The sequence below is a fragment of the Rhododendron vialii genome, chromosome 8a (genome assembly GCF_030253575.1).
Source record: "Rhododendron vialii isolate Sample 1 chromosome 8a, ASM3025357v1".
In the NCBI taxonomy this organism is placed as follows: domain Eukaryota; kingdom Viridiplantae; phylum Streptophyta; class Magnoliopsida; order Ericales; family Ericaceae; genus Rhododendron; species Rhododendron vialii.
Genome location: NC_080564.1, coordinates 28,130,103 through 28,189,991, shown reverse-complemented (window position 1 = coordinate 28,189,991; position 59,889 = coordinate 28,130,103). Strand labels below are relative to the sequence as shown.

Here is a 59,889-nt window from a genome sequence, read left to right as displayed (position 1 = left end):
ACAAATTATTCTCTTACAATACGTTACCTTTAATTTAGAAAATAATTATTTATTTAATAAATAAATATAAGTATTTATTTGAGTTAGTAGAATCTTATATGTTTAAATAATTGTAATTTTGGCTAGGTTTTCATTTGGGTTATTTTTCCTTCATTTATTTATTTTATTTACTCCTTTGTGACAATTTTTTTTTTGTGAATTGTTAATTTTCTTCGATGAAAGAATTTTTTCAAGTAAAAAAATATGTCACAAATAATTTTTTTTAAATAAAGACAAAAATAATCTAAAAATACCGTTTGCATTGTGTTATTTCTGTCTCTATTTAAAAAATTAATTAATTTTATACATAATTTTGTAATTTTTAAATTTCTCTCGTTAGGAAGAACTAATAATTCAAAATAGCGCACCACAACACCCCATGCCATCGCTGCCGTCACCACCACCACCCCTCCATCACCGCTGCCACCACCACTGTCGTCACCTCTCCAACTCTACCATCACCGTTCTACCTATTGATATCTCTCAGTCTCTCCATCATGTGCTGCCGCTCAATTTGACCATGCATTTCTTCATCACAACAATTATACCACTGCTCGGTATTGTCTCACTTGCACTACTCTCCACCACCAATATCTTTCCACCAATGTTCTAAACGGCGTTTGGCGCTAGTAGGGCGGAGACCCACCTCCAAGCGCCAAGCCACCTAGGCGCCGCCAAGCAATTCGGCGTTTTTTTTTTTTTTTTAACAAACCATTATCCAATCAAACTATATTCTATGTATCCATAATACAAGTTCAAAGTTCTACATAACCATAATGCAAAGTTTAATGTACAAACCCAAATGAAATTAAGTAGTAGCAACTAGCAAATGAGTTGAATAAGACAATAAGTAGAAATAAACGAGATCGGAGATCCCTAATGCCAAGTTAAAAGTTCATCTCATTTCTTTAACTCTTCTCCTCCATACCTTTCCAAAACTTGATCTACATTAGTTTAATACTATACATTTTAGGCCGCCAAAGGCCTCCAAAGACGTCGATGATGCCGCCAAGGCCCGCCAAGACCGCCTAGGCGCCCGCCAAGACCGCCTAGGCGCCCGCCAAACACCGCCAAACCTCCCTGGGCGCCAAATCACCGAGACCGCCAGGCGGCCGCCAAACACCGCCAAACCTCCCCGGGCGCCAAATCAAACGCCAAGGGGTATTGGCGTGGCGGCAGGGTACCTTCAAGCACCTAGGCGGCCTCGGCGGCCGCCATTTAGAACACTGCTTTCCACTATCATGACCACCCTTGGCATTCTTCCACCCCACCATCTCCCTTACAATCGCCACCACACCACATTTTCTACAACCATCACCGCCACATTGCCAACTGCCGCTAACATCACCATCACCTCTTTACCATTGCGACTTCAGACACATGACATTCATTAAGCCTATTAGATTAAAAGAGAATAATCACAAATAGCTTAAGATAAATTCATTTGTTTTTATATCGAAACAATTTTTTTAAATCAGCTGTTAGTATTTTTCTCAAATAGCTTTTCAGCTTATAAAATTTAGTATTCATTTATCAGCACTTAATTATTCATCTTCAGTTTCAATTTTATCAACAACACATGAAATCCTAGCTTTATTTAGGCCTCACCATGCCTTCGGCATTATTGTCATGGAATTGATTTTCTATTGATCACCTTTTATCCAAAAAAGAAAAATTTTCAAAATGATACCTGAACTTTGGACTCAATGTCCCATAAACATCTAAACTTTACTTTATTTCAATTTAGACACCTGTGCTTACAAAACCCCCCCAAATTAAGACACCTGTCGTAACATTCCATCCAATATGTCAAGAAATGTGGTGACGTGACATGGTTTTTCCGTTAAGTGCCCCATTTGGCACATGACATCCATCCTTTGTAGAGCATGGAATCAAAGCCCCTCCTCTCTCACTCCCTCCCCGCCTCCCTCCGTCTTTCACCCACCGCTCATCCCCTCCACCGCATCCTTTGTCGCTGCCCAACTCCCCACCCAATCCTCCTCCTCCTTGGGAGACCGCCGCTGCAGTGGTTAACTCCATTCCAATTAGAGCCCGTTCCATAACATCTTCTTAAAAAAATAAGTATTTATTTCACATTTTCAAACTCAAAATAATGTAAACGAAAAATAAATTTTCAATTTTTTTTGCACCGTATTAAAGATCTCATTGAGATATCTTAAACGAGATTCGTATTACATATTTTTACATTTCAATAAGCCCATTATTTTTTAGCTTGAAATTATCTTCTTAAAAAATAAGTACTTATTCGGCTTTCTAGAACGGGGCCTTAAAGTTTTTCCCTAATAAAAATGAGTTACGGATAAGTTTTACAAAAGTGGTTACATTTCCAAGTTTTTTTTAATTTGGAGATAGGCTTTTCCAAGTTCTTCTTAAAGTCAGTACATGAACTCTCGAACCAAAACCCAAACAATTGTCCAGCCATTGCCCAGTACCCGCATGTTCCAAGGCTAAATTGTTAAAAAAGATAAAAGGCACTCTATCTCTCTCTCTCTCTCTATCGCAAACATGTAATCCGTAATCACAACCCAAATCCCTCATTTCCCAATCACAATAGTGTAAACCCAAAATCCCTAATGAAAATCGAAACCCACATTTCTCAATCGATGGCAAACCCACTTTCGCAATCGCAATCTAAAACCCAAGATTCCATACGTCAATCGATTGATGCGGCGGCGAAGTGGCAACGATTCTTTGCCTCGATTGCAAATCTTGGTGGGAAGGTCTAGTAGTGTGGATAGTAGTGCATGATTGGTGGCCTTGCGATGGTTGGTGATGGTGGATGTAATACGCTGTGTTAGGAGATGTGAAAAGCTCACTAACAAGGGTGGATAAAATGGGTGTGGGTGCTGACACGACTTTGCCGGAATTAATGAAGGTAACATAGAGAGAGAGAGAGAAGAGGCAACAGAGTTAACTGCTGCAGAGCGGTGGAGATGAGGGAGAAGACGAGGAGGGAGAGAGAGGAGGGGCTTTGATTCCATGCTTTGCAAGGACATAATGTCATGTGCCAATGTGACACTTAACGGTAGAAACTTGCCACGTCAGCACATATTTTGACATATTAGACTGATTATAACGGCATGAGTCTTAATTTGGAGGGTTTTGTAAGTATAGGTGTCTAATTAAAATAAAGTAAAGTTCAAGTGTTTATGGGACATTGAGTCTAAAATTCAGGTATCCTTTTGAAATTTTCCTCCAAAAAATGCCCTCTTCATTTTGTTTGTATTTTAGTAAAATTACAAGATAACCCTTTTTATGTGCAATAAAAAATACTATGGAGGATGATTTTGTAATTTCACATAAAAAACAAAAAAAAAAATTAGTGCACGTTATTAGTAATTCAACCTTTTTGATCCATTTTGTGGCTGAGATTCAACCACAAAACCTTCTCCTAAATCAAGCGTTGGGATCATCCCAGCCCATTTAGTGCTTCAATTGCCCTACCTTTCCGTTTTCACCAAATCAGAATCTAGGGCTTCAAGGCTTCAACCAATCCCTCATCTATTCATCAATTCTTCTTATTCTTTTTTTTTTTTTGACAAGAATTCTTCTTATTCTGAATCTCTTAAAAATCACAATTTTTTTTTTTTGTAAATTCATACAATTCTGATCTTTGTGAACTAACCTCAAAAGAAAATCTGTTGTAAAAAATCGTGGTGGTCACCGCCATAGCACTGTGTTCCACCCCGCCGAGCACCGTGTGTTCCCCGCCGTAGACCTCGAATCCACCGGCTGATCTCCGCCGTCGTAGGCCCCAAAGCCGGTCGTCGGCGGCCTCACGTGCCTTTTCTTGTCGCCGCCCTCGGTGAAGCACGACAGAGGCAACGAATTCACCGCGACGTCGTCTTCATTTCGCTGCAGCTACTCCTCGTGGGGATCGAATTCATCTCTGAAGCACACTTCGTTAGTAGCAGTAGTAACCTGTCTTCGTGTAGTCATCTTTTGACAGGGTTGGGATGATCCCAGCCCCTGATTTAGGAGAAGGTTTTGTGGCTGAGTCTCAGCCACAAAATGGACCAAAAAGGTTGGAAGCTAACTTGACAGGATCCAGCCCCGTAATTCTTTCCTTTGTTTATGGTGATTTGAAAAGTTGAGACCATCAAGTGGTGCATATATCCCCTGATCACCATTGTTTGGTAGTACTAATTAATAAGAAAAGTTAGCCCACCCTTCAAACTTTTTAGTAAAAACGATCTTCTTGTCTTCTCCAAACAACAACTTTGGAACCAGAACCAGACCCCTGGAAATGGGTTTGAACATCGGTGGGCAAGTGGGGAAGGTGAACGGGAAAGAGCTGAGTTACAGTGATTTCGTGCAGCGGTACCTCTTGAAGAACGAACCAGTGGTTCTGACTGGACTCATGGATGATTGGAGGGCTTGCAAAGATTGGGTCCTCCCCGACGGCCGCCCTAATCTCCCTTTCTTTTCCACCCATTTTGGTTCTTCCACTGTTCAGGTATGCATTTGTGAAGATTAGTCACTTTTAGTACTTGGCTATAGCATCTCCAGCCCAGACCCATTTTTTTAAGGCAAATTTGGGAGTAAAAATTGGGTCAAAAATCCATTTGGGTATGCCTTCTCCAATGCTATACCTTATTTTTATCAAAAGCTAGTGTTTTGTATGTTTTCCTTCCAAAATTTGTGTCAAAACGGCTCATTTGTAAATAATGAGAGTGAAAAGAAGTGTTGAGAAAAAAGAGTACGGATTTGGGTCTCCCTCACTTTGGTAAGGAAAAGGATGAAACTCAAAAAGTGTAGGCAAAAGGTATCCCATTGGAGATTGTTTTTTAGTGTTTTTAGTTTTAACTCAAATTTTGAGTTTGGTAGAAGAAAAGGTAAGGATTGGAGATGCTCACCTCCAACCCTTACCCTTTTACCCAATTAATTGACTCATAATCAAATTCTGAGTGGAACTGAATTCTGAGTAAAACCAGTCTAAATTCACTATGGTCATTGACTCAAATTCATATCATATTGAGTTTTACTCAATTTTTGAGTAACGTCTCAATGTGCTCTTAGAAGTATGTTGAGTGTTAACACATGGAACTCCATTGCTCTATAATCCCAATCATATACAAGTGAAATGTTTTTTTTTTTTTTTGATCCGCTATACAAGTGAAATGTTAGAGTAGTCCAGAAGTGTCAACAGTATTTTGGAGTGGACAATCTTTAGAGGACTGGAGATTATTTGGTTGTATGACTAAAACTGTATTCCAAAGCACGGAGCGGATAGCATTTGAAAGTATCTTAGTATCGTGGATCTCTTGACATTAGTATGAGATTATAGAGCGTAACTACTGGTTATCCTCGTTTCCCAGCCAGTGTTCTAAATGGTGGCCGCCTAGGCGCTTGGAGGTGCCCTGCCGCCACGCCAATACCCCTTGGCGTTTGATTTGGCGCCCAGGAAGGTTTGGCGGGGTTTGGAGGTGTTTGGCGGCCGCCTAGGCGGTCTTGGCGGCCATGGTAGTCTCGGCGGCCTTGGCGGGGCTTGGCGGCATCATCGGCGTCTTTGGAGGCCTTTGGCGGCCTAAAATGTATAGTATTAAACTAATGGAGATCAAGTTTTGGAAGGGTATGAAGGAGAAGAGTTAAAGGAAGGAGATGAACTTTGAACTTGGCATTAGGGATCTCCGATCTCGTTTATTTCTACTTATTGTTTTATTCAACTTATTTGCTAGTTGCTACTACTTAATTTCATTTGGGTTTGTTCATTAAACTTTGCATTATGGTTATGTAGAACTTTGAACTTGCATTATGGATACATAAAATATAGTTTGATTGGATAATGGTTTGTTAAAAAAAAAAAAAAACGCCGAATTGCTTGGCGCCACCTAGGCAGCATGGCGCTTGGAGGTGGGTCTCCGCCCTACTAGCGCCAAGCGCCATTTAGAACATTGTTCCCAGCTGGTGAATCGGAAAACAATGTGCCTGGCACACGAGGACTAGGATTGGATACATACGATTTTGTTAGCTGCCCTTGTGAATTGATGCTAGAACTGTGTCATTTTGTATCATTTCCCACTTATCCTGTAAGATGCAAGCTGTGCTTGGTGGATGCTAGCATGGTCCCTCGAGTTTTACATGGGATACCCATTTATAGTTTGTGTTTAGATAAGTTTTTTGCTGTAAAGGAGCTTTACTGTGAAAACTTGCGACATATGTTTCTCTCACAAGCTCTTGGATGTGAGAAGTTTATCATTTTAGGCTAGGCTTCACATCACATGATGGTTTGTTGTAGTAGCTTTTTTGGTAATAAATATAGTTAGTTACCAAAAAATATCACGACACGTGAATGTCTGGTTTTAAATGATGCTCTGGACTTCATTTATATGTGCATAAATGTAAAGAAATAACGTAACGTCTGGAGACTTTGAGTTTGTTTTATGTTAGTTTCTTCTTTCTTTCTCCATGATTAATCTTTGAGAACATATCTAGCGAAATGTCCTTTTTTGTGAAAGTTAAAGTGCTTATTGTTTCTTAGGTTGCATATTGTTATACTAAAGAGTTCACTGATCAGAAGAGAGAAGAAATGTCCGTGTCAGAGTTCATTGGCGACTGGCTTGAGTTTTCGTCGGGGGAGTTTAATGATGGAAAGTCCCTACTGTATTTGAAGGATTGGCATTTCGTCAAGGTGCGGATCAGAAGTAAGGTTCTTGGTTAGTTACCTGTTGTTTTGGTCTTATCTAGCGTTTTCATCACTTGCAATATCTAAGCCACATGCATGTCATGTAATAATGTTAAACGTTACTTGGAAGGAACACAATATCTATTACTGTCATTGTGCTATCCGGGAGAGAGTGTGAGGCGTTTAGAAACATCCTTTTGTCTACGGTTATGATTCTATAACTGGTTCGGGTCTTAAAAAATGTTGTTGCCATATTTGAATTTTTAAGAGGGTGTGCGCGCGCGTGGATTTGTCCCGACATTTAGCAAGTCATTTTGTTGATAGTTAACCAAATTGTCCTTAACCAATTACATGCCAGTTGCCCATGTTTAAGATGCAAGTTCTGGCATTTTTTTTCCTCAGTTCACTGGCTAGGTCTGTCATCATGCTTTATCTGTTTTTTCAGGAGTACCCAGAGTATTTAGCATACACAACTCCTCTCTTTTTCCGTGATGACTGGCTCAATCTTTATCTTGATAAGTATTGTATGCATGAAGATCCAGAAACTGACAAAGAGAAAAGCGAGATATGTTGTTCTGACTATCGTTTTGTTTACATGGGAGAAAAAGGTTTGAGCATAGATTTCAATAATGCTTTCTTATAATATATCTATCTATCTATCTATATATGTATAGATGCATGTGTGTGTGTGTGGGTGTGTCTTTGTGTGTTTCTCTGTATTGAATACATCTATGTAGAGAGATATATATGTTTCAGATATACTGAGTAGGAAAGCATCAATTTCTGCATGCAGGCACATGGACTCCTCTACATGCTGATGTTTTTAGGTCTTATAGTTGGTCAGCGAATGTTTGTGGCAAGAAGAAATGGTACTTTTTGTCTCCTACTCAGCGCCACCTTGTGTTTGACAGGTATGAATGCTTTTTTCTTGTTTTAAGTGATGAGCTGAGGCTTGATTGATGTTTGAACTAACTGCCAAGGAATTCTGAGATATGTTTCCAAAAAGAGAATGAAAAGCAACAGGAAATGTTCTGTGCACATGTTTGTTAGAAACTTAAACTAACAGTGTGGTCTTCAAGATGCACGTGAATCTACCTCCTGTCCATTGTTTTTCTTTGCAATTCACTTCAAATTATTATTTGCTATTTCTAAATAATGACTATGACTTGGATCCCATTTGTCAATGAAAATGTCTCTAGTCCGTTCCTTTTTCTTGATGCTGCTGTAAAACATGAACCTTGTGGTGTGTACATTATTTTTTTAAAGAAAGTTTCTTTTCAGTGTTCTCTATCAAACTAGGTTTATCTGTACTTCTGTAGAAACATACATAGTACCATGGTCCGATCACTTTTAAGAGCGTCTGGTATTACGGCCAACTTTTTGTCAGGTCATTGTTCTATATTTTCTTGTGCAACTCTTTTGTAACAGTTTTGCAGTTTTTTGGTGATCCTTGTTTACTAATAAATAAAACTTTCGAGATTTCAGCTTCCTTATATAACTTTGAGTAGGATAGTTCAAGAAAGGATAGTGATTTATTTATGGCTTTCAGAAAAGTTGCTCTCAGTGAATGTACTTCGTATGCGAAGATGGACTGCTCTCAGATGATTGGGCTCAAGTCTATCTCATCGTTGTCATTGTGTAGCTTACAGTTCCCTATTCGTGTAGGAATATGAAGTGTTCTGTATACGACATCTTTGAGGATGTTAGTAAAACAAAGTTCCCTGCTTTTGACAAGGTAATTCACCAGTCGAGATCAACATGATATTTTTATGCAATTCTCTACCGTATAAATTCACATTTCTGTTTATTTGTCCATGTCACTTGCCAAGGCTATCTGGATGGAATGTACTCAAGAAGAAAATGAAATAATCTTTGTTCCAAGCGGATGGTACCATCAAGTTCATAATCTGGTATTTTTTTCTGCCCTTTATTACTTGAATTATATTTTCTGTTTTGTTTTTTGGAAAAAAAATCTCTAAATAGGTTTTGGGTAAAAATTCCCGAACGAAGTATGTGTAGGTTACTAAGCCAGTGAACGCCTTCCCTAAAAAATGTGAAGTCCCTGCGCAAACGAAGTTGGTTAATTCAATTTTGTTACATGTTGGGCTGGCTTTCTGGATGGTGACATCCGTTTTGTACCAACACCTTTGTTGGCGGCATAATGATTCATTAAAACTGAAGGGCAGCAAGCAAGGATTCATTTGGACAGTTGTCAAGAAAGGGAGAAAAAAGTAAGGTCTGTTAAGAAAGAGACCAGGGAAAAAATCTTGATAGAAAAAGTTAGCAAAACTTCTTTCCACAGTTCCACCCACCTTGCTGTCTTATTGAAGCTCGAAGGAACATTGGAAGCGACTTGAGTGCTTGCTCAAGTAGGAAAATGCTTTTGACATTTTTTTTTGTAGTATCTGTGCAAGTTGTATTCCTGATAAGTTGATACTCCTATATTGTTACCTCTCTGCTGATATCATGAGTACATTGCAATGCTTTCAGGAAGATACAATATCGATTAACCACAACTGGTTCAATGCCTATAATATCTCCTGGGTGGTAAGTTTGGAAATGAGCTGAGTCCTATATATAGAGTAATACAGAACAAACATTTTTGGAGCACTGAACTATAATTGTTGGTTTCATATTCTTGCAGTGGGATTTGCTTTTGAGGGACTATAATGAAGCAAAGGAGTACATTGCAGACATCAAAGATATTTGTGATGATTTTGAGGAACTTTGCCAGCGCAACCTTGCTGCTAATACAGGTGTATACTAAATTCCAGGAGGACATTCATCTTCCTTTATCACTATCAGCAGACCACCTTACTAAACACTCTACGAGTTCAACTCAACAAAGCCTTATCTGAACTATTTGGGGCTGTTAAGCACATCCTGTTTTGTCATTCTGCCTCTTAAAAGGGCCTACTTTTGGTTACAATATTATCATAATGGCTGCACTTTTTCTCTCAACCCACGGTACATTGGGTCCTCCTTTGCTTCTAGCCTACATTCAGTCTACTTTTCATCACTTTTGTGGTCCTTGGTCTTCATTGCCAAATATCTTCTTTTCTTTTTCTTTTTTTCCCCCTCTCATTTGGGTCCTAATTCCATCTTTTCTTGTATTACCCCAAAATGCATCTCAAGATCCACACTTTGCCTAGTCACTTGATTTTTCCCCTGTGACTACTCTCACAAGAAGGAAATCAATGAACTTAGGATTTGTCCATGGAGATTAAACTGTATCCTATTTTTATTGTGCAAATTGCTTTACTCTCATCAACCATTTCTCAGGTATCCATCTATAACTCAGAGTGTTACTTTGGAGCGGAGTTTATTGGGTTGACACGAGGAGTAATTTTTTTCGAAGTGAAGTCATGCCGTATTCCTGGTTTTATGGCAAATTCACAACTGAAGGATTTTTCGAACTTGCACATCATTTTCTGCCAAACATAGCTTAATGTGTTGTGGCAATAAGTATAATAGACAATAAGACATACATCATTCATTAGAACCTTAACATCAACCTATGCAAAGTCTTATAATATGTTGTCCGAAACTAAAATAAATGTATTTGCCTGCATAAATAGTTTAAACTTCCTGAGACACTACTTTAAATACTTGAGCTTAAAATGAGAAGCACACTTTGAAGACCATGTAGCAGTTTTCTTTTTTTTTTAGATCTTTGATTCATGTTTGTGCAAGAGGTTCATGACTTCTATAAAATATGCCATCTCCCTAGACGAGGAGTTTCAGTTAAGCCTTTAAGGCACTTATAGCTGGGTGCTTAGGTCGGATTTGAATTCCTAGGAACTGTAAAAATGACTTGTCTGGAAGCACACCATCATTTCAGTGACATGACTCTAAAAATGACTTGTCACCGTGACAATGCATAGTGCAAAATGATTACTCAGAGTCTCAGACTGTGTAAGTAAGTTCCACTTGTCTAACCTTTTGGAAAAAGCTGGGAAGATTCGATTGTGAATTGAACTTCCTGTTGAAGGTGAAACATTGTAGGATGTCTTGGCTGGGTGTTGCATAATTATTCCTATTCGAAGTTTACTTGACACAATACTTCGTTCAATCTCAGTAGATTCTGAAGACTTAAACACAACATTTTCTGTGGAAGGACTTGGCTTTTCGCTTTTCTTTTTGTGCGTGTTAAGTTCATTATAGTAACAAACTGAAACAGGGACCAATAGAATATCCTTGACAGTCCATTATCCAAACTTGGTTGGTTATTTCCTTGGGAGTGCTGAAAGGGTACAAATAAAACATAGTGGTAGATGTACTTCCCAAAAGCTTTTTGATATTTCTTGTCAGCTCTATTGTCCTAATGCTCGAGGAAAAATATGAAAGAAGTAGAAAATTGAAGGGACAGTTACTTTCCTGTAACTTATTGTACAGGAGGTTGTGAAATTATTGTAGTAAAAAACAAATGATCTGAGTGTCAGTTTCTTCTTTTTGGTTCTTCCACTAATCTTTGCTTCTCAAATCTGTTTTGATAGGCATGAATTTCCAGGATTTCTTCGTCTTCATAGTGCGCTTCTCGTTTGCCAACTTGGTTTTACTTTACTGTCTTGTAAGGGATAATGAAAATTTTGTTGAGCTTTCATCACAAAGAGCACGTCATATATATTTCAACCTTGAATCTGCACGGGATGCTGCATTAAAGATGAACTCTACAGGTCTGGCGCAAAATGGCGGTATCCCTATTGATTTCAACAGAAACCTAGGGGACTCTGCATTCATTGAACTATGCATGGCTTTAGGTAGAACATATCAGTTGCTACATGAGCCATGCAATATAAGTGAGATAACAAAAGCTTTAGTGGATGATTTGGTGGAATTTGAGTTTGTTGACCCTTCTGTTTCTCATATCTCTACTCCTGAAGACCTTGTGAGTTTGATAGACTATGCCTTTACAAAGCTCAGTAGCCTTAGCTCTGGAAAATTTTCACATTAGATGGATTGGAAGATCTTTGAAGCTCAGCTCCATCACAAGAACAGTTTCAAAACAGTGGGATTCCAGCTTTCTACGGGGACTTCAGCACTTTAATGATTCTCAAAATTAGAAAAGGTGATTTTGCGAAAAAAGGTCATGACTGGGGAAATCTAAAATATGAAGAGGGGTGTTGGTATAAATTCATTGCCAGGAATGTATCTCTTGATATGCAGGGATTGAGTCACGTTCAGGTTGGATCATTGGATGCTGTCACTGCTTTGAGAAAAAGAAGCTGAAGGTTAGTTGCTGTTTCACATTTGGTAAATATTATGAGTGAAATGAAAGTGAAACTTACTTTATTCTTTGTCGTTTCAAATTCATAGATTTTGTGATGACTTGTCAAGTTTTAAGCACATAGTGAAGTCAGAATTTACTTATAATGGAAACGCGGATCAATGAGAACTAACATCCATAGAATTCTTTTCTTTTCGTTGTTTTCTCTTGGCATCCAAACTTGCATTCACTTATTACCTCCTGAAAAAGTGAACCACGAGTTACTTCGAGCTTTGCTTTACTGGATTTCGTGGTGCATAAGTGTGGTCCTTGCTTGTCATTGATAGCATCTTCATTGATTTGAGGATTTCGAAGTTCAGACCCACGGTGACAAGGATTACCATACTTTCTGGCCTCCAATTCATGGAATACTGTTTCAACAAATGGCTTGATTTAACTAAGTGGGCCTTAGCACTTAAGTTAAACACACACACTCTCTCTCTCTCTCTCTCTCTCTCTCTCTCTCTCTCTCTCTCTCTCTCTCTCTACCCGGAACACAACCCTAGCCGCCTGGTTTCCCCTCCCTCCCCCTAGGGTTTTCCCCACCCTCATGTGGTGGCAGGAGGGAGGGCCTTACCCCCTATGGGTTTCCTTCTCTCTTGATCTCAATCTGAGAGTTTTTCTCTCCCTCCATCACTTTCCATCCTCCTCCCCAGCTACCTGCCGCATCTCCTCCACTGTTCCTACTTCACTGCTCCTCCGTCATTTCTCCGCGTGGTCGCTGGTGTATTGTCTCCAGTGGTTCATCGGTTTGGTGTCGTGGTTCTGGTTTGCGGCCCGTGGTTTCCAGAGGCTTGTGGTTGCCGTTGTGGTCCTGCTGGAGGACATGTGATGGACTGTGATGTGGCTAGTTTTTTTTTTGGTTTCTCTTCCAGATCTGGTCTTCTACAGATTGGGTTTTGTTAGTTTGTTTTGTTGTGTTTGTTCCGATCCGATTTTCATCAGAGCCTGTGATGATCTTTGATTAGAATCTCTGCCATCCCAAAAGGGGGTTTAGTGTCTTTATCACCGACTCCGCTATCGCCCAACTTGTTTTGGTCTGTCTCTTTGCAGTACGTGAAGAGAGTATGATACTCGTGTCCGAATATTAGGCATTAGTTTTCCTTTTGATGTAATTTGTTTATCTTTTGGTTGGTGGATTGTGCTATAGTTTCTAGTCTCTATTTTCGTATGAAAATCTCTGTAAGCACTGGATGCCTTTTCATGAAATGCAATCATTTGCTTCTGATTGGTTAAAAAAAAAAAAACATATGGCTTGATTCGTTTATCAAAACTTGTAGCTAAGGGTTTTGGAACCACATTGTTTCCACTCAATTTAGAACTCAAGGGGTCAACTGTGGCTTTGGGAAGGGCCTTTTGGAAAGAGACAAAATACATTTACCAAATATGATGGAGAAAAGAAAGAAATTCCCCGCAAGGTGAGTACGTTGAAGTAAGTGGGGGCTGTGATGGGTGTGGGTGTGATACCTCCGGGCAGTCGAGTCCATTTAGACCTGGCTGTAAGGTTGTTCCTCCGTTATCAAAAAAAAAAGAAAACAAATTTCGACTGATAATATATTTCTTGTTTCCAATTGTTTCATATTATTTGCACTTCAAATCACATTGGAAATCACAAGGTTGGTTTGGGAAGTTTTGGGTGGACTCTGTTTTGTGCCTTTCTTATCTTAAGTAGGAAATTTGTCTTGGTGACTGAACTGAGATTCACTAACTTATTGGGTTCAAATTAGTAGAGTATTTTATTCATTGGAAACATAATTACTAGTTTGTTTTATTTTTTCAAATGGTAGGATATTTCATTGATAATAATAAAGAAAATACATAGAAAGAACGGGAGGTCATCCCAAGAGAGTGGGGTATAACAACCATAAAGGAGGTCTAAACACCACGCAGAACATCCATCTAGAAACCTCACATAACCAAATGCGCAAAACAGATGAAGCATATTTTCAATCAGCGCAACACCAAACAAGTGACCAATAAAATCAACAAAACACCGACGTAGGGGTGAGGGAAGCTCCGAAAATGAGAGAGAAAATAGAAAAAAAAGAAAACATCAACAAATAAAAAATCTACTACAACAGATCTACACTCCTAAAATCAACTGTCCAAAAATATCAGTCAAGACCGCTACCCGAAACCTCAATCACCACGTACAGCAGTTACACCCTACCATACAGCGACATCAATTGCTACCTTTGTAAAAAAAACTACGACCTCATCATGATAGTTTGTAATTGAACCTCTGTCCCCCATGCATATCCATATGGACCATGTGCAGGGGAGTGGTACCGGTAGGTCCGGTACCCCTGTCGGCATCATTTGCATTGTACATCTTGAGGTAATGGTGTTTGCAATAGACATCTTGAGTTGATGGTGAATTCGGTCCGGCACACCAACCATTTGGTGCTCCGGATCAATTTAAAATCACATATTTATGTGCAGTTTATATGTTTAGTTTTGAGTCTCACGAGAATGTAAGGTTATGGAGTAGTCCGAATCATTCCATGGCGGAGTCCATCTATGGTACACAAATTTATTTCTGTGTATGGTATCTAAAAAGTCACTTTAATGGTAAATATTCTACATTGAGTGGTAAATATATCATAAGAAGTGGTAAGTGTATAATTCTTACTACTCAATGTGAGACACTTACCATTTCATTTGAAATACTTGTCACTCAGTGTGAAAGGATTTCATAAGAAGTTGTAATTATCCCACGTTGAGTGGTAAGTGTATAATTATTGCCACTCAGCGTGAAAGTATTTTATATGTTTTGCTATGAAAGTATTCTATATGGAGCGGTGAGTATTTCACATTGAGTGATAAGTATTATACATCTGACATACTTTTATTGAATGTGGAATACTTACCACTCCTTATGAATTACTTACTACTTAATGTGAAATACTTGCGACTAAAGTAATTTTTAGGAACCATACACAAAAAAGTGTTTTGTGTTCCATAAAAAAATTCTCAGTGGAGTAGTCTGTGAATGTAATTTCACCATCTTGAGGTAGGTGGTGAGTCACCACTGTTGACTCGGTGACAGTGTTTGGTCAATTCTTCTCTCTCTCTCGCGCGCGCGCGCGGGGGGTTTTGATTCCAAAAAGAAAAAGAAACAAAGGAACCAGCAGAAAACACGAGTACGATTTTGTTAAAGACGGTGAATATAACTCTCTCCACTCATTGGTTGAAATGGAGTGAAATTTGCCACAAAGTGATATTATGATTACCATGCAATACACTTTTTAATGAGATTTATTTCATTTCAATCAATCGGAGAGAGGATAATGTTCACCATCTTAAGTGGAAGATGAACAAAACTCATCTCAGAAAGCACTGCCCAAGCCAGGGTAAATACGTCATTAACCTTACCCCCAATTTACATGTTTTCAGAGAAAAAAAGAAAAAGAAAAAAGTAGTACTACATGTTTTCAGAGAAAAATCAAAGGAAAAAGAATACCTAGGATAAAACCTGAAAAAAAACAATAGTAATATATATAGTAGTAGAAAACAAAGGGGGAAGAAAAAATGGGAAATTTTCATTTATATAATTTATGCTATAGTACTGTTTTTTGTTTAGGGGCATCTTGCATTTCTCCCAGGACCTCCATAATAGAAGTAATCTCCCCAGACATTGTTCCTCCCAGCTTTGATATCATAGCAGTTGGGATGATCCGCTAGGAGATGGAGATTCGACATGGGCAGGAGGTTATTATCCCAATCAACAACCTGCAAATTCCTGAAGTAGGATGCTTTCCGGAAGCCGTCGTCGGCGAAGCTGCCGCTACCCATTTGGGTTGACGTGTGGTATCCCCTCGATCTTGTGTTCACTATCTCTCCTCCAAACTGTATCATGCTTGCGTGGGCTCTCAAATGGCTGAACAGGAGGTTCGGCCAGTACCCGACGAGCAACCCGGACCCGAATTGGAGCCACCAGTGCCCGTGCTTTGGATCCTAGACCAACAAAAACACAATTGGTTAATTAAGCAAATAACAAGGATTATTTATTTCTCATTCCTATTCTGGGTGTTGGATTGGCTCATGATTTTATCCGGTCTTTGTTGCTTGGCTCTTTCTCTTCAACATGACTTTGTGTTTTTGAATTAATAATAATTTTTTTTTTTTGGCCAATAAAGAAAATAACATGAGTTTTTCCCAATCCCTACGAAATGCGTTTCCCTAGAAAACAAAAAAGAGAGAGATTCAATGTGGTGGTGAAAAGATGATAGTGGGAAATGAAAAGATGAAAAACAGGGAAAAGAAATGAGATTTGAAGGGAGTGCTTTTCTTCTTTTCGTTTAACAGTCAGTGCCGGGCTAGCTTACACGCATCTCAATTAATTCTCTCCTCAGTTCGGCTTAAGGGAGGCCATCCCCGCCTGACAAAGGAATTCACATGAAATTACTTTTTTTGCAGCATGACCCTAAAAATCGAACCCTAGTCAAATTGTATGGGAGGAAACCCACCAACCAACCAAGTTAACTCTTGGGGCTTTCCCATAGTAATTTGAAGAAAAAAACGTAGGCGTTTTTACCATGTCCTTCACACAAATCAACAAGTTATGGCATTTTCTCATCTTGTTCACAAAAACTAATAACCTGTCAACAAATTTTTTTTTGCTATAGTAACTCTATTCACAAACCCATCTATAACTTATTCACTACCGAAAATAATTTGACATTTTTCAACGACTTATTCACTACCAAAAACGTCTAATAACTTGATTGCTGCAAATAATTTCTCACAACTTACCCACCACTGAAAACACCCAAGGATTTCACATTGGGTGTCTGTCCAGAGAAAGAAAAAGATAAAAAACATTTCATTTTCATTACATAAAGTGAAGAGAAAAGTCTGCCTCAGGAAATCTTTCCCTAGGTAAGAAGAGGATCTTGAAAGTTTATAATATGTGGAGTACAAGGAAAGCTAAAGGAGGGGTAATAAAAGGTAGTAGTAAAACAAGACCAATTCCATATCCATTGGTTAAGCAAAGAGTGCTTTTGCAAACCCACTTCCTCTGGTGGCCAATGGGGTTGCAAGTGAAATAATTTTTCCCCAAGTACTTAGCATTACTCCCTTTCAACTCAAAAAAAGGTGCACAAATGTGTATTATTTGAATTGACTGTATAAACTACAGCAGAAATGTGCATTATTGAATTGACTGTATGAACTACATTGAAAGTTCAAAGTGTTGGACAAGCTTTCGTCCCACAATGACTTCAAGTCAAATCATATTATAGTTGTCCTAAATCCCCTGAACCGACAATAATTCAGAACTTAAGAGCATCTCCAACGGTGAGCTATATCTGTCGTCAAAGCCAGAATTTAGCTTGGCTCACCGAAATAAAAGTTTTTGCGCAATGACATTTTATTCAGAGCCAAGTTTGGCATTGCCAAAATTGTCACACCGATATCAATGCATTGTGATCTCCAATGTGACAATAATTCAAAACTTAAGAGCATCTCCAACAGTGAGCTATATTCGTTGTTAAAGCCAGAATTTAACTTGGCTCACCAAAATAAAAGTTTTTGGGCAATGACATTTTATTCGGAGCCAAGTTTGGCATTGCCAAAATCGTCACACCGATATCAATGCCGATATCAATGCGTTGTGATCTCCAATGCTTTTGATTTAACAGTAAAAAAAATATGAGTACGCCGCGAAATATCATGAACCAACGGAGCGATATTGCTAAAGGAAAATTAGTAAGATCAATCTGTAGAGAGCCAGATTTTGGCAAAAAAACTTGGAGGAGATTCTTTACCTTCCAAACCATTATGCCAATGTCAAACTGTCTACCATTGTAGGATGACCTTGGAGAGATTGCAGCCCCAATAGCAATCTTGTTGTTGGTTTGGACAAAGCCTGAACAAAGTAAGTTGTAGCATCCAGTAGCTTGGTATGCATCAGTCTACAAATTGACAGAGATCAAGTTTTCATTTTTCGATCGGCGCAGTAAACTGTTATAATTCTAAGGAGCGGAGATTATCCAGGCGTACTTACCGTCCAATAAGTGAAGAATCGAGGGTAGTTGTCTCCGTATAATTCTGGGCTAACCTGAAGATTCAGAACCCAGATGAAATAAATGATTTTTCAGACTTCTCATTGTTTCTGTTTATGCAAAAAGGAAAGAAAAAAGAGTCTAATTGGAAAAAAAAAAGAAGCTTTCTCATGAAGAAGCTGTAAGAAGTGATTAAAATGTAGACTTGCCTGCCAGCCAGCTTCAATGGTGTTAAGATCATTGCCAAAAGTCCCAGAAATGACCCACAGTTGCGACAAGCTGAACTCGAATTGATCGGTCACTCGTGGCGCCCACACGTTTAAGCTGGCTTTTGCCCCGTAATATTGTTCTCCGTTCACAAAAGCAACTGCATGCTGTAATTTCAAGATTTTCTCACTTAACATGTCCCAAAATACACTCCATTCAAAGGTTATGTAAAGCTTGTTCCTTCTGCTTAATCAGGACAAAAATACCTTCTTTGTTCTAGTTGATGTCAAAATCTGAACGGTTTGATCGTTCGGACTTGGCGGCAGTGGCGACGCCACATACAACCCACAATGGTCACATGACCCCAAACAATTTTTATTTTTTTATTTTTTTATAATACATACATAATATTTAGGATAGCCCATGCTTTGAAGTAATTTGAATATTCAATCCATACATCAATGAACATCCAATTCACAAAATTTTGAACACCCAGTCCATACATCAATGGCCACTGATCAGTGGTAAAATTACGACTATTTATTCTCTTTATTTGAGACTGTTTATATATTTTTTCATTAAGTTTCTTAATATATAAACAGTCTAAAAAAATTAAGTTCTCTAATTTTCAATTCGTTTGAACCAGTGTGAAAATATTATTTTTATGATCATTTTATCCTAAAGGGTCATAATTAATTTTTGGCTCTAGGGCTCTCATAATTAAGTATTTGTTCTTCATTTGGTTCTAATGCTCTCTTAGGGCTCTCATATGAGAGACTTAGAGACAAATATTAATTATGACCCTTTAGATGAAATGATCATAAAAATAAGATCTTCGGACCGATTCAAACAGATTGAAAATTAGAGCACCTAACTTTTTAACCATAGTTTTTAATATATAAACAGTGTTAGTCTATTTTATTTTATTTTTAATTTTAGTCCATATTGCCTTAAAAATAATCTCTTGATTTTTTTTAAAAAATATTTTTAAATAAAATGCTTAATTGCTCGGCGGCGTCTAGGCGGGCTTAGTGCTTGGTGGTGGGTCGCCGCCCGACTAGTGACGAACACCATTTAGAATACTGGGTAGTATATTGTAAGTTTTTATGAATACCCTCCCGAAAAATTCTGGAGCCGCCACTGCTTGACAAAAGTCTCATTGAAGTGCTTAGATCAACCGTCCAAAATTTAAAATCTAACGGTTCTAATTCATGCTTTTTGGGCAAGTACTTGTTCTTCTAGAGGTTGGCAAAAACTCATGGCTGTCTTTTTTCCATCATAAATGCATGTTTGCTTGCAAAGAGAATGAAGGAAAATGAAAGGGATGAAAATAACCATACTAATGGATATAGCCTTTTGGGTAGAGTTACTAGGGAGGAGAAAATAAGGGAATAATTGGGTAGACTGTCTCTTCCCTATAGATGGTCGTACCATCTAATTTCACTTGAAATGGATCAATAGACAATGGAAGGAAAGCCTATTTTTCCCAAGAAAATCAACTGATTTTCCTAGGAAAGTTTAGCCATTCTCTGCTACTCTGTGTTCATATACTAACCTCATGATCACTGCTCGCCGTGTCGCGCCTCACGCCTCTTCGCAGTTTCCTTCCGAATTTCTCTACCGAATCCGCCCGTGAGACATCTTTTTCAGTGATTCTTCTAATTGGAATTGTTCCTTCCGGGCATGATTCACCTGAATGTGTCCATAGCTGAAAAACCTCTGTTGCTGCTTCTGTGGAATCATTACCTTTTGGTCTCTCTGGTGCTTCCTGAGGGGAAAACAAAAAGGAAATGAAGTGTTTTCTGCGCTGAAAATACTCCATTTGTTTTACAACTCAAATCAGAAATGCTTGAAAGAGTAGTACCAGTGGCTTCTGTCCTTTTAGCTGAGGATGATCAAAGGCTGGTTGAAGATGAGATAATACACAATCTATCACATCACCATCAGGACTCTGAAACAAAAAATTGTAAAACAAAAAACAAAAAACAAAGCCATGTCATCAAACCTCCAAAACCCACAAGAAAACATGGATTACCATTTGGTTGCAGTTTCCAAAATCAGGTCCCGTTACTTATTTTTTAAATTAAAAGTGATGTATTATGAGAGAATGACCGACCTGTTTCGTAAAGCAAAAAATAAGAATCTTTGTGGGACGTCTGGATGGGGCTTCAGTTTTGCAATCAGTTTTCTTGCTTTTGAAACTTGTTTTTCTATTATTTTGTTCGAAGAAGTTTTCAAATTCTCCAAAATTACCTCTGTTGGAAAATGAATAGGACATGAAAACAATGAGTGTTTTATTTTCCGAAACCCATAAATTTGCAAAATAAAATGCCATGAGAGAAAGTGATCAGGGAAGAAAAGATGCCTGAATTGTCTTGACTGCAGGCTTGTTGATCTTCCTTAAATAAGCCTTTACTCTCCTCAACTTTTGCAACTCTGTTTGTGGCCGGAACGTTTGGTTTTCGGGTGAGCGGTGGCCGGAATCCGACACGATGGGAAGTGAGTGGACAGTGCCAAGGGAAGAAACAAGGAGGAGGAAAGCAACAAGTGGGAAAATGATTGGAGGGAATGTTTGGGTATGAGATTTATTAGTTTTAGAAGAAGAAGAAGAAGAAGCAGCCATGTTTGAGGATTGTTTTTTCTGTACGGTTTGTGTTTGGATGCATTGGAGTTGTCCTCTACTGAGTTTCAACAACAAGAGAGGGAGGTTTATTCCTGGATTTTATTCCATTGAAATATAGAAAGCATCTCTCTAAATATCTCTATAGAAATACAAATGTTTCTCTCTCTCTCTCTCTCTCTCTCTCTCTCTCTCTTGTGTGATGGCTGATGGTTCGGTGTTCTGACATAGGGAACATGAATATGAACCGTTCGTTATTTTTCATGAACACTTTTATGTCCCGGATTTCATTCATTTTTTTTCATGAATATTTTTATCGGGCCGGTTTCATGTATCATATCATTTTTGTCTTATAAAATAAATCATCATTAAGTGGGGCCGGGTTTCTTTTGAAAGGTGTACATATGAGAGTTTGTGGTCAAAGGAGTTTATTTGTTCATGTTTTAAAAAGCTCTAGAAAGAAACAGAGGTTTGAAGCCATTGGTGCAGAAACTAATAAAGACTGAAACATTGAGAGGTCTTTTAATAGGGTCAGTTGGGAAATTGGGTGCTAATATCAGCTAAAGAAAAAAAAAAAAATACTCTCCTGTCTCTTTATTAGAGTTTAGTATTTCATTTTGGACTGTCTCTTAATAAGTGTTCATTTTGTAAAATTAGTGAAAAAAATAGGTATTTTTTTCATTTTGCGCCTAAAAGTAGATTCATCTTTGAAAAGTTAACGGGAAAAAATATAATAATAATGTCTCTAGAGAGAGGGTAGTTATCGAAAGTAAAGATAAAAATTGATATGAAATATGTAATAATGATGTATTGTTAATAAATTGGAGTTACGAAATTAGACACGACGGAGGGAGTACTTCAATTCATTCTCAAATTCCAAACTTGGATGCCTCATGTCTGAACTTTTCCACAGGTTTTATATTTTCAACTAGGAAGTTTTTGAGTAAGTTTCAAATACAGTACAGTAATTAACAAGTATTTTTTGGTAGGTAGGAACACTAGGAAATGATGGAAAAGTACTCCCACTTAACATCCCTTGGCTTTTTTTTTTTTTTTTGCCTTTGACATTCACTGTGTTATAGTATAACATAACAGGTATAGAGACTAGCCCAGAGACCAGAATATATTTAGTACAAATTTTAATAAGTGGATCAATATATAGCGGCCAGAATTAGATTGAATCTTAACAAGTGAATCGATGGTTAATTCTCATGCTCTCTCTTGAGATTGCTATTCCAGTTGGACTTCGGTTTGGTAATTAACTAGTACATGAGACATGTTCACGAGAGATTAGTTAGGACGAAGCCCTGAGACATACTTGTAATTAAAAAAATCCACATTGTCTTACGTACTTATTGGGCCATTAAACCCGTCCAAGCAAAATGACAATTTTACCCCGGCCCCGGTTTGATCTTTGGCACTCCCAATGCACCAGAAACTGTTCAGCAACTTATTGTGCATAGCATCTTTTGGTTATTGCAGCATAGATCTTACTTCCATGTTTACTCCTATATTTGACATGCATATTGAAAATTTGCAGTGTCTTGTTAACTCGCACTTCATGTAATGATGATTCGGGCCGGAGAGATGAATGTCTGGTGGACCATATATATCTGATAAACCGCCTTAATTATAGTGATCAATCATATATGATGAAATCTTATACCAACTTTTTTGATTATTCAAGTTGATTTTTTTGACTATTTAATATCACCTGATTGATGGTTCTTATGATTACAGGCTAGACCAAACTAAAACTAAGCTTGGAATATTGTACATTTGTACCAAATGTTGTAAGGTTCATGTTTGTTTCGTCGATGAACAAATGCATCATTTGTCTCTTACTACTTGGCTGAAATTCCATTTTTTGCCATGTACAGGCATCAGAGGAACTGTTGTCACTTCAAAGGCAAAAGAACAAAAAGCAGTGCAATTATAAAGAAAACGAGCGTAAAAATCACTACCCGTTTTGTGACTCTTCTGCTATAACGAGAAATTTGAACTTTTGAGCATTGCTAGGATTAGAATTTCTAGAACACCACTGCGTCCAACCGTTCAATGCATATGAATCCACGTGTATTGAGCTGTTCGATGCATATGAATCCACTTGCACAAGCCCACCGGTGCATACCCCTGAGAACACAAAATATACAAACTAGTAACAGGCTAAAGCCTGAAACAAGAACATAAAACAACCAAAAACGTCTAACAATACAAGGACACACGATCCTAGTACACATCCAACAACCAGTCCTCAATTGGAGAAGGACACAAATGAAAAATACAGAGCGTGATCAAAATAAAGCACAAAGTTTAGTACGAACAAAAATCTTGGGGGGAGATGTGCCAAGTCTTGCAGAGCTGGCGATTGGCTATTGTACCCTCTGACATTTTTGTTTCGAGTTGTATTCGTTAGACCTTCTTTTATTATATATATATATATATATATATATATATATACACACACACACACACACTTTTGGCTAGTAATTATATGAAATCGACTTTTACATGAAATATCTTTTGCATATAATAACTACAATAATGGCTCATTAGGGAGATGTAAAACAATTAGTTTTAGCTAGCCCACTTTAAACCCTTGCTTTTACCTGTACAAGATTAGCAAATTAAATCTAATCCACTCATGAGTCAGCAATGGAAGTCAATAATTATCTTTAATTTACCCAAGAATGGTCAACTAACCATCATGCTAATACAAGTAAATGACCCACTGCACTGATTATGTCCGTCTCGCCTAACATCTTTTTTTCTTTTTCGTTTCACCGGTTCAGAAAATTGCGTTACTAGACAAGGATTTTAGACGTTCACTAATGTGTATCTCCAATGGTTGAGAGCTGAACTTCAGACAATACTCAATACTCATTATTCACACTTCTTTCCGAGCTAATCCAACCCTATGGGCCGGGCCTTTTTCCATTTCACCGGTTCACAAAATTGCATGCATAACTATACAAGTTTTTAGACATTCACTAATATGTGTATCCAATGGCTTGGTCAAGTCGAGCGGCGTCCATTACCCTCACAGGCTTCGGCTTTTGTCACATACACATTGTTCAAACTTTCTTTCCAATAAAATCCAACCGCGTACCCTTGGGGGCTTTTTTGCCAATGTCATGTTGAGTGGTGTGCGATCTCATGCTCAACCCAACAAAGTGCTTAATCATTAATCATATGTCACATAATCAAGATAACTCAAACAGCTTCCTGTTATTGTTATTATGTTTCTTTAAGTGAGAACTTCCATTTATTGGCCTACTAAGCCATATAATTGTAGTCATTCTTTTTGTTTGATTAGGTGAGAGCCTATTAGGCCTAAGTCAAGCTCCAAGGTACCCTATCCTCTCTTCTTGTTCTATGTTTTTGTTTTCTAGAAATAACCCTGACTATAATTCCTTGCATATAGTCAATTAACCCATGCAGATGACATCATGACATGTAATTACCGGTCCTAAGCCATGAAAATAGCCTCAAAGCAAATCGAATAATTGAATGTTAGTAACAAATTTAACGATTCTTTAAGATTCGATCTCGTGACCTCTCAGGGTGCAACCTGAATGTATATAGTTGTTGTAGTGCACTCAATGGGATGAAGAGTTTTGGCCCATTATTATTTGCCTTGGCATGTGGGTTGGCACTAGACTCTGAAAGAACAAGAAAGCATGGGCCCTTGCACGCTTTACTCTTTTCAGGGGTTCTGCATGCCAATAGTGCTTCCCACCTCCTAAAGGGCTCCTCTCTCTAGCTAGTTATATCATTACCCCATATTTCTTTATTTCTCTCTTCTTTTCACAAAGAGACCCACTTCCAAACCTTAGCAGGCAAGCAAAAGGTAGTGCTGCATGAGGAATATTGGCCCACAAAATGGAATTATAAATGTTGTGTTGTATATCTCACTAGAACCCTATACTCCTTTTGTAAAGTTTTTGGTTTGGGAGAATAGATTCCCCACCCCCCACAACTGAGAACAAACGAATTTTATAGTAGTATTAGTTTTGGATTAAGCTCAGAACATTAGGAATGAACCACATCTCCTCAAAACTAGTGTTGGTGACACACATAGTACTTTTTCATATAGATCAGGTGTCTAGATTAGCTTGCGCGTAACTTGATTAATTTTGAGGCTCAATTCCATTGTTGGAACTTGTGGTTCATATGTGAGAGGTACCAAGAAGTTTTACATAAGAGCCAGTTGCGAGTGTAGTAGAGTGGAGCGAAGCGCAACGAAGCGGAACGGAACCCATCATGGATCCGAACTAGACTGGGCCGAAGGCCCAGACGTTCCGTAATTTGGGGGTGCTACTCCCCCAGATATGATACGGTGTTATTAGGGCAGGAATAAAGGAGGCATAAATATGCTCTATTGCAAAACCCTAGTACTTCGATCATCAATAAAAGACTGTTCTCTCGCTCCCGTGGACATATGCGGTTTTGGAAAATCACGTATATTGCTGTGTTGATTTCTTTACTATTTTATACTCGTGAATCGTGTACGTGTGCGTTTCAATCCTAACAACCGTCTATTTGCAAGGGAGCACAATTAAAGCCGGAATAAAATTCCGTATGAACTAACCCCAAATAAAGTGATAGCATCTGTGAAATTTCGAGTATAAAATTTTAGAATAAAACGAACACCTAAATCTCACGTTGACCACCATGCCAACTCTCACCCATAGTATTATTACAATAACTCTAACATCACACCCAAATACACATCCACACTCTCATTAAGGGTGGGTTCCACACACATTTGGTGTGTAGTGTGTGCGGGCTCTACTTCTATTGTGAGTGTGGATATGTGATTGGGTGTTTAGTTGGATATGGTAGTAGAATGACTGGTATTATTATTGCATAATGGGGAGGCAGTTTGGTGAGAGCATGGGGAATAATTGTATTGAATTTGAGACTTCTGATATTGCTTCAAAAGCTGCCAAATGTGCTTGCTTTTTAAGCAGACAGCATCCAAAAACCAAGATTTCACTTTTAAAAAAGCAAAAAACAAAAAAAGGAATTGAAAATGGTGAACTGGGATAATGTACGCAGAATCATGACTAATCTGAATTTGAAATGACTGCTTTCCCAACAATTTTTGTGGGTTGGACAGCAATTTATAATTTATTTAGCAAAGAATCTTGCTGGTGCATATTCTGTGCTAGCTTCTAGTCTGATACTGTATATAGTGAGATGTAAAATGAGCGTCTTATTACGTGTACAGCACAGCAGCATAGTTATATGGTATATATTTGGTAAAAGGAAAATGATATTGGCACTGCAAAAATTAATGGTGGCACTCTAAAAAATAAAGAAAAGTAGCTTTGAAATTACACTGATTTTAGAGTGTCCACATCAATTTTTGGAATGCCAATATCATTTACCTTGATAAAAATACAAAATGGAAGCCACAAAAATTGGCTGCACCAGAATAGCAAAACACAAAGGTGAACTACCTTTGCTTCAAAAAATACATTACTTAGGTAGAGAATAAATAAGTATTGTTTCTCTTTCCTCTCTAGGTAAAGCTCAAGTCTGGGATGAAAAAAAGAAGAAGAGGGAAATGGAATGGAATGGAAAAAATAGTATTTTTATAGAAAATAGGTAAAAGTAAAACAAATAATGTTATTGTAGTAGTGAATGAGACGTGATTAGCTAAACTAAAAAATGTGCACTATTCTCTAGCATTTTTTGCTAAGAACCGGTGTACGTACATGCTTTATGTGTTTTCAATTTGCCAGAGGTTAAAATTATTGTTCATTAATTCATTCTCCATTGGATTGCATGCATAGGGAAGATAAGGCTATGATTATCTAGTGATAGGGTTATGAATGCAGGCTTGGAATATTAGAATCAATTAGAGTAAAAAACAACTTAGTGAGATTTCACTCCTTTTGATACATTTCTTAATTCTTTTTTTTTACCTGAAGAGGATAATTTCTTAATTCTCATACAGTAGGTAAACAAAAAATGTTGAGGAATGAAACTTCCGGCTGACCAAAAAAATATATATATCTAACTAGCCTGCAATGTCCATCCACTCCACAGTTCCATCAGTAAGAAATCTTTCGTTTTTCTGGGGAAAAAAAATAAAAAAAGAACAGGAAAAGAGATAAGGCCTTTTATCCCAAATTAAAGAGGTTGATTTCCAACTTAAAATTCTTGAATACTAATTGTTGATGCAGCTTTTCGTATCGTTCAGACTTCAAAGGGAGATTGTACCCTCAAACCAAGACCAAAAACTGTAATGAATATACAAATACTATTGGAGTTAAACCGGTGTGATGTTGACCAAAGGCTCTCTAAACGTACGTCGTTAAGTTTAGCCTTTTCAATATATTTTCTACTTATGCTCAAAAACCTATTAGGTCCCTATAACAATATAGGGAGGGTTTTTTGAATCATCAAGATGTTAAAGTTGAGAGAAGATGAAGATAAATTCCTTTACATAAGGTTTTCATCCAATTATAAGGGAATTCAAGATGAATTGAAGTAATTAGGTGGCTCAATCCTTTTATTTTTTATAAACAGATGTCAGGGCCAACTTGTATACATCTCAACTAATTCCGAAGCTCTGAAGATAACGACCCGACATAACTCTCAGTGACTTTAAAATTTGAAATGTTTGACATTCGTGGGAATGAAACTGGTGACCGACTTCATGGAGGAGTAATTATGGTTTTCTTATAGCTACTTGGCTAATCCCCTGGCTCAATCCCAGCATTTCCGGCACAATTACCAAAAAGCTAACAGGGAAAAGGGAGCCTTCATCATTTGAAACTATTTAGAGGTAATAATGGAATACAACGAAGGATTTTGGATTGGGAGGACTAGAGATCGCCAATGTGCCACCAAATCCGATTTTGTTCACTCTCACAAGAGAGATTCAGTGAGATGTTTGAAAGTCTACTTTTTAGCTTTTCATTTTTTATTTTTTAGCTTTTTGAATTATGATTAGAATGAGTTTTTGAATTTGGTAGAGTGTTTGAATAATATGTGTAAAATATATTTTACAACATGAATAGTGTTTGAAAAATATGTGATGAAAATGAATTATGAGTTGATTTTTTACTATGTTGCCCCTGATTATTTATTTTTTAGAATAACGATCATATTTTTTGGTTTGAAAATCCTTTTTGTTTTTACTTTATGTTTGATACTCCGTAATTGAAAGCCTCCAACAATATTTTTATTTTTTATTAAATAACAAGGACGTTATTTTTACCTGCGAAACCCACATCTTTTTTTTTTTTTTTTGCTAACCCACCAAAATATTCACTGTAAGTCACGCAAATCGACACTTCATTCATTTCTTTCATTTTTTTTTTGTTTTTTATGTAGACATCTTTTCTACTATTTGGTACTTGGGTTGAGACAATTGTTTTTCTGTGCAACGGAAATGATTAAAACTACAAACAGAGGTCAGATGAGAGTCGGGCCATCTATGGTAAACCGCTAGTACAATGTTAAGAATGCAGTAATTTTTTTGAGAAAGGTAGTGGCAGTTATGTCTTTTTCCCTTGCACCCAAGTTTAATTGAAAAATGAGAAGTTGAAAAACTCTTGGCCTCTTTTTTCATTTCAGCCTCTAAGGGGGTGTTTGGGAGTCTACTTTTTGACTTTTCATTTTCAGCTTTTTAGTTTTTTGGTTTTTTGGATTATGATCGAAATGTATTTTGAGTAAAGTAGAAGTGTTTGGGAGATATGTGCAGAATGTATTTTGAAATTGTATCAGTGTTTGGTAAATGAATATTGAAAATGAATTATTGGTTGATTTTTTACCACGTTGTCCTTTGTTATCTGTCTTTCCTTTAGCACTGCCGTACCCCTCCACTCTCTGTTTTCCTCTCTCAAACATTTTCCATCTCTAATGCTATCCTGCCTATTTGAGATAAGTGGTAAAAATCTTCTACATCTGGAATCCAAAAGCCACTCCATAAGAAAATCCAGTTTAAGAAAGATCAATTTGTCAAAAATCGGAAACCCCCAATTCATAAAACTGGGTCATTAGTCTTTAGAGAATCCTAGTGAGAGGGTACAGCAAGAGTTTGAGTCCTCATCGACATGCAATTGGTTGTTTTGGTCACTATAATTTTGGTGGATCCTGATTTTCGATGGCAATGTTTGGGGTGGTTGATTGCCGATCAGTGGTGGCGATGCTGGGTGGAACGGTGTCGTGGTGTAGATCAAGTCCGGCGACACACAAATGTTTTCCGGCAACGAGATGTGTGGTGATCCTTCTGCTTCTCCTCTTCTCCTCTCTCTCTCTCTCTGTATTGCTCTCTCTTTGGTGTCGGTAGAGGCACACAGATGTGAGGAGTGGCTAAGATGTGAGGTTAAAACTAGAAAATACAGGAGTAGTGTTAGGGTATTTTGGTAATTAACCATAAAATGGGAAAATAGCATAATGCAAAAAGGACCTCTTGGCCTCTTTTTGACTTTTATTCTCTAAACCAAAAATTGAAGAATGTGTTCTCTGTTAATGAGTTTTAAAAGGAGACAGCCAAACAACTAAAATGAAAAAAACCAAAAATTGAAGAATGTGTTCTCTGTTAATGAGTTTTAAAAGGAGACAGCCAAACAACTAAAATGAAAAAAGGAGAAGTTGAAAATGCAATAATCAACCTCCCAAACGCCCTCTAAATACAAAATCTGAGAAGTCATTTTGTCGGAATGAGGTTTGGCTTTGGGTTGCCCAACATCCAAAACCCAAAAAGTAGAAATGGAAAAGCTGAAAATGAGGTATCCAAATAGGCCCCGACACGCGGATCAAAAAAATAGGCCCCGACACTTTCACTTTCATTGGTTCAAAACGTATGGAGCCCACAAGATTAATACGCTTTTCAGTAGATTTTATTAGTGGGATCTATACTTTCTTCACCAATTAGGGTGAGGGCATAGTTCACCCCATTTAAGGAGGGCGAAGAAAACACCTAGGTCCTCGTTGATCAAATGGTTATATTCAACTCGTTTGCTTTGCTACTCTGCTCGATCAGCCACTTCTTTACCTGCTTGCATATATTTTGATCCGTTTCAAAATTTGCCGCAAGTCTAAAGTTCTTATGGTCACCCATTACAACCCTGTAGTGCAGGGGTGCACTGCAGGGTCCCTTATCCCCCTTTTACCAAGCATGATCAATGGTTATGATCAATTCGTTTGCTTTGCTACTCTTGCTCGGCCACTTCTTTGCCTGTTTGCACATATTTTGGTCCGTTTCAAAATTCGCCGCGAGTCTGAAGTTCTTACGGTCACCCATTACAACCCTTGGCTTGTAGTGCACCCCTGCACTACAGGTCCCCGGGTCCCCCTTTTACCAAGCAACAAAGATTGAAATACCCACATCAATATTCTCAAGACTACCCACTTTAAGGCCACAGTAGCAAACGACAAACCATGGCATGCAACAGTTGGGCATAGTTTCTCTACAATCAGTGGATGAGTCCCACAGCAGTGTTTTCTGTTTAAGCAGGAAATGTTGCAAGCTGAGTTACAACACTGCTTCTCACAGCCCTACATTGGGGGATGAAGCATGGGGACTGATCATCTTGAATCAATATGGAAACCATGTGCTGCGAAGTCACTCTTTTTCAACTATCTTTATGGAAGAAAAAGCTGGAAATAGTGTGGTTTGGCTTTAAATAGACAAACAGTAGCCCCAACAAGAATTTACATTCAAGAATTGAAGTTCATCTAAAAGAGAGAGAAGAAAAAAAACAAAGTTTCGCCTTCGGTGCAACGCGATCAACCAGATTGGTCAGTGTATGGGGAAACGTTCTCGACTCTGATCACTTCTCCCTTGCGAATCCCATGCAAAAGGTCGAAAATATTGATAGCTACGAGATGGTGAATTGAGGAGAGTTGAGCGGTCCACCAATTGATAACTTGCACTGAGGAGCTCCAATTCCATCCTGCATATATATGGTTTTCCTTTCCTTTTTATATATAGATTTTTTTCCGGGTGATGAGGGTATCTGAGATTTTTACACCAAACATTTTCTCATATACATGTGGTGCCTTTGTCTCACGCATGGCAAGTACGCCTATGGTAGGGCCGAGGGGATCAAGCACTTCATGGAATTCGTCATATACTTCATGAGACACTTATTACAGATCAACTTACCGATCGACTAACCAGGATATCTTATATTCATGATGTTAATGTAAAACTACTACCGCTAATCCCAACTTGGGAGTCTATGAAAAACAAAAGATGCAATAGTTTTTTCCCATACTAACAATTGTAAATTTGGATAGTAATTTCTTTTTTCAATAAAAAAAACTACTTAATATACGTATTCATGCCAAGAGTTATCTTGAACTTTAACCTCATTAAAGGCAAGTTAGCAGGCAATGGAATATGATTCTGTCTGTACCACTAGATGTATCCATAGCTATCCATCATTGTTCTTCTCAATTTTCCTCACTCCCACAACAGTCAAAAAAATTCTCAAAGCAAGGCATCATCTTTTACCTGTCCAAAGAGAAAAAGAGAGGAACCATTTTCACATTCTTCCACCACATCCGCTAATCACTTTGCTTAAAGCAATTTCAACAGCAGAAAGGAACCATTAAGTTGAATATTTTGACATGTAATAATTGACAACACCAAACCTCTTTCCCATTTCACTATTACCGGTATAGTATCTCTCTCTTCTTGCCAAAAACACTTGGAAAAATTTGCAGTAATTTTCTCCTCACTACTCCAAAATCCATAGCCGAAATGATGAGTGGAAATGCAAGATCGGCAGGGGAGGCCTTCTGCAATGGGATCGTTCGACGAATGGTGAGCCTCCCTAGAACCCTTTTAGGAGGTTTTTCAAGAGTAATTAACAATCCCAGAAGAAACCAACACATACCTTCTAGTTTTCCTATGCCATATCCACCAGAGCCAGTACCTATTCAAGATGAGTGGGCTTTTCTAGCCAGTTTTGAGGGGCAGTTTGGTACATTGCATCCTTTCTTCTATGCTTGTCGATTCGTTGAGGCTCTTAGGATAGCTGAGGAGGAGCACAAGTTCGTGTTCCTGTACCTTCACTCACCGGATCACCCCTTCGCGACGTCCTTCTGTGGGGAGACATTGTGTTCAGAGGTTGTGGTGCAGTTTCTTGATGCAAATTTTGTTTGTTGGGGTGGACTTGCTAATGGGGGTGAGGGTTTGTTCATGGCAAATACATTGCGGCCTCCTAGCTTCCCTTTTTGTGCGGTTGTGGCCCCTGCTCCTGGTGATAATTTAGCTGTGCTGAAACAGGTGAGTTTGTTGTTTCTTTCATATGCTAGGAATATTTATGAAAATGAAAACCAAAAATAAAGAATCGTGTTGAAGAATTGATTAGTCCTGGAGTTGAATGCCTCCTTGAAGAATTGATTTTTATGAAATCTGTAGAAACCAAATTAAAGGTCAAATCCTTTTCGATACGCCAAATTCAGACTGGTTAGTGATAGAGCGAATAGATCGGTTACTGACCCGAGTGGAATAATCCATCATATTCGTGTACCGAAACTGTTGTTTGTTATCTCCACACTATCTTAGGGTTTGGAGTCTATTATGTTGTTCTGTGTACCCTTTGCAAAGTTCAGTGCCATGGTCTACAATTCATATCTGCATTCGGTGAAATGAAATTTGGTTTCATAGTAGTGCAATATTACTATGAAAGACGGCAATATAACGACTGATGGGAAATTGAATTGACAGATATTGTTTGTTCATCAAATAGTTTTGAAGTCCAATGACCCGTGAAATTTACTTGAAAGACTGGCAATATAACGACGAATAGGAAATTGAATTGACAGATATTGTTTGTTCATCAAATAGTTTTGAAGTCCAATGACCTGTGAAATTTACTTGCCGGTTGCCCATGCCTATCTCTGTGTCTAATAACTTTTATCATTAACTGATTAAAGCTTTTGAACCATTTTCGACATTTTTTATGCATTTCAGGTATTAGACAGAACTTGAACAGCCAATATACTCAAATGATGATTTATCTAAGCAAATATGAATAGAATTGCTATAAAAAACAAACCTGGTCTTTTGCCTTGTACAGATAGAGGGTCCAGTTTCGCCCGCTGAATTGTTGGAGATCCTGCAAAAGACAATGGAGGAGCAAGGACTGGCTTTCGGTAGTGCACGAGCCAAGGAAGAAGAAAAGAGAAGGGCAAATCAGCGGTTGAGAGAAGAACAGGATGCAGCATATTTTGCGGCACTACATATAGATCAGGTGCATTTGTTTACACAATATGACTTGCCTTAATTCCATTCCAGATGTTCATCAATTGATTCGACTATTATTCAAATTTCTTGTCGTTCCAGGAAAAAGAGAGACTCAAGAACTCACATTCACTACAAAGAGTTCACAAACAAGTAGACAGTCAGAAGCATAAACAGAATCCAACACAAAACCAGGCTAGTAAAGTGAAAGAAGCAACTACCAGCAGAGAAACTCAAGCGACAAATATATCAAGTAAAGGAAATGGAGCTCAGGTCACCAAGGTATAACCGTAGAACGAAATTCTGTTTACAGCTTAAAATTGCGAATTTGTAAGTTTAAGTAATAGTTGTGATGATTAATTGGCTGTATGATTGTTCAGATACTGATACGGTTTCCAAACGGGGAAAGAAGAGAGCAAAGCTTTGTGTCCACGGACAAGATTCAGGTGATTTATCGGTTTATTGATTCACTGGGGTTGCCTGGAATTGGGAACTACAGATTGATTTCAAGCTTCCCAAGAAAAGTCTATGGTGTTGATCAGATGGGAATGACACTCAAAGATGCCGGTCTTCATCCGCAAGCAAGTCTATTCTTAGAAGTTCTGTAACATTAGTTTGCACTATGAACTTAATAGCTTACATAGTTCATGAATTTACATGGTGAAAGAGGTGCTACCTTATAGGACCATACGCCCGACTTCGAGTCTTGTCTATGCAATCTGAAGCTTTTCCCTCAACCTATTCCAGTTATGTTTGTATCGGTAATAGAAGAAACTGTATCGAACGTATTGATGCTCGTGTTTTCGCAATTTTAGGAATGCTTGTTTCACTGTTTTTTCTTGTTGAGAGGTGTTTGACTTGAAATTGCAGAATCCCCATTTGTAGCTTTCTTTCAAACATTCCTGCTTCAGAAACATTAGCTCAGATAAATCAACAAGTAATATACTGAACTAGTGAATTATGTCTTTATAAGGGGTCTTCATGCACTTGTTCGGTAAATAAAATCCAATTTCAACTCTCCTCAGGTTGCTGATAGGAACACAAAAGAAAGGGAATAGAGATTTAAACTCGAATTGTCCAGCTTTTATTAGTGAAAAAAGATGCAAGACAACTTCTCTCTCTAACCCGGAGCATCCCTCCAAAAAATCCTACCCGCCTCTCTTCGTTTCCCTCCCTCCCCCTAGGGTTTCACCACCCTTATGTAGCGGCGGGAGGGGAGGGCCATCCTCGTAGCAATCTCAAATTTGAGAGTTTCTTTGTGTTATTCCCTCTTTTCCTTTCTCCTTGCCTTTCCCTTCGTCATTGAGGTGCCGCTTTAGATTCTGACAGTGGTGGTGGTGATGGCTCTCTGCTGAACGAAGGCAGTTGTGGTGGCGGTCCAATGACAAATCAAATTAATTGGGTTGCCGGCCTTGATGCTGTGGGTGTTTGGGTTTTTAATCGGTGTGAGGATTTCTTTTGTGCATAAGACTGCGAGTGAGGTTTTCTTTTGTGCACAAGACTGCGAATGGGGCGACTCATCCTTTTGCTAGGATAGGTAGTAGTGGTTGGTTTGTTGCTATCCTCTGCAGTTTTCTAGTCATTTGATTAAAGACGGATGTTACTTCTAGGCGATTTAAAAAACACTTTAACAGCTAAAAAAAAAGTAAGAAATAATGGCTAGTAATTATTTTGTCGGAAACCTAAGGTAAACTGTTCTTGCATAAATAGGAAGGTTTTGAGGCGTGCACCCCATATCTACAAAGAGAAGGAAAATGCAGAACTCAAAAATTCTTTTCCACTGGCAGAAGGCTTTTATAAAGGAAAATCTCCAATGACAATAATTGCTTTGCTTTGCTTTGCTTTTCTTTTCTCCGGGTACGTTAGTCAAGTAGTAATTCTCCCGTACTTTCCACCTCTCTCTCTCTCTCTCTTGGGAGAAATATTTGCAAAATCCAGGAGAGAGAGGCAACCTTTTCCATTTACACCCCTACGCAAAACAATAGCTCAGTAAGATGAAACTTTAGTGTATCAGATTAACCTCCAACAGCATCAGTAATATACAAGTAACAACACAAGCAACAGCACACAACGAAACCAATTCTACTGACATGATTTTCTGTCAAAAACCAGCTACAGAATTTGTGGCAACACTTTTCAGCAACCATTTCACATGATCCTTCAAGGCTCAAGCAATCAACACGTGACAGAATTCGTTGATGAAAAAATGTACAATACTTGCGAAAAATAGTTAGGGGCGTTGTTTGGGACGAACATAAGATGGCAGAGATAGCCCAATAGCAGCAACCCTCTTGCTTGGCATCGGGAACTTGAGTTGACAACGATAAACTATGAACAATAAGGATAAAAGAACAATCAATAGGAAAATGGAAGAAAATATAACCCCTCTATTGTTTTCGTGTATAATGTTGCTGTGATCTTTAGAATTAAGCCACAAGAACTTTCCTTCTACCAGTGCAGCTCCTAACGTCCAAGAAACATCTCCCGGACCAAACATTATCTCCTTATTGCTTAGACAAAGAGCATTCTCAATGAGCGATGCCAAATAGGGCACCCGGAAACAATATTGTGCAGCATAATTTTGGTTTCCAGAAATACTGATCTGACTTGAACATAACTGCTGGCCCTTTTCCCAAATCTTTGTCAAATTTGCCCTCGGGCTCAAATTTAACTTGGTGTAAACAGCGAAAAATCCAGACAAGGCATGAAAGCGTGAAACACGGTGGGTGATAGCTTTCAAATTAACCGTCTTACTGTCTGCAGGAAAGAAGTGGAAAGTTAAAAACTGAAGTTCTTGCATAGTCTTCTATTGTCTTCAATTTTCTTCTGGGAAAATATGATTGCGAAAAAGTCACCATAGCAAGTATATACAGCTACGGTAGCTACCAAAAGCTGAAACCGTGGTCGACTAAAATAAACGAATACAGCAAATTTTATGAATTCATAAGTGGCAGCCAGACAGAAGGCTACACTGGTACACATACTTTGAGTGAAACCTACGGGTGATGAAATAGTATGATTATTATATGCGTTGACATTGGTTCCACAGATGATATCAATTTCATAAATATGGGATGCACCATGCTTAGAAGCTACAAGAAGAAAACATAAGAATGCATTCATGAACAACAGCATTTTGTTCCCTTTGTTTTGTCATTTTTCCGTTGGCAACCATAGATTAGTAAAAAACATGAAGGTATGATAGCGTGATTATGTTTGGGTTGATAAACAACAAGAACCAAAGGGCACCAAATGTAAGTCTAAAAATGCAGGCACAGGCACAAGTACTAAAGTAGACGGCAATGTTCGAAACTGCATCTGTTCTTGGATACGTGTCCCTAGAACTGATTGTAATAGGCTGCTTTGTTTAGACTGGCTTTATCTCTTCAAGTGTCGTTAAGGCTGCTTGAGTAGTGCTTTGGGATGGGAATGTGTCCCTGTTTGTTGCTGGAGTGGGCTAGTACTGGTTATTTGCTGGGTGGGTGTTCTCGTTTCCAGGGGTATGCCCCTATGATCTTTTTTGTTTTGTTTGAGTGTTAACAAAGTAATTTACCCCACCAAAAATGATGCACACTGGTTCTCACAAGGGAGCAAGATGGCAGCAGTACATCTTCACAAGCAGATTAAGGCCTAAACCACAAAATCAGCAGTACATCTTCACATGCAGATTAAGGCCTACATCACAAATTATTTAGGTGTATTAAACGTACTACACGGACACGTCAACGAAAAGAACTTTCAAGCTTTCCGTAATATATTTGAAATTTTTTGATCCTTTTAAATGGGCCGTGGGGACCACCTTAAACAATAAAGATTTTACCCTGTAATGAGCCAGGATGAAGGAACGCTATGAGGGCGGTTCAAAATGAAATGCAAGTCTTAGCAATTTCAAGTCAAGAATTGTGAATATTCGTTGTGAAGGATTTGAATTGCTGGAACTGGCAGTGTCTAACCTAAAACAAACAAGTGGAATACATTCCTGGCTTCAGAAATTATATGGAGTGCCCAACAACCAAGTTAATCCTTCCCACTGCTTTAATATATCTTTTTCCCGAAGTGATGGAGGGATGAATGGGAAAGTAATTTTATTGCTTTGAACACCAAAGAAATAACCAGTGGGAATCACAGTACTGCTAGTGCATCTTCAGAAGACTAAATTGTGGGTAGTGACTAACCCCACGCGCAAAGGTAGAGGCAGACACATGATTTGTTCTTCAAGAGGGCCTGAACAACATGTATTTCTAGTTGAGAACGAAACTTATATTTTACAAGTATATATTGCTACTTGGTAGAGCTGAGTTTGTGTGTATATATGGAACCATCATTCAATTTTGCGCAGGCGATCCAAGAATAGTTGATAACTTAAAATTATAGGGAGCTTTTTCCCACATATACACAAATTTCATGATTTATTTTCATCCAAGGGACTTGCAGTGTTTAATCTTATAGAACTTTTTCAAATTAACCTGAAAAACTAGTGCAATTAAAGAAAATATTTAGAGTTGTTTAGGGGCCCTGACACCCCCTTGTGTCCGCCCTTGCGCAAAGGAAGTCAGCGTGACAAATCTCCATAAAAGTATTATATTCACATCTGTTAGTATTTTGCATAAATAAAAGACTTCTTGCGGTAGCAATACTCCAGTGATCCTACTGTCAGGCAAGGTACTTACAGGTAACATACAGCTCTAACAACTTTTGATAATATAGATCTTCCCTGAGCATCTAGGAGGGGGAGGGGTTGTTTTGACTTCGAAAACCCAAGATATAAAACCAACCAAGCAGTAAAACATATTTTCATAGCAGAAAAATTGATGGCTTATCCTATCTTTGATGCTGTTCTCAATAGTTGTGTAGTACATTCAAAACAATGGCTTATCATACATTTGTCGGAAAGGAACAAAAGAAGAAGAATAAGAAGAGTTGTTCTCAGTGTTCAGTAGGTATAACGATCCCGTAACGGGGTGTAACTGTCGTTACAGACCGTTATGCGATACGTAATTTTCATAACGCTGTTATTTTCACCCATAACAGTATCGGACCTTCAAAAACCTGTTACATAACTTTTTTAAACCCTGAAGCCTAGATAAGTTCCCTGCTTCTACCTGGCTCTGTATCAGAAAACTTATGACTATAACCTCATCTAAGCTGCTGGATTTTCCTAATAGCTTGATAACAAAATGAGACAAAACTTTTGCTATAGATGGAATAAGTCAAAAGGTCACAGAGTTATGTCGTAATGCAACATACAGCCAAATCAATGGGCAAGCACTTTTCTGAGTCTTAGAATATAAGTTTTGCAGTAATCAGACCAAAACAGTAAATTGATATATTTTAAACAGCAGGCTAGTCCACCAACACTGGTATAGGAAGATATAAGGTGCTATTATCACGTGAAAAGTACAAGCCTTGTGGAAGTGGTGTTACTTTTCTTGGTTCTACTACGTTGACTTTCCCATCCCCCTTGTTTATAAACAAGCAGGGAAAAAAGTAGTCTTCTGCACTGCTCATATATTTTCATGGGAAGAGACAGCATAGACATAAAGAATGCTTAAAAGATAACAACCGTGTTTAAAATTTTAACCGCTGAATGTGATATAGAAAGCATGTAACTAACCACTTAAAGAAGCCCAGCCTGCTTCGCATTTTGAACTATCTGTTAGCGAAGACCAGTCTGAACTGCTTGAATTGACAGCTGCAGCCCTTGCCAGAACTTGGCACATCTCCCAGTTTGGTTCTCCAACTAATGTTATCGTATTTAATTCGTTTCTCTGAACTTGACTATGAAAACCTTCGGAATCATTAGAACCTAGCCCAAAGCAACCTTTACAAGAATAACTTTGCATAAAACTAGAACTCAGACAAGGATGACTGACTTCAAAGGTACCCTGGACACTTTCTTTTAGTGCCTGTGAATGACTCAGCATAACGACTGTCCTGTCAAATGCCTCATTCAAACCAAATGCAGGCAAGGAGTAAGCTAACATTTCATGTTCAAAAGACCCAATCTTTGATTTCATAACAAATTCATCTTCATCCGATTCATCTATTTCCGCCACCACTTGTAAAGACGAACCTCCTAAATCAAGAAGTCCCAAAGTGGGCAACCTTGTAGACTTGTTAAAGATCCCCATTTTATAGTTCAGAGCGACCCAACCATAGTAAGCTTCTTCTTTCCCGCTCAAAATCCTAATCCAACTCTTTTTATACATAAATCTGTGTTCTTTTATGACATCCTCTACATCGTCCAAAACCTTTCTAGCATCCTTCCATGGCAAACTCCTTAGTCCAGCGGTAGCTAGAACGAATATAGGAGTACCCCCACGCCTTTCAGGAGGTACCCATTGTTCCGCCCAGATAATCAACGGCTCCAACAACACCCTAACTCCAGAAGAATTACCAACAAACTTATCCAACCCGGGTTCCGTTTGCATGCAGTGATATTGACAGCTGTCTTTCCTTGAGGGAGCATTAGTTGCATTATCAGGATAAGAATGGATCAGGATAGGCAAGTCTCGATAAATTAATCCACCTTTCAACATCCACTCATAGACACTTACCCGAGTCCCCGTGCTACCACAATCCACTACCACAGTAAAATACATCATTTCCGATGTATACAGATCCTTCCCTGGTCTTAAAACAACATATACACCAACTGAGAGTAACAACAGGCTAAGTAAAAGGGACAGGCCAATTTTAAATGCTCCGGGGCAAATTTCCAGCATTGGCAGTCTAACTTTTGAAGGGGATCTTGGTTCCATTGCCAAGCTACAATTATGAAAGAATTGTAAATCTTAAATTTGGTGCAGAATCTGTGAAGGAAGAAGAGGGTGACATAATGCTTCAAATCCTTTTGACATTCACCCCTACCGATTCTTGTAAATCTGGTGTGCACTTGGTTAGTAACAAATTGTCTGCACGATGCATAAACCCCATGATTCAATCTTTTCCCAACTGCGGTTGCACAAATAATATCAACCTCGAATTACCCTCTAATTTTCTAGAATGCCAAGAAAACGGAGGTTTATTTCTGCAAAAAAAAAAAAGAACTCCATGAACAAGAACAAAATGAGAACGAAAAATTGCAACAAGAAATTTCAGATTTCGAAAATGGTTGTGGTTCTATCATTTCTATTGCAACCGGAGGTGTCATTTTATATACGGCGTGATCGTGAATGGTGAAATAAATTGATCACAGGGGTCATATCAGCTGTTATTATAATAGCCATTGAAAGCACCACACTTCGGCGCGGGTTTGCACCCAAGCATTTTGTGTCAAGCACAAGGTTTAAGGCAGTTTATGTTATTCAATCAACAATGCAAATCAAAGATTTCTTTACACCGAGTCGAAAACACCCACACTCCAGATAATTGGAGGGGAAAAAAAAAAGTTCAATTCTTTTAGTACCACTTTTCATCAATTACTTCCTAAAATCGCACATATTGTAGAGTAGACAGCAAATAAGAGAAGTGGCACTAAATTTACTGATCTCGAAGCGATTGACGAGTTCGTCGACTATGGTTGAACTCTGAAGTGATATCGTGATTCAAATGAATGAAAGTTGGAACTCACCGCGTTCTTGTACCAGACCTTATGCATCGGACAACCGCACCACATCTCTCTCTCTCTCTCTAAAAGCGAGAGAAAGAGAGGAGCGAGAAGTAGTGAGAGGATGCGGAGCCAGCGATGGATGGACCAATTGAACATGACCCGAATTGTTTTTTTTTTAGGTGCTTCGGAATAAGCACACGACTCGAATTGCCTGCGTGAGGAAAGCCCGTGTTTTTCTAGAATTATTATTGATTTGTTTTGTCAGATTTTTTGAATTTTATTTTTAATATACTTCAAAAAATCTATATTATAAAATAGAGCGGGTTTTCATCAAAATGTCTATACATACAAACATAGCAATTTCTACAACCATTCGATTATTATTCCTATTAACTTTGTAGTCGTCGGATTGAGTGAATATTTCCTAATATATAAACCTACAATAATGTAAAATTTTTGCTAACATTAAGGAGGATTTCCTTTTAAGATTTACACGTTTTCTAAACATACTTCTTCCTTTTTTAATTGATTTTGATTGATTTAAATTTGTTCCCCTTTTCGAAACCTGATTCAGTATTAATTTTATATCCTATATATATGACTTCCTAAATAAGTTTAAGGTTAAATTTTATTGGCCAAAGAAATTTCATAATTGATTCCATGATTTGAGCATCTATATTATAAATATACGTAATAATTGAATCCAAATTGACCAAAATATTTACAAAGGTCAAATTTTATTGGCCAAAGAAATTCCATAATTGATTCCATGATTTGGGCATCTATATTATAAAATACGTAATAATTGAATCCAAATTGACCAAAATATTTACAAAGAGCATTCCTCTCTCAATTTTTTTTTTGATCGGCAAAAGGAAGATATATACCCGTTCATGTTTACCAATGTTGGCTATTCCATACCGGAGCCGCAAACTACCACTCTAAATGAACAGTAAATACCGTGGTATTTATCACATATTCAACTTATTCGATAAATATCATGTTCTCTCTATTTATCTCACTAGCTATTTGGAAAGGTTACAGTCAATAGAGCGAGAATTCTTGGCTATGTAAACTTAAGAAAACTCTTATGTTTATAACAAGAACTCTTGGTTTATGTTAGCTTACGAAAACTATTATGTTAGGCGTTGTATTGCTAAGTGCTTCGCCTCAAACCTTGCCTTCAAATAAGGTTGAAATACCCCAAGCGTAGGGCTAGGTCGTCGGTAGCATAATATCCGGAAGTCCGGGATCGTACCCACAGAGAATTCGAATGTAGCTTAATCGGAATGTAGATTTTATATGGTGGATTGTGGCGTTTAAGACGGCCAACTTGGTTTTGCTTTGAAACGATGAAAATTGCCAAGGCAAAAGACTAGGATAACGCTTAATAAACTAAAAGGAGGCAAGTCTAGGGATCGTCTAACCCTTGACTTAAGCCGTTACCGGTTCTCAATATAACTCAAGCGAGAGCCACGACCGTGTGCTCACGCCCGGAGAATTTAGCTTTAATGACTACGTTTATCAAAAGATGTGATTAACCGGAATTAAATCAACCTATTTTTGCTAATGTATCTAACACGTAGGGGGCCACGAGCCCTCAATATGTCGCTTGCCAAGACCGCTTGACTAAACTTCATACCAAGGAGTTAACACGCCTCGCTTAGACCGAAAAGACTAGGTTAATGAAATTCCGAAAATCAAGATTTTAAGCCCGAAGGTTTGAGAACCAAATAACCACCTAAGTCCTCGGGAAAGATTACCCCGAGACTTGGCCTATCAACTACTCACACATAGCTAAAGCATGGAAGAAAGCATAAAAACGAGACATGACTTTTAACCGATAAAAACGAAAACAAACTTGATATTATAAAAGATCTAGTCCGTAGGAACAACTTTAATAAACGAGAAATTAACAAACAAGAATTACTTACTTGAGTTCTTAAGAGATTACACTAGAAAAGCTTGAAAGACATTAATGGAGGAAAAATTAAAGCTAATAATTCACTAGATACAAAAAGGGAGAGAGGACACAATGGGTTTCTCTCTCCTCAAATATCTAAAAACATACTATAAAAGGCAAGTATTCCATAAATGGAAAGCCCAAAAAGCAACAAATATCTGGCCGGAAGCTCTCCGTATCGATACAGATTAAGCAAAGTATCGATACCACATCGTTAAGCTGAAAAGGCCAATCTCCCGTAACAATCCCGTATCGATACAGATTATGGCCGTATCGATACGGGACTCTCTGCTTGGAAAGATAACCAACGCGTATCGATACAGCGCTTAATCCGTATCGATACGCAGAGCTTATCTCTGGTTCTTCAAGCCAGCCTCCAGAACTTGGCACCCGACGGCTCCCAGCAACTTCCACAGCATCTCAGCACCTTATTTTCATTCTCTAAACTTAAGTAAAGACTACATTTTAAACCTTTCTTTTACCTTTTCTTTACTTTAATTTATTTAATGAAAATAAGAAAGTACCCCCCATTTGGAAACAATGGTATTACCAGAATTTCAAGATTCTAATTAAATCAAAATGTCAACCCCCCACTTTTAGTGTAAAATGGAAAACTGCACATTTTCCGCAAGAGAAAATGGCACAAAACATGACCTTGCTCTTCAAATAAAACCTTGTAACTTTGTAGTTACTCTTAGAAAAATTCAAGGATCAATTACCGCCATTTTTAATCTCGAGAATCGATACTTTTCCTGAAAGTCATTTTTCCATACTTAGACAGATTTTAAGGGGCCGACAGGGTCTTCGGGTACTTGGAAGCACTTGGGCCATCCATGACGTTAAAATGCGCCTTATTTGCATGTTTTACCTGAAAACACTAAAAACACACCTTACGTGCAATATCGTTATAAAAGCTAGATAAATGCAAGTTAAAGCAACATAAAACGGGACTAGTCGCACCAAATATCTACAATATTGGGTGCGCATCACTAAGGTTCTTATTTTTCTATACTTGGATGCAACTAATGGAATTACATCAGTTTTATAACACATGTTGTGTTAGACTATTCTACGAATTTGAAATTTCGACAAGTAGATTTTGTTGGGAGGAGGGAAAATTTTTCACTTAATTGTTATTTGTAACCGTCTCTCATATGAGGTGGGATATACATGCACATACATGAAACTCAATCTATGTGAGATAGAGTTAAAAATAACCGTTATATCCACACACAAAAATCATAAAAGTACAATTTAATATTTCATTTAGACTGTGTTTAGAATACGTCATGCCGTGCCTTCAGGCACGGACATCCACTAGTATTTAGATAAAAGTCAGTTTTTTACTACTTTTATGAATTCATCTTAAAGAGATGAATTAACAATCCATGAAAATTAAGTACAAAATTCACAAATATAAAAAAAATTTAAATAAAAATAAAATAAAATAAAATCTAAAAATTTCAGCGAAACTTTTAAGGCTCCGTTCCAGAAACTTTCTTAAAAAATAAGCAGCTTATTTCACATTTTCAAACTCAAAAATAACGTAAATGAAAAATAAATTTTTTATTTTTTTTGCACCGTATAAAAGATCTTGATAAGATCTATCAAATAAGATCCATATTGGTAGGAAAATTATTTGCGTAAACATATTATTTTTGAGCTTAAAATTGTCTTCTTAAAAAATAAATACTTATTTTTCAGTTCTGAAACGAAGCCTAACTTGAATGCAAACACACAAGGACAAAAGTATGACCCACAATTATAGGGTTGTGACTTTATGAATTAAAAAAACATAAATTACAGTGGTGCAACCAAAACATTTTTGGGATGTGAATTTGCAAATTACGCACAAATTTATGGATCCAACAATACACCCAACTTAAGGTGTAAGACACGTCCGACGAGAAGATGTGCCACTACGGTAGTAAAGAGGGCTCGACAAGTATGGAATTTGAGGTGTTTGTTGTGTTTGAGCTCTGTGAAGTGTGAGCCCACGGCCACGGGTAATAAGAGAAGTTGGGCCCTGGGATTGAGTCCGAATCACATTTGGCTCCATTTGCCCTCCCCCACTCTCTCTCTCTCTCCTCTCTCTCTCTCTCTCTCTCTCTCTCTCTCGATCCCTTCACGGCTTCAAATTACCGTCATCATCATCGCCTCGTATCCACCATCTCCTCTCCCTTGCTATTGTTTCTGATCCTGTCGCCCAACACCCCTAGATCGGCACCTCCCTTTTCTCATAGATCCGTCTCTCAATCTCTCTCCTGGTAAGCACTCACTCTCTCTCTCTCTCGAAAATATATTTGTTTGTATACACCCGATTGCGCAATTTATTCGTACCTGAATAGTGGAAAATCAGACTCTAGGGTTTCCAACCGAAGGAGGGCACCGCTTCGAAGCAAAATCGCCAAATCACTCTTTTAGGTTAACGCAGCGGAACCAAATCAAAATTTGGGTTTTTTTTGGAAAATGAATAATGTTTGTGTGATTTAATTGCTTTCAAGAGTTTTTTTTTTTTTTTGGGGGGGGGGGGGGGGGGGGGGGGTGGTGTTTTAGTAGCTTATTTGTTTGAATCACTATGCCTGAAGAAATTATTTTGAAAAACGATTATTTGTTCAGCTTCGAAGTCGGTTAATGGAATTGATAATTTTATTGTTTGTACTTTATGCTAGTCTGTGATTAGGATTGGTTATGGAAGCATATGTAGATTGAGTCACTTCATTTAACAACATATCTGTTTGACTTTTTTGGAATTAATTGCCTTCACAAGCACCTGGTGCAGTGGGTGGTATGGAATTATTGTGCTTTCCCTGCAGCGACTGCATAATATTTGTACATGGGTCATCCGCAAACTTAAATTCCCTAGAATAAAAAAGAAATAAACTTTTTGATTAGTCAATGATGCATATCCTTTCTCCAACGGTGACCTATGTTTTCCCTAAATTATTTTTCTCCAAATTCAATACTCCTAACCCCTTTTGCTCATATCTAATGTAGTTGTCGGGTTAGATTATAGAGAGAAGGTTGTAGGGTTTGTGGGGACGGATTAACTTAAATAAGTTGGGTTGTTCAAATCTTCAGGCTGATGGATTTTCAGGAAACTAGCCTGGGAATGAGGATGTGGTTGAGTCCTATCATATGAAATTGTAGGCTTAAGTTGTGGAAAGAAGTTTGTGAGTTTGTGGGTAATGCAGAACTTAAATAAGTTGACTTTTGACACTTACAGGTTGTGTTGGGTTTTCTCAAAATTAGCCGGGAAGCCACTAAAGAATAGGTTTTGGTGTCGGATCTAAGGCAACGGGTAGGAAGAAAGGTTTGGACTGATAGGGTCCACAATAGGGGAGAGTTTGGTCTACATTTTGAGAGGTTTGTGGGCCGTGAACTTTAATCAGAGAACATTATGTTCCCTATGGTGTTGGTTTTGGTTTCCATATAAATTGATGTAGGGGTTATTGGGTTGGCTAAGGGATGATTCCAGGGCCAAAAGCAGTTGTTTTAAGGTATGGCTGTAGAGTATGGAAATTAATTTTTGGTAAAGACAGTCGCTGGTCAGTTTTATTTGACTTTTAGTCAACTTTTTTAGCTTTTCATCATAATTTTTACTTCACGTTGTTGGTCTCGACGAGGAGAAATAGAAAAGTAGTAAAGTATAGAAGTTGGAAAAAAATTCATATAAAATGACGCTAAAGACAATGAAAGATTGTCTTTTGCGAACTATTTTTTTGTGTTTAGGGGTTTTTTTTTTTCAATTTGGGTCTATATTTTTATACTTTTCCGACTCCTCCCATCGGGACGAACGATTAATTCAAAAAAATTGACCTGAATTTAACGAAAATTATGAGAAAACAACCAAAAATACAAAGACAAAATACTCCAAAATTTAGCCCAAAGGGCGCCTTAGTACTAAAGTTTAACTTCTTCTTTTTTATTATTATTATAAATAAATAACTATATTCAAAAGAAGGCATCAAGGGAAGTTCCTTTCTTAAAGCTTAAAATGTCTGGCGACAAAGCAATGCTTTTTTCTTGCCTATAGAAACAAATGCACTTTTACCTATGACTTGGTTGTTATTCACTTGTAGACCAAGTTAACCATTTCTCCTAGCATTTGCCATTATGGTTGAGACTTGAGAGAATGGTTCCATTTAAGACTTGGTTTGCCCTCCCTTCTTGAAACATTAACGATATCCTTGTTTTCTGTTATGAAGAAGAGTAGAGAGATTTTGCAACATTAGGATACCCTTGCTGGATGTTGGCTTGAATGCCTATAACTTGGCTTTGAAGATTGAAACGTAGGCATCCCTTGAACGCCTGCAAGGGACTTTGTAGATTTTGGGGCAAGATCTGTCAAAGTCGGATTGATAAACGAGTTAAAGATAACAATAACAACCTAGTTCCACCTACTTGTAGAGAGACACTACCTTACTGTAGTTTTTTTATGAGATTTGAATGTGATATGCTGTCATCTTGAGGCTTTCATGAGACAAAAATTCTTAAAATCCTGAAACACATTTGAGAGGTCAAGGTTGTTCACAATCAACGGAATACAAGAGACATACTGTACATTTGGACAATGTGTGTAAAATTACCCTAGAGAGAGAGAGAGAGAGAGAGAGAATAAACTCACTTATAAAGGCAAAAACAAAAATCATTGTGGTGTAATTTGTTTGTGCTAAACCAAATTTATTCTGGCGTATGTTTTTAGAGGTGGTGCTTGATTTTATAGTTTTATATATGTAGGGAAAGTTTCAAATGAGGACCTCTTAAAATGCGGACTCCCCTTTCCCAATCAAATTTCGATGATCCGAGCTGCTCAATGTGTTCAGAACGTGATCTTAAGGGAACTCGTGAGAAATCGGCAAAAAAAATGACCGGGAAGGGCTTGTAAAAACTGTTCGGATGAAGCTCTTCCCGGTCAATTTTTTGACCGATTTCTCGCGGATACCTCAAAATCACGTTCTGATGACATTGAGTGGCTCGGATCATCGAAATTCAATCGGAAATGGGGAGGTCCGCATTTTAACTAAAATGTGGACCACCTCATTTGAAACGGATTGATATATGTATATATAAATGTGTGTGTGTGTGTTTATTGTCTTGGCTGTTGTTTTGTTAAATATTGGAGTAGTTTTAGTGATGTCTTTTCCCTACAGGCTCTCTGAAAATTGTTTGGATGACCCTGGGAATACGTTTTAAGAATGACTTCAAGTATGATGGCTGGAGAGCGAAGGTAAAGATTTTCCTTTTTTTTTTTTTGGTTACCTTTAGTGCTATAGTTTGTTATTCAAGGGCTTGACTGTTGTTTGGCCCTATTGTAACTGCTGTCGTTGTTATGCATGCACTTGTGCAAGTCAGATGGGAAGTGGTGTTTCCAGTGGCGGAAGGGACTTCTACACCAATACATGGGACTTCTATACCAATACAATATTGAGATTTTTTCTTTTTCAGTTTATGTTGCAAAGTTTCTCAAACTTGTGGATCACTTTATCGGGAAGATTGTTGCTCAAAATGCAATGTTTAGCAGTACAATGATTTTTCAGTGTTCCCCCAAATGTTGATGGGAATATCAGCATATAATTCTTTTTCTCGCGTAGTTGTTGAAATGTGGCAGACTTCAATGCACCAGTTGCATATATTTAACTTTTACTGGTCATTTATAGAGGGAGATTGTGTTGATTGCCTAAGCTTTCATATATGAACCTGTGAGAATACTGTAAAACATGGGCTTCCAAGATCATTATATTTAGGTTTTGTACTCTTTTACGTACTACAAAAAAATTTGATAAAATATGCATATTACAGTCATCAGCCTTATGTTGTCTTTTATTTTCGATCATCAGGTGGGCTTCGGCGAGAAGAGGTGGCATGACTGTTCTGGGAAAAGTTGCTGTTCCAAAACCTTTGAACTTACCCAGCCAAAGGTATCTAGCTTTTTTTGTCCTTTTCAACTCCCTTTGCTCAATTACAAGTTTTGCTCTCTAAAATTCTTTCTACTGTTGTTTCAAGGTTAGAAAATCATGGAATGGACCCAACTGTGGAAATTGTTCCCAAGTGAGTTATACATAGCCCCTCTGTGTGTGTGTGTGTTGTGTGCAAATTTCGAGACATTTACTCTTATACTGTCTTTTTATGGCCGGCCTTGTATCATTACTCAAATTGTTCTCCATCTCTCGTACAGTTTATCAGTAATATCTTAATTTACATCAAGATGTTCCGTCAATCTATCCTAAACATTTTTTTTCACTCGATAGGGGTACCCTTAGCTGGGGAAGTCGACCATCATCCTCTACCTCAAATCCATGGGGTTCCTCCACCTTGTCCCCAAAGGCTGATGGTGGTACCAGTTCTCCAAGTCATCTCAGCGGTCGCCCTTCTTCTGGAAGTGGTACCAGGCCGTCAAGTTCTTGTAGTGATAGAACCCATGAACTTAATTCCAATGCATGGGGTCCAAGTTCTAGGCCATCATCAGCTTCTGGAGCTTTGGCATCAAATCAAACAGCTCTGACGTCATTACGTCCTCGGAGTGCGGAGACAAGGCCTGGTAGTTCGCACTTGTCACGGTTTGCTGAAACCTCATCTGATAGTTCTGTTGCGTGGGGTCCAACTGGTGTTTCAGAAAAATTGGTAGGATGCTACCATCAAGCAGCGATATTGAGCATGTGTCCTGAAAATTTCTTTTTCCGGCCTTTGGTTCAGTTGTTAAAAGTTTGTCGCACCGTTATTTTGTTTAGTATTTGTCCTAGTTGTTAGAGTTGTTGGCTGGTTTTCTATCTTTTTCTTTGTTTATGGTAGTTTCTTCAGTTGTGGTTGCTTTATATCTTGATGGCCCGATCTGATTATTCGTTCAGGGAGTGGCATCATCCAGGAATGATGGGTTCTCTCTGAGTTCTGGAGATTTTCCGACGCTTGGTTCAGAAAAAGAAAATTCTGGAAAAAGTGCAGACTCACAAGGTAACTGTGTTTGTTTATAAGAACTTCTTGGTTGGTTGACTACAGTTTGACCTTTCTCTTATGGTCCTGCATTAGTTTTGATTGTCACTGTTTGCATTACAGCTTTTTCCCTACTACTTTGGGTCTCTGCCCAGTGACCAGGGTAGTAATATTTTGCTTCATTTTACTCAAGCTCAGGTTTTGATAAGTTGAAGCTTTGATTAGTTTCAAGTCCATATGTGGCTTTATGAAAGACTGCATCTAATTGATAAAGGCGCAGAGTGGAAGGATTTAGACTCCAAAGAGGTGTAGGGTTGTTTCAGAAAATTACGAGGGAAAAATGCAAATTAGAATTCTTGTGGTTCTCATATTTTTGATATTACATTGTGGATCTTAAATCTAGTTTGATTAGTATGGCTTCCCATTTATGTTTAGTAGGGTATTTGTGTAGGAAGGTAATATAAAAATTATACTTGTTATGCTGCCAATGGTTTGCACACTAGTTGTGTTTAAGAAAAAACATCAGGCTTGGTCTTTGTCTATTCTTCTTTTGGTTGAAATGTGCATATTGCATGATAAAACAAAGTGCATATTGCAACATCGTATCGACATATCATCCAATGCTTACTCTGTTTCTGCTATTGTTGATACCAGGTATATCTCAATGCTCTTAGTCAATGCCTTTTTTTAAATTTCGTCCCTAAAAGTGGAGAGCATTTTATCTTTCCGAATCATTGGTCTAGGGTTTGTGTGTATTAAAACTGCGGCGGTAGTATAATCTGTTCTGTAATCTTTCTGCATTTACCTGTTAGTTAGATGAAGCAATAGATATGTGTTTGTCTAGGTTTTGAAATTAATTATTTATTCAAATACGAAACAAAGATTAAATGAAAGATATCCCTTGATAGCCCATCGGGACTAGCATAATGGATTCATGTTTGATTAAGTGGGTTCAACCATACATTTGGTTCTTGAAGACAGCCACAGAAAATTTGAAACTCAGATGTACTTTGCTGGGATTAGACATAAGAACAGTACATTAAAGAATGTGGTTGGGTAAGTATGTATGATATTATCTTCCAAATAGGAACTAATAAGCATCTCTTAGGTAACGAATTGATACCTACTTGTTACTTGTCATGCAATTTTGCAGTGTTTCAGGGGTAATTTGTCCACAATCGTGCATCGTTGATTCGTTTATTATTGTTTATTATATGATCTTTTACGTAGACTTCATGTTATTTTGTAATATAAAGGATCTAGTAGGGTTCCGCCCGTGTTGTATATAATTCATGCATGATTTACTAGTTTTTTGACTTTTTATCAATTAACCTGTTTAAGTTTTTCTACTGTATGGTTTACTAGTTTTTCTACTGTATATAATAGAATTTTTCAAAGACCATAAAGGCTTCTGCTTAAGTTTTAACTTCTGTCAGTTCTTGTGCAACATCTTTGGTGTTTGATGTCTTGTTGGCTTTTCCACGGGGATTCCTTTAATCTTTTGCTTCTTCCTTACCTCTATATGACAAAGATGCTGATCGCTGATGCATAATTCCTTGGTATGTAAATAATAAGCATTATGTTACATTTTCAAGTTACATGTGAGAAACAGTTCGGCATGTTCTTCTGTTTAGTGTCTCCTTGAATGATATTGTGTATTATTATGGTCTTGGTTTGACCATTTTGTTCATATGTGCATGTTATTGATTGCTTGATCAATCACTCTTGACAGATCATGCTCCTCATAGTCGTCCTGGCTCATCTTCCAGAGTGGCCTCGGGAAAAGAGAATAGTGCAACTTCTTCAGTTGGTTTGTGCACATGCATATATACCACTTATATTCCCAAAACATAGTTTCATAGCCATTTCTATCTGCTATAGAAAATAGCTTTCCATATAACTATTGATGGTTATGTGATTTCAGGTGACAATTCTATAAATGCCAATGTGACTGTAAATACTTGGAGGAGAGATGGTCCGCAACATGTTGAAGAAGGGATGTTTCAGCCTCCAGTGGAGAAGTGGCAGGGGGAACCCCCACCATATCTTAATGCTAATGTTCCTCCTCAGCACTTTGATGCGTGGCGCGGTCCCCCTTTAAATCCTCCTCCTGGGGTTTGGTACAGAGGACCTCCAGGAGGTCCACCTTATGCAACTCCAGTCGGAGTCGGTCCCGGTGGATTCCCCATGGAACCATTTCCTTACTATCGCCCTCAAATTCCACCTCCTGCTTTAGCAAACTCGCAACCAGTTCCTCCGGGGCCTGGACCAAGAGGACACCATCCTAAAAATGGAGACATGTACAGACCCCACATTCCGGATGGTTATGTTCGTCCAGGTATGCGAGGTTTGAAGCTTATTTTACAAGTTTAACTCCACGAAATTTGTTGTATTGCCCCGGCACTACACCAACGTAATAATAAAATTGCCCCCATCTCCTCGAATAAAAACTTTTATGCTCTGAAGATGTGGTAAAACTGGCATTGCAATCGAACAGGAGGGCAATGGATGAATGATAGACTGCTTGTGTATGCTAAAAATACAACTTCGGTAGAACCCTGAAATCTGAATTCATCGGGGTTAAAATGTAAAAACAGGGTCTTTTGTAAATTGAACACATACCATTCTAACGAATATTTGACATCCAGGTTATGTAGATATCATAAAATTATTTCCTCTGTTACTAGGATTTTGACCCCACTGACTGACAATCCTTGCTCTGCCCGTGCAGGTATGCCCCTTAGGCCTGGTTTTTATCCCGGTCCCGTGCCATATGAGGGTTATTATGGGCCTCCTATGGCCTACTGCAATTCTAGTGAACGAGATTTCCCATTTATGGGAATGCCAGCTGGCCCCCCTATTTACAGCAGGTACCCTGGCGAAAATGCTCCTCCTGATCCAGGCAACAATCATGCCAGAGCTGGTCCGCATGGACCCACAGGAAGAGCACCGGGCTCGGAACAATTGGAATCCGGTCCTCCAGAGGAAGCTCGTGGGCCATACAAAGTTCTTCTGAAGCAACACAATGAATGGGATGAAACACGGGCGGAAGACAAATGGGAGCACACTGTACCAGATAATGCCCCATATGGTGGGAAGGGGGACCCACCAAGAAATTCATTGAAGAAAAATGAGTGGGGATCAGAAGACAGGAAAGATGATGAGATTTATTCAGGAAGAAGGATTCTTGGTGGAAATGATATTTCCTCCCGGAATTTTGACAATCGTGGAAGATATTCTTCAGATTTACCTGAAAGTAGGGGCAAGGCAAAGACGGGTCAAAATTCTGTGCACAAATCGGAAAATGAAGCATCCACATTTTCACAAGGACGTCAAGCATTTCCAGCTACTCCCAAAGATTCAACTTTGCTACAAAAAATTGATGGTCTAAATGCTAAAGTCCGAGCTTCTGATGGACGGCCCGATGCTGCATCAGTTCCAAGAGTGGAAGAGCAAATGAGTAGGTTGCAAGTAGTCACTGCCAAGGTCAATCATCCAAGGCATGAAGGTGGTACTGATTTTGGGAGAATTCACACGAGTGGAAATCTTGTTCCTGCTTCCCGTGAACTGGATATTCCAACTGCTGGTAATGCCCTTCATTCAACATCTTCCAGTGGAACAACCGATTCAAGGTATGTGATTAGCTTGCGTCTGCTTCAATCATACTCCCTCTGCACCTTTTGTTAGACCCTTTTCTCCCTTTTGGTTGTCCAGAAAAATAACAGCATTTTGAAAAGTCAATGAGTAAAATTTGGTGACATTTTGCTATTACTTTTCTCTTTTGAATTGATGTAACAACTAAAAGATCAAAGAACAGAGAATCTCTTTTGCATTAAATTTCAAACTTAAGGGAGCTTCTGGAACCTCAATTTTTTAAGGTGCAATCATTTTCCTCATTAAAAGGTTCAATGCCCAAAATGGACTAACAGAAAGGGACCGTGAGTTTATTTTCCTTCCCTGCCCTGCCGAATGATTCATTTGCAAATTTGCAGGAGAGCTAGTCATGGGGTGCAGGGTAGGCTTGACCATCGCGGTAAAAGATTCAACACTCCGGATGCCGATGGGTGGCGAAAGAAACCTCTTGGCGCTGAGTTTACCGGTGCAGTTTCAGCTTTAAATTCAGAACCAAGTTCTAACGTTCACGCACAAGACCACCTTTCATCTGTTATTGCTGCTGAGAAGTATGTGATCAACCTTCAAGAGAAGGACGAGGGAGAGTCTCTGACACCAATGTTTGATCCAAGTGATTGCCAAGAACAGGTAACATTTTGCAAATTTTTATGCATAAATGCATAAATAAATAAAATATTCTGTTAAGCTAGTTTTACACAAGAATAAAATTTCGTTTTGCTGCCATTGAAACAGCCGAAACGATTCTGTTTCTAGGAGAACGAAAGGAAACATTAGTGGAACCCCAAATTCCAATCTTTCTACCGACATATACCGAGACTCGCCGAAACATGTTGGAATTGTACGAAGCATACTGACTTTAGTATTTTCGACACCTATTGGACATTCCAACAATGTTATTTTCATACATCTCCATTCTTAACATTTTCATTATGTTTGAGCTATTTTTTGCAATGTTTCCAAATCATTTCCTCTTCCTAGCTAACAGAATTTTAGCCTTAGTTTTATGTATTTTTGTTTGATACGCCACTTTATTTGTGTTATTTTTCTAGCGTGCTAAGATGAGGGAGATAGCGAAGCAACGGGCTTTACAACTACAGAAAGAGGAGGAGGAGCGCATAAGAGAGCAGAAGGCAAAGGCTCTTGCAAAATTAGAAGAGCTGAATAGGCGCACTCAGGCTACTGATGGTAATGGTTCAACTCAGAAGTTGGAAAAAGCTCCACCTAGTGTTTCTATCCAACAAGAAAAAGAAGAATGCCAGGTACCCACTGAGCAAGTGATGGTTGCAAGCAAATTTGAAACACCAACATCCGAATTGGTTTCTAACCCTAATGCTCAGACTACAAAGAGCAGTGCCATTGAGGTCGTGGAATCTACGCATCTGTCCAATGCTCCACCCATGGAGACATCAGAGAATCCGCAACTCAAACCAGTTGTTCCACATACTGCTAGTGCTGCCGACCCTAAAGCTGCGACCCAAGTTAATGAAGGCAGTACTTCCAGGCATAAGCGCATGGGACATAAACAGAAGCAGAATATTTCACTGGGAGGGAACTTGACAGAAAAGTCGGTTCCTATCAGTTCAACTGTGGCACAAAAGAATAGCACTGATGTGGCTGTTAATGATGCATCAACTGAAGTTGTAGCCGGTGAAGTAGGCCCAAGCCGTGAGTCAAGCTTGCCCGTGAACTCGAATGTCTTGACGGAGTCCTCAGCACATCAGAGGAGGAAAATTAATAGAAGCAGCAAAAACAAGCATAAGTCGGATGATGTGCCCTCTGTAACTGCTTTAGTGCCAAAAGAAACTAATGCTGAAAAAGCTTCCGTTGAAAGTGGAAAGCTAGGGTCTTCTGAGTTGGAGTTGGATCTCAGTTCAGTTCATTTTTCGGAGCAACAAAGGACTTCGTTACTGAATGAAGAACCCTCCGGTAGGGCTAACAGCCAGTGGAAATCTCAGCACACTCGCCGGATGCCAAAAAGCCAACAAGCTAATAGAAATGCAGAGAAAGACGCTGTGATGTGGGCACCTGTGCGGTCAGATAAGAAAGCTGAGTTTATAGATGAAGCCAGTAACAGAACCATACCTGACCCTATTATTGGAACAGCAAAGGCCGATAGCGTCATTCACAATAATACGAAAAGCAAGAGGGCTGAGATGGAGAGGTATGTGCCGAAACCAGTAGCCAAAGAACAACTGGCTCAGCAGACTTTATTAGAGGAGACTGTTGAAAATTGTCAAACTGTAAACTTAACAATTGGGAATATAGTTTGTACTGTCGAGTCTGGGAATGATAATCAGAATAAGCAATCCAAAGCGCCTGGATCATGGCGGCAGAGGGGTTCACCGGATGGATCCTCGTCTATTTTGGACCCTAGCCAGAATATCCAGGAATCCATTGAGCAACAACAGCAGTCGTTGAAGCCTGAAGTAAACTCTGTGAAAGAGAGAACAAAGTCGTCTGATGATTGGAACGCTTCTGACGGCTGGAATACTTCTGAAACTTTTGACACAGCAGCACCCGTTCCATCTGCTCTTGTGAAAGAGCAGGGAGTAATAACAGGCAGAGGAAAGCGGCAACCATTTAGAGGTCAGAGAAATGTAATTAGTGGGGACAATGATAAAAGTTCTTCTCAGACTCCAGCCCCTGAGGTAGTAGGTCAAACAGACAAAAGTAGTGCTGCAAAGGAAAACCGGACAACTTCTCAGTGGCAACCCAAATCCCAGGTCTATGCATTTCCTAATCAGAGGGCAAGCAGGCCCGGTGGAGGACAAAGTGGTACTGCTGCTGAAGCCAGAAACCCTATCAAAAAGGATTCACACTCCCATGATAGGGTTCAAATGGCATCCGACCATAAAAACCAGAGAGCGGAACATACGGTGCAACCTTCAAATGAACAATCTGTTCCGGAACAGAAGAATGAGGAGGTAATACCAAATGAAGCGCATCAAGAGTCTAAGAGAGAGAAGAATGTAGCTTCATTCAGAGGGCAACCCAATCCCCCTAACCAAAGCTCTGCTGTTAGCACGACTGATTTGGTTCCTCTGCCAAGTGGAGACACTGAAAATGAGCAGCAGCGATTCTCCTCTGGGTTCCGGAAAAATGGGAACCAAAACAATCGCTCTGGTAGGGTCCATGAATCTCGTGGAGATTGGAGCTTAGGTGGACAGGATAACAGGCAGCATAATAATACGTCTTCAAACCGAGAGAGACAGAGACATAGTTCACATTATGAGTACCAGCCAATTGGACAGCAAAATTACAGCAAGACCAACAATTTTGAAGGGTCCGTAGATGGCTCTCATAATCCAGGCACAAGGTACAGGGAGAAGAGCCAGGGTAACTCGAGGCGTGGTGGGGGTAATTTTAGCAATCGGCAAGGTGGAACTGCCCGCTTAGATGCCAGTTATGATTAATGGGAAACACAGATTAGAATTGGGTTATTTTTCGGTGGTCAAAAACCATTCCTCCACACTGGGTTTTGGATGCTTTAGCCAATATTTCAGGTATTGCTAGTTTAGATCGTTTTTTTCATTACATTTTTTATAATGTTGATCAAGTGGTTAACTGATATCACACTTGGTGATCAGGGTTGTGGGGAAAGCGTATGGTGCCGTGACAAAATGTTTTGTTTATGCGAGCAACTCGGATGTGGTCGCTTTCGTTCTTGTTTCAAGATGTAATTGATTTGAACGTCATATTCCGGCCATGGCTTAGCTTGTTAGTCGTGCACCTCTTAGCATTTTTTTTTCCTGAGCGATGTATTTAGTGGCCATCATCTGTGTGTTTCAAACATGGTATGTTAGGAAATGGTTTAGTGAAGGTGTTTTCCTTTTTCCTTGGCTCTTCCACTTTTAGGGTAAATGTTGGTGGGGTGTTGTCCTGGCCAATGCCTAAATGAGGACAGTTGAACTTCATAATTTTACTTTATCATGCTCTGGCTTTTGGGTTATTTTCAGGAAGGGAAGATAGACAGTTTTGGACCTTTGGGTATCTTGGAAGTGGAAGCTAATGATCCCCGAGTTTTTTTTTTATTGAAAAAAACGGGATGGGTATAGAGCCATTAATACAAAAATTAATTTAGTAGTACTTTTGTTTTGAAAAACAGGATTTATGTTTGGGTCTGGATTCCTTTATAGGGAAAATTAGCTATAAGGATGGTAAAATAGTTTTCATTCAGGGAAATGACGCTAGCAAAATAGGTTTTTTTTGGAGGTCTTTCAACTTTTTGAATTTTTTAGCCATAATGCGAAAACATATTTAGACATTTTCATAGGGTTTTAGGGTTCACTTTCCTATTAGTGATTTATGCACTTTCATCGGGTACCCTAGAGTTTTAGGTACTTTCATATATAGGGTATCTTAAAGTTTTAGGCACTTTTATAGGATACCCTAGGATTTTAGGTGCATTTATCCTTGTGTTTGATTGCAAAAGATGCTTGTCCTTGAGCTCAAAAAATGTACTCCATATGTATAGGAATAGTTAACTACCTTGGGGTGGCAACTTATGCAGTACCCTTGGACATAGATCTTGCTTTTGCATGCTTCAATTTCCTACTTTGATATTCAATATCAGCTATTGTTCCTTGTATTTTCCCAACTAAACTGAAATTCCTAACACATTATTGATAGAGTGATTACAAAAGTAAACACCATTAGTTTAAGCACAAGCTTTTGAAGAGAAACCCTACATATGACCGTTAACTCTGAATATGTGTTCGGAGCCGTTCGATGTATGTATACCACTAATAGCGATAAATCTGAAACGGTACCAAGTTTCTCATCGGTACTGATACCAATATCGTACAAATAAAAAAACTGATATCCTAGCTGGTACAGTATTCAGAAGTCAGAACCTTGGTTTAGCTATCATGAAGTAAGTAGACGATCACCTTGACCAAATATTAAGAGGCTCCACAATACCTTCTCCAATAATGTTATACTACTTGCTAGTGGTCAAATGCATAAAGGGGGCTTCTCCAAATAGTTGTTTACCGAAGCCGCAAGATTTAAAAATCGAGCAAAGAAACCAAAGTCAACTTCTTATGAACTAATCAGTATTATATTATAGTACATCAATAGAATTAGCGTTGAAAGGTCATTATAATGAGTTCATTATAAAAGATTAGTGGTAGGGACTTGCACACTTCAATGATCAAGGGATATTTGCACTTGGGTTGTGTTCTCTGAGTTTTATCTACGCTATTAAAGAAATAGGCTTCTTTTCTTTTTCATTTTTATCCTTGCACGACTTGTCTTGGTGTTCCGAATAAAGAACAATCGTACTTAGTGAATAAGACTCTTGCCAACACAATCGTAGTAGTGTGACACAGTCTGACCCTCACCTTTTTTGTCTGGAAGATCGATTCCTCTATCAATAGATGTGTAATTTGCAATTGTAAAGCCGATAACCATCAATAAGGATTTGTTCTGATTTTTATTTTCATGAAATCATGGTTTTGTACTGCCCAAGAAAGGGATATCTTTTGGCAATCCTAATCAGATGGAAAATCATTCTTGTTTATATTAATTTGTATCATTGTACTCAATAATGTACCTTCTCCTTTGGCTCTGTCTTTTATTTAATTCCATTTGTCCCTTCAATTCTGCAATACTTTAACCATAGCCCTCTTCTCATTTCATGCAAAAAGCCAGAGTTTGGTGGTTATTCTGGTGACACCCTTTTTTGCTTTAGTCCTAGTGAGAATTTTGAACAAAAATCTAGATTAGGTAGAATATGGCAACATTCTATTGAGAATGACCCAAAATGTTTGTTCAGGGTCGATAAGTTATACTCCTACAGTCCTACTAAAAGATTATTGTATATTAGCCGTAGTTGAAAACTTAAAAAGGTACAAGCAAACACAAGTTCATTTAGAAGAGATGAGAAAAGAATCTATCTTGAAATATTTTTTGGAAAATGCTACTCAGCTCGATGGGCTGAAAATAAGGTTAAAAAAAAAAAAAAGACAAGAAAACACAGTTTTCTATGAGTTAAAGCGTCTTGAAAAGTGCTAAAATTGCATTCCGAAAATTATACTATTTTTTTTGGTATTCTTCTTGTTTTATTGACAACTCGGTGGGCTATCAATAGCATAATTGATTTTTTTCCCTGGATAAGTATCTACCGATCTTTGCAATGCAAATTGCCATCAATGTAACACGTCACATACATTTTCGGCGCACACGCATGAGGGAGAGAGAGCAAAAAAGGTGCCCAAGCACTGGGGTAACATTAAGCCTAACAAGCTCAATACATTGCTTCTTTGTCTGGAGATTTTTATGGGACAAACTCTATTGGATTTCAATATCCATGTTGGTTAGATACTGACGAAATAAGCAAAGGTGAATGAATGATTTATATCCTAGTGAAAGCTACATGTTTTCTTTCCAATAAAAATCATTATGAAGTGAACTTGTCCTGATGTGCTTGGGGACCTCCTTAGTAGGAATCCTCCACTATAGCTCTCTCTCTCTCTCTCTCTCTCTCTCTCTCTCTCTCTCTCTCTCTCTCCCCTTGATTTAAAAATATAATTGGTTGGTCCACTTGGGCAAAATGAGTCATTTTAGCGATTGCACAAGCACCAAAACCTCACATGGTCTTTGGTTACAACCAATGTGGTCTCCACTGAAATTAGTCAAGTGGGTTGTTTAGCTCTTCTCTGTATCCTTCCTGTATTAAATTCAGCATTAGGTGGGATATGGTTGAGGAAGAGGATGTGAATTCTCAGTCCATATCATTCTAAAGAATTGTGACAAATTTAGGAAAGAGAAAATTCTGAGAGGCAGCAGGCATCTTAAAAATAAATCAAGT

General features: G+C 38.4%; 5 protein-coding genes and 2 long non-coding RNA genes across 17 annotated transcripts; 3 read left to right on the top strand and 4 right to left on the bottom strand.

The window, feature by feature from the left end:
• Window positions 1-3,529: 3,529 nt before the first annotated feature.
• Window positions 3,530-12,108, top strand: LOC131335871 (arginine-specific demethylase JMJ20). 3 transcript variants are annotated; one of them, XM_058371424.1, is made up of 9 exons: window positions 3,530-4,516; window positions 6,542-6,691; window positions 7,131-7,293; window positions 7,479-7,596; window positions 8,351-8,420; window positions 8,515-8,595; window positions 9,176-9,232; window positions 9,330-9,441; window positions 11,182-12,108. In XM_058371424.1, exons 1-9 carry the CDS (start codon window positions 4,307-4,309, stop codon window positions 11,637-11,639), a joined length of 1,419 nt encoding a protein of 472 aa, XP_058227407.1. In that variant the 5' UTR covers window positions 3,530-4,306; the 3' UTR covers window positions 11,640-12,108. The 3 variants fall into 3 exon arrangements, with proteins under 3 accessions (XP_058227407.1, XP_058227406.1, XP_058227408.1); XM_058371423.1 differs by having other exon boundaries at window positions 3,555-4,516; window positions 6,542-6,709; XM_058371425.1 differs by lacking the exon at window positions 7,131-7,293 and having other exon boundaries at window positions 3,555-4,516; window positions 6,542-6,704.
• On the bottom strand, window positions 11,801-14,013 carry LOC131335873 (uncharacterized). Of its 2 annotated transcripts, none has more exons than XR_009202669.1 (2): window positions 12,441-14,013; window positions 11,801-12,408 (listed from the first exon to the last, which is right to left on the bottom strand). It is a non-coding gene; the product is annotated as an uncharacterized LOC131335873 (long non-coding RNA). The 2 variants fall into 2 exon arrangements; XR_009202670.1 differs by having other exon boundaries at window positions 11,801-12,400.
• A 1,183-nt stretch (window positions 14,014-15,196) lies between these two features.
• LOC131335872 (protein neprosin) lies at window positions 15,197-21,027 on the bottom strand. Its single transcript, XM_058371426.1, has 7 exons — window positions 20,529-21,027; window positions 20,028-20,114; window positions 19,719-19,931; window positions 18,166-18,330; window positions 17,959-18,012; window positions 17,720-17,866; window positions 15,197-15,908 (listed from the first exon to the last, which is right to left on the bottom strand). Exons 1-7 carry the CDS (start codon window positions 20,784-20,786, stop codon window positions 15,531-15,533), a joined length of 1,302 nt encoding a protein of 433 aa, XP_058227409.1. The 5' UTR covers window positions 20,787-21,027; the 3' UTR covers window positions 15,197-15,530.
• An 8,719-nt stretch (window positions 21,028-29,746) lies between these two features.
• Window positions 29,747-31,790, bottom strand: LOC131335870 (uncharacterized). Its single transcript, XR_009202668.1, has 2 exons — window positions 31,649-31,790; window positions 29,747-31,550 (listed from the first exon to the last, which is right to left on the bottom strand). It is a non-coding gene; the product is annotated as an uncharacterized LOC131335870 (long non-coding RNA).
• On the top strand, window positions 31,513-33,834 carry LOC131335869 (plant UBX domain-containing protein 10-like). Its single transcript, XM_058371422.1, has 4 exons — window positions 31,513-32,040; window positions 32,837-33,010; window positions 33,103-33,282; window positions 33,381-33,834. The coding sequence occupies exons 1-4, from the start codon at window positions 31,513-31,515 to the stop codon at window positions 33,606-33,608; spliced, it is 1,110 nt and encodes a 369-aa protein (XP_058227405.1). The 3' UTR covers window positions 33,609-33,834.
• A 1,336-nt stretch (window positions 33,835-35,170) lies between these two features.
• LOC131335868 (probable apyrase 7) lies at window positions 35,171-40,730 on the bottom strand. 5 transcript variants are annotated; one of them, XM_058371417.1, is made up of 4 exons: window positions 40,574-40,730; window positions 39,871-40,030; window positions 38,615-39,768; window positions 35,171-35,757 (listed from the first exon to the last, which is right to left on the bottom strand). In XM_058371417.1, exons 3-4 carry the CDS (start codon window positions 39,759-39,761, stop codon window positions 35,231-35,233), a joined length of 1,674 nt encoding a protein of 557 aa, XP_058227400.1. In that variant the 5' UTR covers window positions 39,762-39,768; window positions 39,871-40,030; window positions 40,574-40,730; the 3' UTR covers window positions 35,171-35,230. The 5 variants fall into 5 exon arrangements, with proteins under 5 accessions (XP_058227400.1, XP_058227402.1, XP_058227401.1 ...); XM_058371419.1 differs by having other exon boundaries at window positions 39,871-39,914; window positions 40,574-40,717; XM_058371418.1 differs by having other exon boundaries at window positions 39,871-39,954; window positions 40,574-40,706.
• A 3,911-nt stretch (window positions 40,731-44,641) lies between these two features.
• LOC131335866 (protein MODIFIER OF SNC1 1) lies at window positions 44,642-56,920 on the top strand. 4 transcript variants are annotated; one of them, XR_009202666.1, is made up of 12 exons: window positions 44,642-44,782; window positions 47,669-47,745; window positions 48,356-48,436; window positions 48,522-48,566; window positions 48,767-49,139; window positions 49,364-49,466; window positions 51,178-51,255; window positions 51,370-51,783; window positions 52,177-53,077; window positions 53,438-53,705; window positions 54,128-56,581; window positions 56,666-56,920. XR_009202666.1 is itself a non-coding variant. In XM_058371415.1 (11 exons), exons 2-11 carry the CDS (start codon window positions 47,714-47,716, stop codon window positions 56,489-56,491), a joined length of 4,659 nt encoding a protein of 1,552 aa, XP_058227398.1. In that variant the 5' UTR covers window positions 44,899-44,939; window positions 47,669-47,713; the 3' UTR covers window positions 56,492-56,920. The 4 variants fall into 4 exon arrangements, 1 of the variants encoding a protein (XP_058227398.1); XR_009202665.1 differs by lacking the exon at window positions 44,642-44,782 and adding an exon at window positions 44,899-44,939; XR_009202667.1 differs by lacking the exons at window positions 44,642-44,782; window positions 51,178-51,255 and adding an exon at window positions 44,899-44,939.
• Window positions 56,921-59,889: the final 2,969 nt, after the last annotated feature.

What these genes read in the sequence shown, in the direction of transcription:
- LOC131335871 (XM_058371423.1), top strand. Translation starts at nt 4,307, where the DNA reads ATGGGTTTGAACATCGGTGGGCAAGTGGGGAAGGTGAACGGGAAAGAG. An exon ending in AGGTGCGGATCAGAAGTAAG is followed by an intron (nt 6,710 to 7,130) that starts GTTCTTGGTTAG and finishes CTGTTTTTTCAG; the next exon opens with GAGTACCCAGAGTATTTAGC. An exon ending in AGTTCCCTGCTTTTGACAAG is followed by an intron (nt 8,421 to 8,514) that starts GTAATTCACCAG and finishes TCACTTGCCAAG; the next exon opens with GCTATCTGGATGGAATGTAC.
- LOC131335872 (XM_058371426.1), bottom strand. Translation starts at nt 20,786, where the DNA reads ATGGCTGCTTCTTCTTCTTCTTCTTCTAAAACTAATAAATCTCATACC. An exon ending in CTGCAGTCAAGACAATTCAG is followed by an intron (nt 20,115 to 20,528) that starts GCATCTTTTCTT and finishes TTTTTGTTTCAG; the next exon opens with AGTCCTGATGGTGATGTGAT. An exon ending in CGGCGAGCAGTGATCATGAG is followed by an intron (nt 18,331 to 19,718) that starts GTTAGTATATGA and finishes TTGAAATTACAG; the next exon opens with CATGCAGTTGCTTTTGTGAA.
- LOC131335869 (XM_058371422.1), top strand. Translation starts at nt 31,513, where the DNA reads ATGATGAGTGGAAATGCAAGATCGGCAGGGGAGGCCTTCTGCAATGGG. An exon ending in ATTTAGCTGTGCTGAAACAG is followed by an intron (nt 32,041 to 32,836) that starts GTGAGTTTGTTG and finishes TGCCTTGTACAG; the next exon opens with ATAGAGGGTCCAGTTTCGCC. An exon ending in ATGGAGCTCAGGTCACCAAG is followed by an intron (nt 33,283 to 33,380) that starts GTATAACCGTAG and finishes ATGATTGTTCAG; the next exon opens with ATACTGATACGGTTTCCAAA.
- LOC131335868 (XM_058371416.1), bottom strand. Translation starts at nt 39,761, where the DNA reads ATGGAACCAAGATCCCCTTCAAAAGTTAGACTGCCAATGCTGGAAATT. An exon ending in AGGCTGGGCTTCTTTAAGTG is followed by an intron (nt 35,758 to 38,614) that starts GTTAGTTACATG and finishes TCTTTCCTGCAG; the next exon opens with ACAGTAAGACGGTTAATTTG.
- LOC131335866 (XM_058371415.1), top strand. Translation starts at nt 47,714, where the DNA reads ATGACTTCAAGTATGATGGCTGGAGAGCGAAG. An exon ending in TTGAACTTACCCAGCCAAAG is followed by an intron (nt 48,437 to 48,521) that starts GTATCTAGCTTT and finishes TGTTGTTTCAAG; the next exon opens with GTTAGAAAATCATGGAATGG. An exon ending in CAAGTGATTGCCAAGAACAG is followed by an intron (nt 53,706 to 54,127) that starts GTAACATTTTGC and finishes TTATTTTTCTAG; the next exon opens with CGTGCTAAGATGAGGGAGAT.